At 49.9% G+C, this 67,152-nt stretch overlaps 3 protein-coding genes across 8 annotated transcripts in view; all 3 read right to left on the bottom strand.

Annotated features, from left to right (window-relative positions):
* The window catches only part of LOC100765519 (uroplakin-3b-like protein 1), a 14,936-nt gene extending 6,480 nt beyond the window's left edge, over nt 1-8,456 (bottom strand). Inside the window, exons 1-3 of the mRNA XM_027416285.2 lie at nt 8,429-8,456; nt 6,633-6,783; nt 1,531-1,718 (exon numbers count right to left, since the gene is read on the bottom strand). Of these exons, the coding sequence (XP_027272086.2) occupies nt 1,531-1,718; nt 6,633-6,783; nt 8,429-8,456 (367 nt within the window). The remainder of the gene's footprint in view (nt 1-1,530; nt 1,719-6,632; nt 6,784-8,428) is intronic.
* A 5,676-nt stretch (nt 8,457-14,132) lies between these two features.
* Nucleotides 14,133-19,308, bottom strand: Upk3b (uroplakin 3B). The gene is made up of 6 exons (XM_027416203.2): nt 19,224-19,308; nt 18,924-19,073; nt 17,849-18,074; nt 16,287-16,366; nt 15,270-15,399; nt 14,133-14,292 (listed from the first exon to the last, which is right to left on the bottom strand). Exons 1-6 carry the CDS (start codon nt 19,306-19,308, stop codon nt 14,133-14,135), a joined length of 831 nt encoding a protein of 276 aa, XP_027272004.1.
* Nucleotides 19,309-24,271: 4,963 nt separating this feature from the next.
* On the bottom strand, nt 24,272-61,319 carry Dtx2 (deltex E3 ubiquitin ligase 2). Of its 6 annotated transcripts, XM_027416197.2 has the most exons (12): nt 61,168-61,319; nt 59,767-59,932; nt 56,462-56,706; nt 45,956-46,298; nt 43,236-43,872; nt 36,877-36,980; nt 31,000-31,137; nt 28,991-29,064; nt 28,283-28,441; nt 26,609-26,770; nt 25,893-25,982; nt 24,272-24,857 (listed from the first exon to the last, which is right to left on the bottom strand). In XM_027416197.2, exons 4-12 carry the CDS (start codon nt 46,221-46,223, stop codon nt 24,630-24,632), a joined length of 1,860 nt encoding a protein of 619 aa, XP_027271998.1. In that variant the 5' UTR covers nt 46,224-46,298; nt 56,462-56,706; nt 59,767-59,932; nt 61,168-61,319; the 3' UTR covers nt 24,272-24,629. The 6 variants fall into 6 exon arrangements, with proteins under 6 accessions (XP_027271998.1, XP_027271997.1, XP_027272003.1 ...); XM_027416196.2 differs by lacking the exon at nt 56,462-56,706; XM_027416202.2 differs by lacking the exons at nt 31,000-31,137; nt 56,462-56,706.
* Between the last annotated feature and the right edge of the window lie 5,833 nt (nt 61,320-67,152).

Here is a 67,152-nt window from a genome sequence, read left to right as displayed (position 1 = left end):
GAGATGGGCCACAGGCACAAGAGAATTCCCTGAACTGATGGGGAGACTGGCCTGGCCCACATGGCAAAGTTCCTGGCCAATGAGAGACCCTGTCTCAAAGAGAAGGCGGAAAGACCCTGAATAGCAGGACCCGTGGTCATCTGCTGACCTATACACACCCTACAGAGCCACATACCTGTACCCTCATGTGCACGTGTGTGTGTACTCGTGTGCACACAGAAAGAGACAGACAGACAGAGAGGTGACCTGCATGAAAGGGGCAGCAGGGGAGGCACACAAATGTTCCCTGTGTTGTGTTCCCAGTGCATTGTGGGGCTCAGAGGATCACCTTGGAACACAGCTAGCTCATTCAAAGACATTGCTTGCTCTTTTGTGAATTTTTTGCCACCTTCCATCCTCACAGTGGTCACATGACCAACACCATCACGGCCACATGCCCAATGCCTAGCCTTTCCACCTGAATCCCTTTTGTTCCCTTCTCAGAGCTATCTATTCAGTTTCATATGCTACAGGGGACCCCAAGGGAGCATCACAGCTTTGTCCAGCTTGCTGCTCATGGGAGAAGCTATGCCCTCCCCGAAATCCTCCCTGAGTGCTCCCCTGCCCAGGACCAAAACCACAGTATGCCTCCAACTCCAAACCCCTAACACTGGGACAATAAGCAGGATGACGTGGGCTGTCCTACAAATCTCTTATCAGTCCAGGGCTGAGGAGGTGACTCAGTGGGAAAGTGACTGCCTTGCAAGCTTGAGAACCTGAGTTCTAATCCCCAGCACACACATAAACAGCCAAGTGTGATGACATACATCTGTCATCCCAGCTATTGTGGAGACAGGCAGGTCCCTGGAAACTGACACCCCAGGTGATCCTCTGAGCCCCACAATGCACTGTGGACAACACAGCCGTATACACAACGTTTGTTTGTTTGGAGGCAGGGCTTCTCTGTGTATCCCTGGCTGTCCTAGAACTCACAGAGATTCACCCGGCCTGAATGCTGAGTTCTGCACCCAGGATCTATCAATTGGCTTCTGAAAGCTGCCCTCTGACCTCCACACTTACATCACAACATACACTCACCAATTCCCCCCCCCCACACACACACGCTGACACACACACACACACACACACACACACGCTGACACACATACACATTAAACAAACAAGTAAAAACAAAGCCCCGTCCTACCATAGAAGACTAGGGTATTCTGTATACAGTAGGTAGTTAACAGTTGCTTAATTTGAGGGAAGAGGGGTTATGGAGGTAAGGAGTTACTAAGGAGCCACTGGTAAAAATATAGGCGTGAGAATCCACAAGAGGAGAGCAGCAGTGTTCTTGCTCTTCATTCTGGGGGTTGAGGGATAGGCGTCAATCCGTAACTGTGTGAGCTGGGCTGAGTGCCTTGACACACCCAGGCACCCAGTCCACAACCAAGGGAGGGGCACTGGAGGTGCCTGGAGATCCAAAGGCAGTGTTCCATCCTACAGGGGGCCAAGTATGTCGGGGTACCCCCACTCCCCAGCCTCACTCACCCAGACCTGCCCCAGACTGGGCACGAATCACCAGCAGCAGCAGTGACATCAGCAGTGAAGACTGTATCTCGTGGAGCTCCATGGCTGGGATGCTGTCCTTCTTCCAAGGACCATCTGAAGTGCAGCCCCAGCTGCTCTGTCTGGGCTGGGCTGCTCCCACTTTGAGGGTGCCTTCTCCTCCCATACAACTGGTTGGACAGGTTCGGGGCTGAGCCCATAGAGCGAGACTAGTCAGGACCCCTGCACCCTACTCCAAGAGGGCCTGGACTGGGAGGAGCCAAGAATGGAGCAGGCAGCTCTGGGCATAGGCTGTCCCATAAAAATCCTGCCTTGCCTGTTCTGTATCTTGCCACTAGGACACCTTACTCCCTCATGAGTGAGGGAGCCCCTTTATCTTCTAGACAAGGGACACAGATCAAGATCACCTAAACTGACAGGCAAAACCTTGAGGTGGTCTCAGCAAATGTTAGCCCTGGGACACACACACACACACACACACACACACACACACACACACACACGCTCTCTCTCTCTCTCTCTCTCTCTCTCTGTGTGTGTGTGTTTGTGTGTGTGTATCTGTCTCTGTCTCTCTCTCTCTCCTCTCTCTCTCTCTCTCTCTCTCTCTCTCTCTCTCTCTGTGTGTTTGTGTGTGTGTGTCTGTCTGTCTGTCTCTGTCTCTCTCTCTCTCTCCTCTCTCTCTCTCTCTCTCTGTGTGTTTGTGTGTGTGTGTGTCTGTCTCTGTCTCTCTCTCCTCTCTCTCTCTCTCTCTCTCTCTGTGTGTGTGTGTGTGTGTGTGTGTTTGTGTGTGTGTGTCTGTCTCTGTCTCTGTCTCTGTCTCTCTCTCTCTGTGTGTGTCTCTGTCTCTGTCTCTCTCTCTGTGCCTCTCTCCTTCCCTCCCTCCATCCCCCTCCCCCCTTTCAGATAGAGTCTCTAAGATGGCCTCAGACTGAGTATATAGCCAAGGATGACCCTGAACTCCTGATCTTCCATCATGAGTGCTGGGATTACAGGAGAGCTCCAGCCACCACAGCTAGCAAGCCACAGTGTATACCCACACTGATAATGTTTCTATATCTCTATGTATGTGTGAGATATGTATGAGAAAGATGATAGACAGACAGACAGACAGACAGACAGACAGACAGACAGACAGATAGATAGAGGCTGAGATATAGCTCAATGATAATGATAGAATTCTTTCCTGGCATGTATATGGCTTTGAGTTCCTTCCCCAGCATCACAAATATATGGGTGTATGTGTGTGTATACATGCATACATACATACATGCATACATATTCTCGCTTTCTCTCTCTCAAATGGAAGTTGAAAGCAGTCACCAGAAAGAACCCAGGTACAGTTAGGGCCTCACACCTATAATTCCATCACTGGGGTGGTGGAAGCAGGGGGATCGGGAGTTCAAGGTCAGCCTCAGCTACATAGCCAGCCTGGGCTACAGTACATATGCCTAAAAAAATCAAATAAAGCAGGGTGAAAAGGGTGTTCCTCGAAAAAGCATGTTCTTGCTCATCCTGTCTCAAGTCCCCAGAACTGGGCAGGGTCGGCCTCACGATTAATGCTATCAGACAGAGGAAAGGGTGGCTCCCACAGGGAGGATAACTCCTGCACCCTCATGGTGGGTCAACCGTGACTCTAGGCAGCAGCATGCTCTCCCCACACCCAGGCAGGCTGCTGCTCGCTCCCCTTCCGTGTCTAAGGCAAACGATTCATTTATTTCTCTTCGTGTTCCCATCTCCATTCCACTCCTGCCTCCTGCCTCCTGCCCCAGGCATCTGCTCTAACTAGTATGGTAGAGACCTTTGTATCAGCTACCTATGGTGGCATAACAAATGAGCCCAGAACTGAAAACTTGAAGTAATAAACACCTTTCCCCCTTTTTAAAAGTCTACAGTCTTTTTTCTCCTGTCTTTTTAAAATAAAATTTATTCATGTATTTTATGTATATGAGTGCTCTGTCTTCATCCACACCCGAAGGAGGAATCTGATCCCATCACAAATGGTTGTGGTGCTGGGAATTGCACTCAGGCCCTCTGGAAGAGCAGAAATCTCTCCAGCCCCATTTCTTTTTTCTGATTGTGCATTTATTAATTATTTATCTTTGTGCACGTGTATGTGTAACGTGTGTAACTTGTGTGCATGCCATAGCTTCTCTGTGGCAGTCAGAGGACAACTTTCTACTCCACCTTGTTGGGGCAGGGTCTTTCTTGTTTCTGTTGCTGTGTTGTGTCATACTCCAGGCTGGCTGGCTCATGAACTTTCTGGGTGATCCTCCTGTTCCCATTTCAGCATAGAACTGGTGGCATTACAGATGCACACACCTGTATCTGACTTTAAGATTTTTACTGTGTGTGTGTGTGCTTATGTCAAGTTCAGAGGACAACTCTGGAGTCAGTTCTCTCCTCCCGCTGGGCATGATGCTCACTCAGGTCATGGCAGTGGGAGTATGTGGTAAGGTTGTTCACATCATGATGAACCAGGAGGCAGAAAGCTCGGGATAACCTTTGGAGAACCACCTCTAGGACCTATTTCTGCAACCAGACCCCACCACCTCCACTACATTCTAAAACAGTGCTGCTAGCTGGGGACCAAGTACCCAAGGCATGAGCCTCTGGGGGACTTTTCAGATTTAAGTCAGAACATGGCAGTTGCCTCTTTCTCCATTAAACTGAGGGCAGGGGTCAGCCTGTTTAGCTCCACCAGGTTTGTGCTGTGTCTATGATGTGTCGAATAGATTTGTCCAAAAACTGATAATATGCAAAGTTCTCTGCTCAGTTGTCTGACTGTGGCCTGGGACTGCCATTTTATTTTGCAACATCAGGTGTATGGCCAGTATGGCATGGCTTCCTCCCTTCTGGGTCCTAGAAGTGCCTGGCACCAGTGAGAACTGGCATGAAGGGAATGGGTCCTGGAGCCCCAAAGGGGCCAGGTGGTAGCCATACCAAGCCCCAGGGAATACTCTACCCCTTTCGACTTTCCTTGCTGTGTACCTTTGGGGTGACTCATAAGATAGGTGGGGCTCCTCACTTGCTATCTCCTCATACAAGTCAAAGAGAGTTCCAAAGACTCACCCAACTCTGGGTCACCAAACAAAGTCTCAGCTCCATGGCAACCGACACACCCACAGTCTGAGGAGGTACACAGGGAAACTGTGCCTCCAAGGGTTGATCAGGCTGGCTTCATGTCCTCTGAAGAGAGAGGGCTCAGGGCTTTGTTTGGGCCGAGAGAGAAAGCATAGAGTACTGGTGCCCCCCACCCCAAGCCCTTATCCAGTGGGAGATGCTCCAGAGCCCTTCAACTCACCTGGTTCTGAGTCTTCCTACTACAAGGTGTCTCAACCCCTACCAATTGTGCTGTGTGTCTCTTATGACAGGCAGCTTGCTACCTCCAAAGTCCTATGAGAGTTTCCTGCATCTGCCACCATAAACTAGGAAGCATCTGCCTAGAATTCCCCAGTGAGGGGCTGGGATGTAGTTCAGTTGTAGAGTTCTTACCTAGCATGTACAGGGCTTTGGGTTCTACCTCCAGCATGGCAAATATAATCAAAGCAAAAAATAAAATAAAACATCTAAACCAACAGAAAACCAGGCATGGTGGCACAAGCCTGTACTCTCTCTCCCAGGGTGAGGCCATCTTGCACTACACTGGAAATTCCAGGCTAGCCTGAGATGCTTACCTCCAAAATACAAAAAAAGGGGTTGGAGACATGGCTCAGCAGTTAAGAACCCCCATTGCTCTTCCAGAGGATCCAGGTTAGTTCCCAGCATCCATGTGATGTTTCACAGATGTCTGTAACTCCAGTGCGTCCAGTGCTCTCTCCTGACTCCACAGGCACCAGGAGTGCATGGGACACACAGACATACATGCAGGCACAACGCTCACACAAATAAAAGCAACAAATTTTTTTTGAAAATTAAGTTCTTTCCTTAAAATATACAAAGAAAAATAAAGTCTTTCTTTTAGTAGGGGAAGATTTCAGTAACATCACATCACACGTTGTCTTTAACATTGTTTGTTATAGGGGCTGGAGAGATGGCTCAGTGGTTAAGAGCACTGGATGCTCTTCCAGAGGACCCAGGTTCAATTCCCAGCATCTACATGACAGCTCACAACTGTCTGTTAACACCTATTCCAGGGGATCCAACACTCTCACACAAACATACATGCAGGCAATGTACATAAAATGCACAGAAAATACAAATAAATTATATCTACAAAAAAGATTTTGTAACAGCTGGGCAGTGGTGGCACACATCTTAATCCCAGCACTCGGGAGGCAGAGGCAGGGGCTCTACCACTGAGACACACCCCAGCCCCTCACTGGGGGATTCTAGGCAGGGGCTCTACCACTGAGCCATACCCCAGCCCCTCACTGGGGGATTCTAGGCAGGGGCTCTACCGCTCAGCCACACCCCAGCCCCTCACTGGGGGATTCCAAACAAGAGTTCTACATCTGAGCAACATCCCAGCCCTTCACTTGCAGATTCTAGTCGGATGCTGTTGAGCTGTGCCCTCATCCCAAAAGATGATAAATTAAAACAAGCAACAATGATGACAACAAGAATCAGACTCTTCTACTGTAGCTCAGGCTAGCCTCAAACTCTTGCCTCGGCCTCCCGAGTGCTGAGATTACAAGTCTGACCTCCAAGCCCAGTTTGTCTTCCTGCTTTTTATTGCTTCATCCTTAACCTGAACAGCCCCAACTCATATGGAAGACCACACCTTGCCCAGATACTTGGGGTAGCCTTGGGGCTGTCCATGCCTTGTCCCAGGCTCTCTCTCCCATCTTCTTTAAAACTTTTTCTCAGGATTTTTATTTGCCTTTTATTATGTGTGTGTGTTAGGTGTGTGTGTTGGGAGAGGGGGTATGTGCACCTGAATGCAGGTGCTTTTGGAGGCATCAGATCCTCATGAGGCTGGAGTTACAGTTGTAAGCCACCACATGTGTGGTTGGGAATCGAACTTGGATCCTCAGCAAGAGTTGTTGGTGCTCTTAACGACTGATCTGTCTCTCCAGACCCGATGCCTTCCTTTCTTGACTGGTGCTTTTGTGTTCCTTCCTCTTTCCACTGGTTGAGCACCTCACAGAGTCAGCAGTGACTCTTCACCCCACTCTCCTCCTTCCACACTGAAACCCCCACTCTGGGTCAGGCGCCTCCCATGGGCTCCCACTACTGCTCCTGTGTTCCCTCTCATGGCGCTCAGCTCTGGGATCTCTAGGCCAGTTTCAGCTGTGTCTAGTGGAGAAGCCAGGAAAAGGTGCCAGAAGCGTCTGGAGGACCAGTCCCCTCCCCACTACTCCCAGGGGCTCTTCCACCGCCCTGGCCCTGTGGCTTAGGAGGGGGCCAGGCTAAGCCCAGAGGCTTCATGAAACACTTTGAGAAACTTGGGCTATTTGCGTTAAGGAGCATAGGGCGAGAGGGCTAGAGAGGGGAAGGGAGGCCTGGGTGATTAATGTGAGATTCCTCTAGGTCCCTCATTGGAGGGAAGCCAGGCAGAAGAATGGTTGTCAGGGCAACACATTCTTTTCTTTCTCTTGGGTCCTCTGGCCTGTGTCTCTCACAAGGAGTGGAGTTTCAGGATGCCAAGAGTGTAACAGGAGATGCCAAAGGGCCTGGACATCTTCTGGGTTAAATAAGTGTTCACCTTGCAGAGGGAAAAACTGAAGGCAGGAAAGATGGGCAGAGCTTCCGGGTGGGGCTAACACAGGAACTGAGACACAGAGCGGGCTGTGGCTCCTGTCTTGCTCCCAGGGCTCTCCCAGGACTCAGTGACCTCTAGGCTGAGCCAATAAGGGGGCATGGAAGGGAGGGTCAGGGTCAGGGATGGGATTCAGTAGCTCTGGCTCTTCTATCTGTACCCGTCTGACCTCTGACCTCTGACTTCTGACCTCTAAACCCTCATCCATATCACATATCCACATGCTGTCCCTCCCTCCCTCCCTCCTCCCTCCCACCCCCTCCCTCCCTCCCTCCCTCCCTCCCTCCCTCCCCCTCCCTCCCTTATTCCTCATGTGGGTTCTGGGGACTGGATTTGTGTCCTGGGGCTCGGCAGCAATTGCCTTTACTGACAGATGAGAAGGTGAGGGAGCTGCATGAGACTACGTTCTAACATGTTCTAACAGCTACGGGCTGCTCACTGATGAGTCACAGTGCAGTCATACCCCTTAGTCCTGGATGTTTGTCCTTTCTCACAAAGAACTTGTTTCTGACTGATGAGCCATGAAGTTATGGGCCAGTGGGTGTCATAGTGCTTCCATATATAGTGTCCTCAGGGATCATCAAAAAAAATGCCATTTAATAAAAAGTTCTAGGCACTAGAGACAGTAGTAAAGCCACTGCCTAGAACTAAGGGTTGGAGGTGTTACTCAGTGGTTAGGGCACCACTAGACTCCCCCAGTGAGGGGTTGGGGTGTGGCTCAGGGGTAGAGCCCCTGCCTAGCACACACCACAATAGGGTAATGATAAAAACATAAAATTCTTCCCACTGGGTGTGGTGACTTACACTTATAATCCTAACACTTGGGAGGTGGAGCCAGGAAAATCACAAGTTGGATGCCAGCCTGGATTCCATAGCAAGACCCTGTCTCAAAAAGAAGGGAACAAAATCCTCACATTCAGGAAGCAGTGGCATTCAGGCATCTGTGAGTTCAAGGTCTACATAACAAGTTCCAGGTCATCAGGGCTACATAGTGAGATGTTGTCTCAAACAAAACAAACAAACAAACCAAAAACCCTCTTCACAAAACGGTTGGCACTAGAGACCTAAAGACTCATCCCAAGATTGGTCCCCACAGTGCTGGGGACCGTCTGGTGTTGCTGGTGTGTAGAACTCTGGACAGAATGTCCTGCCAGGGTTTGAAGGGGCCCACACAGCAGGTACCTGTTGGGCAGGGCCATTCAGCTGTCATCGCCTAGGGCAGGATGTTACCACTGGGTGGTTTCCCACAGTGGCCTCTAGATGACCTGAGGTGGGAATCCACAATCAGGAAACATTAGCAATTTGCCAACACCCTTGTGCCGTTGACTGGCTGTTAAAACAATATTCTCATGGCTGAGAGGGAGCTGTCAGCATTGTGGCTATCCATGTCCTCCACAGCTCTCGAACTGCATTCATTCCTTTGGCAGTTCAGTTCATTCCACTGCGGTGTCAAAGTTCTCACAGGGCTGGGGAAGGTGTCCCTGGAACAGCCATGTGGCTGTGAAGATGAGCTGTGCTTTCAAGGCCAGTTTTAATTAATTAATTAATTAATTTTTAAAAAAAAATTTAAAAATATTTATTTATTTATTTATTTGTTTATTATACAACATTCTGCTTCCATGTATATGGAAGCAGGCACCAGATCTCATAACAGATGGTTGTGAGCCATCATGTGGTTGCTGGGAATTGAACTCAGAACCTCTGGAAGAGCAGTCAGTGCTCTTAACCTCTGAGCCATCTCTCCAGCCCGCCAATATTTATTTATTTATTTTTTTAGACAGGATCTCACCAGGTCACTGTGGCTGCCCTGAAACTTGCTGTGTAGACCAGGCCAGCCTTGAACTCATCTACCTGTCTCTGCCTCTACCTCCTGTGTGCTGGGATTAAAAGTGTAGGCCATCACATGACACTCCATTTTTAAAAATTTTACTTATATGTGTGCACACGTGTGCATATGTGTGTACATGTATGTGTGTGCAAGTGCTTGTGGGCACCCAAAGATACCTTTGGAGGACTGGATCCCCTGGAGCTGGAGTTACAGGCAGTTGTGAGCTGTGCGGTGCTGGGAACCTAACTTGGGTCCTCTTGGAAGAACTGTAAACACTCTTTCCTGCTGAGCCAGCTCTCCAGCATCCTCACCTTTCAGATCACTGTCATTCTGTGGGAGGGAGGCTGTGGGTCAGAGGCCAACTCTGTGGAGCTCCCTCTCTCTTTTCATCTTTATGTGGGTACCCAGGATCAAGTTCAGGCTTCCCAGCTTTGGTGGCGAGTGTCTTTACAGGCTGAGCTATCCTGCTATGCTCCAAGGACGGCAAGTGCTACATGCCATGGGTTTTGCAAGTGCTGTGGTGTGCTGTGGTGTGCTGTGCTGTGCTGTGTGTGCTGTGTGTGCTGTGTGTGCTGTGGTGTGCTGTGCTGTGTGTGCTGTTGTGTGCTGTGTGTGCTGTGGCATGCTGTGGTGTGCTGTGTGTGCTGTGTGTGCTGTGGTGTGCTGTGCTGTGTGTGCTGTGTGTGCTGTGGTATGCTGTGTGTGCTGTGTGTGCTGTGTGTGCTGTGCTGTGTGTGCTGTGTGTGCTGTGCTGTGTGTGCTGTGTGTGCTGTGGTGTGTGTGCTGTGTGTGCTGTGCTGTGCTGTGGTGTGTGTGCTGTGTGTGCTGTGTGTGCTGTGCTGTGCTGTGGTGTGTGTGCTGTGGTGTGCTGTGCTGTGCTGTGGTGTGCTGTGTGTGCTGTGGTGTGCTGTGCTGTGCTGTGTGTGCTGTGTGTGCTGTGTGTGCTGTGCTGTGTGTGCTGTGTGTGCTGTGCTGTGTGTGCTGTGTGTGCTGTGGTGTGTGTGCTGTGTGTGCTGTGCTGTGCTGTGCTGTGGTGTGCTGTGTGTGCTGTGTGTGCTGTGCTGTGCTGTGGTGTGCTGTGGTGTGTGTGCTGTGTGTGCTGTGCTGTGTATGCTGTACTGTGTGTGTGTGTGTGTGGTGTGTGTGGTGTGTGTGCTGTGCTGTGTGTGCTGTGTGTGCTGTGGTGTGGTGTGGTGTGCCAGGGTGCTGTGTGTGCTGTTGTGCTCTGGTGTGGTGTGGTGTGGTGTGGTGTGTGTGGTGTGGTGTGGTGTGGTGTGTGTGGTGTGTGTGCTGTGTGTGGTGTGGTGTGGTGTGGTGTGGTGTGTGTGGTGTGTGTGGTGTGTGTGGTGTGTGTGGTGTGTGTGCTGTGCTGTGGTGTGGTGTGGTGTGTGTGCTGTGTGTGGTGTGTGTGCTGTGTGTGGTGTGCTGTGGTGTGCTGTGGTGTGGTGTGCCAGAGTGCTGTGTGTGGTGTGCTGTGGTGTGGTGTGCCAGTGTGCTGTGTGTGCTGTGTGTGGTGTGGTGTGCCAGTGTGCTGTGTGTGCTGTGTGTGGTGTGGTGTGCTGTGTGTGCTGTGCTGTGACTCTGCTTGCTTTTAAGGCTCTCTATTTTCTTGCCCCTTACTCGGAAGGGACTAGGGAGAAGGGAAGAGCCACAGGAAACTAGCGTATGCTTAACTCCCTGCCTGCCATCTTTCTACTGACTTGAGACTCCAGAACAAAAGGGAGGGAGTGGGGAGGTAGTTGTCTGTGAAGAAAAGCTATTGGTTTATTTTATATGCTGGTATATTTTTAAAACATGAAATTTAGTGATTTATTTTGTGTGTACGTTTTCAGAGTTCAGAGGACACAACTTTTGGGAGTTAGTTCTCGAATTCTACCATGTAGGGCCTGGTGATCAAACTCAGGTGACAGACTTGGTAGCAAGCTCCTTCACCCAAGTAAGGAGCCCTGTCCCGGGATCTCTGTTGACGTTGGAAAGATTCAGGTGGCTAGGCATGAAAATTCCCCTAGGGTCGTTGGCAATGCATGCATGAAACTAGACCAATGATGAAAGACAGGTCTCTGGGCTGGAGCAGTGGCTCAGGGGTCAAGAGCACTGGCTGTTCTTGCAGAGGTCCCTGGTTCACTTCCCAGCAAGTGGTCACAACTGCCTGTAACTTCAGTTCCAAGGAATCAACGCCCTCTTCTGACCTCTGTGACCACCAGGCATGAGTGTGGTGGACACACATACATGCAGGCACAACACTCATACACACAAAACTATTTATTTATTTATTTATTTAGAGACAGGATTTGTCTGGCTGCCCTGGAACTCACTCTGTAGACCAGGCTGGCCTCGAACTCACAGAGATCTGCCTGCCTCTGCCTCCTGAGTGCTGGGATTAAAGGCGTGCGCCACCACCACCGCTCCCCCACACACACCAATTTTTTTTAAAGGAAGGCTGTGAGCCAGGCGGTGGAGGCACACGCTTTTAGTCCCAGCACTTGGGAGGCAGAGGCAGGAGGATCTCTGTGAGTTCGAGGCCAGCCTAGTCTAAAGAGTGAGTTCCAGGACAGCCTCTAAAGCCACAGAGAAACCCTGTCTCCAAAAACCAAAAACACAAAATAAACAAAAAGAAATAAAAAAAAGAAGGCTGTGTTATTTTCTATTGAGAAGAAAAAGAAGAAAAAAAAATTAAACGTTAGGTAGATACCCTGTATACCTGTCACTCTAGTGACTGAGAAAAGAGCATGCTGAGCTCAAGGCCAGCGTGAGCTAACATATGACCTGTTTCAGTGCGCGTGCGCACACACACACACACACACACACACACACACACACACACACACACACACACTCACACACACATGCGAGCGTCCGCGCACACACACCCAGAACTCCATCATCTGAGAATCTGCTGGAATTCTCGCTGGGGTAGTACACCCATTTTTGGTACACAAAGGTCTCCATTTTCTCCCGCGCGCGCGCGCGCGCGCGCGTGTGTGTGTGTGTGTGTGTGTGTGTGTGTGTGTGAGAGAGAGAGAGAGAGAGAGAGAGAGAGATTTTGTTTTTGAGGCAGAGCCTCAAATTTTGCGTATGATCTTGATCCTCCTGCTTCCATCTCCCCAGCGCCGGCCTCAAAATCACAGTAGTCCTCCTGCCTTGGGGCCCTAACCGCCCCCTACCGCTACCTGTGGGCCAAGTCTGCCCTTGCCACTTTGCTTCCATTCCCTCCCTCTACTTTGTAGAGGTTGCGATGGCATACTCACGCCCCCGTGTGGCGGCCGAGGGAATCACCGCAGCCTGTGCAAAACCCCGGCACAGCCAGCCCCAGGGCAGGCCCCAGGATCAGAAAGTCCGGGGACCCTTTCCACGTCTAGCTGATCCTTGAGCCTTCTGATAACTCATTCACCTTAAAAGTTAAAATATGTTACTATCTTGTGTTGCGCATGGTGGGTGGGGTGCGCACAAAGGCCACAGGTGTGGAGGTCAGAGTAAGGACAACTTGTCAGAGCCGCTTCTCTCCTCCCCTGTGGAAACAACTCAGGGCAGGTCAGTGGCACCTGCCCTTCCTTCGTCTTTTAATTCAGCAGACACCAGTGATCCATGGAGACCAGGACGGGGCTGGGACGAGCTGCTGGGTCGGGGTAGGAGTGGGGTTAACCCTCTCCAATCCCGGCCTACAGTTGCTCCATGCTCGATGTTTCTCTGGCTGGCGGAGGAGCACTTGGCTGTGTGCAGGTTCTATCTACGGCCCCAGGGGTTCCCTGAATGCTTGGGACGCTGTGGGTGGAGGAGACTCTCACTCAGGGACAAGCGCTTATTGGCTTGATAAGGCGCTGCCTGCCCCTGAAGCATGCGCCAGGAGGGACAGTCGCTGTGGCCTCTTGATCCTGAAATGTGAGCGGGCGACCCAAGGACCAACAAGAGAGAACGCCGTGATCACGTGCTGCATGCTCCTGTCACCCCTGCCGCAGTGACATTTATTAACTTCCAAAGAGCTTCATCAGATAGGCCCGGCAGGACATGGGGCAGGGTGGCTGGACAGTGTGGGCAGGCACGTCGGTGAGCCTCGGGGAGAGAACCCGATAGCTCTGCGGGCTTGAGCTGGCTGCGGCTGGGAACACCGCTCCCCGCCCCCTGAGAGGATGGTGCAGGCACCGGATGGAGAGGTTGACAGGCGTGTGCTAACAGGAGCACGCGCGGGTCCTGTTGCCACGTGGGTACAGCGGACGGGCGCCTCCGGGGGGTGACGGCAGGAACCCCAGGCTTTTGTCCTGCAGAGCTTTTGCTTTGATGCAGTCCCAAGGAGCCCACTGCGGTAACTGAGAGAGTGTGACCCCAGGACAATTTGAGAGCATGGCATCCCCTCAACAGTAACAGATGCCACACCTGGATGGGTATCAGCCCGAGAGTCATAGCAAAGTCACAACCGACTTTGCCTGAGGCCCTGCCTAACGCTGTATGTGGCACACAGCAGGTGCGCGATAAATGATGGGGAATGAGCAGGTGACCATCTGTCTGTGTGTGGAGGGCTGGGACAGGCACTTCTGCAGATGCAGCCCAGCCTGGTAGCTGGGTAGGGCTACCAGGCTGGAAGCCTCAGGGGCCCAGCCCAACCTACTAACTGCAGCAGAGCAAGGCGTTCTGGGGCAGGTGTGTGTGTGTGTTGGGGGGGGCTCTTGTTTGTTTTGTTTTGTTCTGACACAGGCTCCTACTCCACAGCCCAGACTAGCCTAGAGCACATGACCCTTCTACTTCAGCCCCTAACTGCGGGGACCACGGCTTTGTGCCCTTGCAGCCCTCTCCTCCCCAGTTCTCTGATGTCTGGTCGAGGTCAGGGTGGGCCAACCACCTCCTGCAGCCTTACATTGAGCAAGTTAAGCAGAACCCAACCTGACCATGATCCTCCCCAAAACGCAGAGGCCTAGTGAGGGACAGAACCAGAAGTGGAAGACTAAACAGCCAGGCAGCCATGGGGGCTGGGAAGATGCAAGATGCCCCCCCACCCCGCCCCGCCCCAGGGCCTGTGTTCCGGTTCTCTGTCCCTCACCCCAGGCCCAAGCTGCAGACCCCAGGCTACGGGCTGAGACTGGGAAGAGGGTCCAGGCTAGGTTCACAGCCCACCGGTAGTGTGGCAGCCTCGCTGGGGGGGATATGGTGCGTCATGTAGCGTTTGCCCATGAAGGAGCCAATGCGTAGCTGCTCTGGGGCTTCCTCAGGCCACCACAGGCTGGAGCTGCACACGACAGAAGAGGAAGAGGAGGGGCACGTTACATCCCCACACAGCAGCAGCCATGTGACAGCTGTGTCCCCTTCCCCAGATACTCACCCTCGGCCTGACCCCATGTGCACATGGGTTCACATGTACGTGTGTGCACATGCATGTGCCTATGGAGGCTAGTGGTTGAGTTAGGTGTCTTTCTCCATCGCTCTATACTTGATTTTTTTTTTTTTTTTTTTTTGGTTTTTCGAGACAGGGTTTCTCTGTGTAGCTTTGGAGCCTATCCTGATCTTTTTTTTTTTTTTTTAATTTTGTCTGTTAGGGTTGCACATGCTACGGTGTGTGTGTGGGGGGGTCAGAGAACAACATTCAGGAGTCAGTTCAGTCCTGCCATCATGTGGGTTGCAGAGATCAAACTCAGGCCATTAGGCTTGGTGGCAAGTGACTTTACCCACTGAGCCATCCTGACAACTTTGTCTTTTTAAGACAGGGTCTTTACCTGAAACCCTTAAAGACTGGCTGGCACAGATTCTAGGGAGCCACTTCCCACTGGGTTGGGTTACAGACACACACAAACACATCCGGATTTTATGTGGGTGCTGGGGCTCTGAACTTGGGTTCTTGTTGGAGCAGTGAACCCTACACTTACTAAACCATCTCCCTGGTCTCTCTTCCCTCTGTTTCGGAGCCAGCTGGAGACATACCTCCTCCAGGTAGCTATTCTTACTATCTACCCCAGTGGCAGTTACCAAAACACTCCAGGGTCTCACGGAGAAAAGATAAAGGCCAAGGGAAGAGGCCCGGCAGAAGGCACATCCCCCTGGACCCTGTCACCTAGGTAACAGGCAGAGCAGAAATTCTCTCCACCTGGTTGGAAGAACATCAGCCAGCTCAGCAACCCTGTATTCATGAGAGGTTTGTGGGATCTAGAGATCACCGGGACAGGGAGGGGTTCCAAGTGGAAAAGGTGCCCTCAGGGTGTCATCACTCACAATCGCACAGTGGAGGCTGCCAGGAAAGCCAGGAGCAAGAGACCAGCCAGCGCAGACAGGATGGAAGTTATGACAATCATACAGCCACTCCGCCGACCGGGCCATGTGTCAATGGAGCTGGGGGCCTTCCCTGCACACATAGGAATCATTCAGAGAGTGTCCATACACCCCAAGGCTGTTTGTCCCTCCCCAATCAAGTTCATCGTGCTTCAAGGCTTGGCTGAGAGTCTCCTGAGCCTGCCCATCTTGTCCATCTCCACCAGCCTGGATCAGCCATTGTTCCAAACTCTTCTACCCTGGAGTCACCTTTTAGACTATTTCCTCCAGTTCCCCACCACCGCCCACATGCAGCAGGCAGATCTCAGGACTCGCCTTGTTGCCATGCTGGTCCCTGCTTTCAGATGACAGTCATCTGTCACCCTCCCCAATTGCCTTGGAAGCCTGTCTCTAAGGCAAACCCCAGCCCCAACCCTGGCCCCTACAGGAAGATGACCCTTGGGCCCTTCTTCCTGTGTGCAGTAGAGAGGACCTGGGGCTGTGAGGCAGGGGCTGGGCAGCTAAGCAAGAGTTGGTAGATAAGATGGCACTGGTGCTGCATGTCTGTAACCTCAGCTACCGGGAGGATGAGGAAGGGATCTCAAGTGCAGGCCATCCTGGGCTACAGAGGAGAATCAACGCCAGCTTGGGCAACTCAGACCCAATCTCAATATATAAAGTAAAAAGAGGGCTGGGAATTCACTTCAGTGGTAGAGCCTCTGCCTAGAATCCCCAGTGAGGGGCTGGGGTGTGGCTCAGTGGTAGAGCCCCTGCCTAGAATCCCCCAGTGAGTAGTTAGGGTCATGCATGGCTCAGTGGTAGAGTACTTCCTTGGCATGCATAAGATTCAGTGTCTAGTACTGAAAACAAAACCAAAAAAAAGTTTGATGCCACTGTGATGGATCTGACCCAGGACCCACTCTACAGCATGAAGTTCAGGTAGGAGTTAAATCAGTCTTTGATCCCTCACCCCAGCACTACCTTGGTGGAGATAAATGGGATTGGACCACTTTGTCTCAGCCTTGGGTGGGCCACTGGCATCCATCAGAAGGAACTTCACGCTGGAGACAGGAAAACAATGGGGACAAAAGTAAGACTCGAATGACTCAAGCTGGGCATAGTGGCACAGGCCTAACATTCCAGGTGCTCTGTAGGCTGAGGGAAGAGAATTCCTAAGTTCAATGCCTGCCTGGCTATGTTCCAAGACCTTGTCTCAAAATCAAAGGTAAAAAAAAAAGTGTTGAGAATTCAGCACTAGCCTAGAATCTCCCAGTGAGGGTCTGGGGGTGTGGCTCAGTGGTAAGGTACCCCTAGAATGCAGAAGCTCTTGGGGTTAATGTCTATACAACAAAATGGAAGTATTAGTCTCAGGAGCCTATGGGAGACACCCACGTGACAAGAAGGCAGACCTCAAATTAAGAGCCCTGGCAAAGGCATAGGAGTGGGGCTAGGAGTGTGGTCAGGGCCTGCTTCGAGCCTTGAGGGCCTGGACAGCAGGGATGGGGAGGACTTGGCGCAATGCTATCTTTCAGGAGTGAAAGCTCTGAGAAGAGAACATGGAGGGCCCAGTAGAGTAGATGGAGGGAAGACAGCACTGGTGGCTGATGGGAACGGGGTGGAGTGTAGCAGCTTCAAAAAAGGTGAAAGCCAGCATTGGTAATGGAGCCGGGAAGTTGGACGGACAGAGATCCATCTCCCGAGTCTCTCCTGGGATCTTCATCTCATGATGAACCCTGAAGAGAACCTTATTTGAACTCTAACACAACAGGTCTCAGTTTCTTCATCAGCACTATGGGTTGGGAAGTCTACACCATGGGTTCTGTCAGATCTGCTTATGACCAGAAACAGTGGCCTCATCCTGAAAGCCACTTTCCCCTCTTAGGACACATTTGGAAAGGACTCTCATTTTCCTTGTAGCCCAGACTAGCCTGGAATTCAATATACAGTGGAGAATAACTTACACTCCTGGCTCTGCTGCCTTGAGTGCTGGGACTCCCATAGGGTGCTGTACTGGGATGGCAGCCAGGGCTTCATACATACAAAATAAACACTAGCAACTGAGCTACATCCCCAGCCTGATGACCTTTTGTTTTAACACAGTCTTACTAGCAGCTTGCCTAAAACTCATAATGTGGCTGCCTTGAACCTATGATCCTTTTGTCTCTGCCTCCAGAGTGCTGGGATCACTATAACCACTTTTTTTGTTGTTGTTGTTTTGTTTTGTTTTTGGTCTTTCGAGACAGGGTTTCTCTGTGGCTTTGGAGGCTGTCCTGGAACTAGCTCTTGTAGACCAAGTTGGTCTTGAATTCATAGAGATCTGCCTGCCTCTGCCTCCCGAGTGCTAGGATTAAAGGCGTGCGCCACCACTGCCCGGCCACTATAACCAGTTTATGGAAAGGCCTTTTTGATGACCCACTATGCAAAGAAAGTAAACTACAGCTACCACAGGGGAACAGCTATGACTGACCAGCATCCAGAAGGCCCAGAAAGGGCAGGATCTGAACTGTCCTCCAATCCCAGGGCAGGGGCTCCTGAAAACCCACCTGAAAGGCCCCTGGCTCGGGAGGGGAGCGTTGCAATAGGGCTCCTGGTTACAGCCGAAGTCATTGCCCACCCGAAGCACAGGGACACCTCCACTGCCCCCTGTCAGATCTTCACAGGGCAGCTGATCCAGGGACAAGGGTAATGTCATATAGTGGCCATCAGTCAGCAGCTGTGGGGAGGTCGGGATCTTAGCAGGGGTCTGTGGGTTCTGGAAGTCCCTGGAGGCTGGAGGAAGAAGAGTCAGAAGGGCAAGAGCAGGGGCTATGGCTGTAGCTGTGTTAAGTACATGCATACAGGAGGATGCGATGGCTCCGTGACAAAGTTGCTTGCTGCCAAACCTGATGACCTGAGTTTGGTCCTCCCGGGACCCACATGGTGGAAGGAGAGAACTGACTCCCCCAAACTGACCTCTGAATTCCATGTGAACACCCCTGACTGACACATGCGTAAAACAATTATTTTAAAGAAATAGAGAGCAGCTGCTTGCTTCTGTTCCAAGACTCGATCTGCAGAGGGCATGACCTGATTTCTCCAGGTGACATGACATATGGGATGGATATCTTAGAGTAGATATCAACATGTGGGTCGTGACCCTTTCACACGAGGCAAATGTCAGATACCCTGCCTATCAGATGTTTACATTAGGATTCATAACAGTAGCAAAATTACAGCTATGAAGTAGCAATGAAATAATGTTATGGTTGGGGTCACCACAGCATGAAGAACTGTATTATTAAAGGGTCGAAGCATTAGGAAGGTGAAGAACCACTATCCTAGAGTGACCAGTGTCTCAAAAGGGCAAGCAATGCACAAACCCAGTCCCACATGAACTGTGTGGGTGTGGCTGTGTATGCCCATCATTCCAGAACCTGCAAGGTGGAGGCCGCAACATCACAAATTTAAGGCCTTCCTTCTGGGTTACAGGAGAGCCTGCCTTAAAAAACAAAGGGGAGGGGGGGAGAAGCTGTCCAGCCCTGACTCCGGAGACAAAGTCAACATTGCCATCCTCCAAGAACCCCAGGGCTCCTCTCAGCCTATGCTCCTCACCCCAAGGCCCAGGTCCTCACCACACACCATTGCTGAAAGCCACCACTAGCCAGATGGTGTCGTTGGCTGAGGCATGCTCATCAAAGACGCACCGAGGCTGTTCCAGACAGAAAGTGGTGGCTGTGACCTTCCCTTCCAGGTCCCAGGCTGTTATCTGTGGCTTGTAGGGGATCAGGTCTGTAACCATGGGGGACAAAGGTGAGAAGCAAGACAGACGTGTCAGCTCTGTACGCCTCACCTCCCTTAACCCCTTCTCCCAGTTCAGGAGGTGGAATGGGGTCCAGGTACCCCAGGTCCAAGGGCATCAATTTCGGGGGCTCCACTCACCCAGACTCAGGCATTGGGAGAGCCATATCAGCACCAGGAGGAGCAGGGGCCGAAGGTGAGGCTTCTTACTCCGAGTGAGCCCCATGACTGCCTGGCACTTACCTACAGGATCAACTAGGGCTGATCCTGTTACGCCCCACCTCCAACACCTCTGGCCTACAGTTGCTGGTTACTTGGGCTGCCGGGAGAGCAGGAAAGACCTGAAGATATGAATTCACCCCTTCCCCCTCCCAGTGCATCCAGCCCATCACGGGGAGGGGCTAGGTGGGCTCCTGTATAGGCTCTGCTCCAGAACTATGGGAAAGAGAACATTTAGGATAGGCCTTCACATGGCCTCAAGCCACCCCCATCCCAGCGCTGATGTCTAGACTGTGGTACCACCTAACTCCCTGCCCCTAGGAGGGAGGCCCCCTCCTCTATCTGGGCCCAGAATTACATGCCTGAGATTCCTGAACTCTAGGTGCCAGGAGCCACCCTCTGGCCATCCATCCCCACCCAGGAAGTGAGGAGAGAGGAGCAAGCCTAGGGTAGGCTGGCCCTGATACGCTCCAGCCCCAAGGCAGCTCCCGGACACTGCTGCCCTCCTGTGCCCCGTGCCCCATGAAGCCTCATCTTCCCCAGCTCTGAACCTCCATGTCCTCCTCTAGGGGAAGAACTTAACCTCAGAAAGGGCAGAACAGCCTTTGAGGACTGACAAACTTTTCACTTAGGCAAACCCTTTGAGTCTCATTCTATATCATTTCAAATTTGTTTATTTATTTATTTAGGTTTTTCAAGACAGAGCTTCTCTGTGTAACCCTGGCTGTCCTGGAACTCACTCTGTAGATCAGGCTGGCTTCAAACTCACAGATTCTCCTGCCTCTGCCTCCTGAGTGCTGGGATTAAAGGTGTGCGCCACCACCGCCCTGCTTGTTTATTTTTGAGAAAGAGTCTCATGTAGTCCCGACTGGCCTGAGACTCACTATGTGACAGACAATGACCTCTGGACTCTTGAGGCTCCTGCCTTCACTTCCCAACTGCTGGGATCACAGGTGGGCACCGCAGCTTCTGGTCTATGCGGTGCTGGAAAGGACCCCAGGGCTTTGTGCATGCCAGCCAAGCTCTCTGCCCACTGAGTGACGCCCCAGCCCTTATTCTATGTATTCTTTTTGTTTTTAATTTTTCATTTTACATAATAGCCCCAGTTCCCCTCCCTCCCTTATGCATTCCTTTTTAAAAATTTTCATCCCAGTGGAAGTTTCCCCTCCCTCCTCTCCTCCCAGCCCCTTCTCCCCACCTCTCATCTGTTCCCCTCCCCCAATCCACCATGCCTCTGTTTTTGTGTTCAGAAAAGGGCAGGTCTCCCATGGTATCAACTAAACATTGCACATCAAGTTCTAGTAGGACTAACGCCTCCCCTTGTATTCAGCTGGCCAAGGCAATCCAGTATGTGGAGTAGGGTTCCAAAAGCCAGAAAAAGAGTTAGAGAGCCCCTGCTGCCACTGTTAGGAGTCCCACAAGGGGACCAAGCCACACAACTTCTAACATATGCAGAGTGCCTGGGTCAGTCCCATGCAGACTCTCTGGTTGTTGGTTCATTTATTATATATATTGTATGTATGTATGTGTACACACACATACAGGTCTTGCTAAGAGTCTCCGGCTGGCTTGGAAATCTTGCTATGTAGTCCAGGCTGGCCTTGAGCTCCTGATCCTCGTCTCATTTTCCCAAATTCTGGGAGTCAGGAGTGTACTACTAAGCCAGCATGTATGCGCTTTTTGTTTGCTTTTGAAGACCTGGGTTGGTAAAAAGGCTTCAAATCCCTTTTATCATCCTAAATGGGAAGACTGCCTTAAACCCTTCCTCCTCAGTCCTCCCTACTCATCCACCAACTCCAGGGTTTGTGCCATGGTGTGTGTGTGGAGGTCAGAGGTCAGCTTGTAGCAATTCCTCTTTCCACATGGTGGAACCTGGAGAGTGAAGTAGGGTCATGAGGCTTGGTGGCAAATGCACCTGCCCAGAGCCATTTTGTAGGCTTATTTTTCTGAGACAGGTCCATGCTATTCAGTATTTTTTTTTAAGCCTTGGCTGTCCTGGAACTGGCTTTGTAGACCAGGCTGTCCTTAAACTCACAAAGATCTGGTCTGCCTCTGCCTCCCAAGTGCAGGATTAAAGGGGTACACAACCACACCTGCAGTTACTCAGTATCTTAATTAGGGTTTCTATTGCTGTGATAAAACACCATGACCAAAAGCAGTTCAAGAGGAAAGGGTTTATTTCCTCTTAGAACTCTCAGGTCACACTCCATCACTGAGAGGTAAGGGTGGGAACTCAAGACAGGAACCGAATCAGACGCCATGGTGGAATGATGCTCACTGAGTGGTATCTGATGGCTTGCTCAGTCTGCTTTCTTTTACAATCCCAGACCACCCCCCAGGGATGGCACCACCCACAATAGACTAGGGCCTTTCACAACAATCACGAATCTGTTGTTTTTTCAATTAGGGTTCCCTCTTCCCAAATGTGTCTAGCTTTTGTCAAGTCGGCAAAACAAACAAAAACGGCCACCACCACCAAAAAAACCAACTAGGACACGTAGGCTAGCATGGGAGTGGGATCCAGCGTCCTCCTGCCTCAACCTCTGAATACAAGTTACACCATGTTGCCTGGGTTTTTTATCTGGCATCTTTGCAGGGCTCACACACTTGACCCCTTTTTAGGATGAATATCCTAAAACGGACTTGTTTTTTACCGACAGCTGGCGTGTTTTTACTTTTTGCTTATTAGGAACACTGCTACACATATTTGTCTACAACTTTTTTTGTGTGTGGGCACGTTCCAGTAAAATAACTCTCTGTAGATCCCTGGGAATGAAACTCACCAGTCATGTGGCAATCTTGTTTTTGAGGAACTGTTGCCCAAAGTGGCAATATTTTAGATGCCCAGCAGCAACGGGTAAGTGGCCAATGTCCCCACCCAGAATTTTAGCAGTTACTTTTGATGGATTGGATTTTTTGTTTGTTTTGTTTTGTTTTTGAAAACATACTATATCCTTGTGTTGGTAGAGACTCCCCTGCCTTGTCCTTTGGAGGGTTGATGACAGCTTGCCCCAGTGCCCGGCATGCAACTGTTGGTTTTGAGTTGCACAATCAATCAATCAATCAATCAATCAATCAATCAATCAATCAATCACACAGCACTGTTTCAGGTACGTGACAGTCACTTAAGAACAGACGTGTTCTTAAGGCGGTTGATTTTTGGATGGAGAAAAAAGCCTGATGCAAATTAGCTGAGTGCTTTACCACTGAGCCATGCCTCCAGTCCCTGTGACCATGTGGTTATGTGCCCTTGGATGTCAGAGGCATCAGATGCCCTGAAGCTGGAGTTACAGGTGGTTGTGAGTCATCAAATGTGAGTGCTGGAAGTGCACTCGGGTTTTCTGCAATAACAGCATGCACACTTAACTGCTGAGCCATGTTTCTAGACCCCATCCTTTTCTGTTTTGTTTTTTGAGACAGGGTTTCTCTGTGTTGCTTTGGAGCCTATCCTGGAACTCGCTCTGTAGACCAGGGTGGCCTTGAACTCAGAGATCCACCTGTCTCTGCCTCCTGAGTGCTGGGACCAAAGGCGTGCGCCACCAACGCCCAGCAATTTTTTTTTTTTTTAAATTTATGTGGGTGTATGTATGTGCAGGTATAAAAGAGGGCATGGGCTCTCCTGGGGCTGGAGTCATAGGCGGTTGTGAGTGGCCTGACACCAGTGCTGGAAATCAAAGCTGGGTCCTCTCAAGGGCAGTACATGCTCTTCACTGATGAGCTCTCTCTCTAGCACCACCCACCCTCGTCCATTTTTGGTTTTTGCTGTTGCATTCTAATTCTCTACTCTGGATATCCTTCCTCATCAGGTGATCTGTGGCATCTTCTCCCTGAACCTTGCTGTCCTTCAGGGGCAAAGCTCTAAGACTCCATTAAGGGCCCAGGGGTGACACAATTTGGGGATTGCATCCCAACTGCTGTCATGAGGTGGCGGAAGGACTGGAGTGAGTCACAAATGTAGTCTGGAATGCAGCCAGCTTAGGGGCTCTGCCAAGGAAATCAATGACCTTTCCCCAGGGCTAACTTACGTGAGTCTTGGGCCCACAGCATTTTCAGAGCCAAATATAAATGTTCTTTTAAAATCCAATGAGGAAGAGGGGAAGGAAGAGTGTCAGAGCCAGAGGCTGGGGGAGCACTGTGAAAAGCTGTCCTCTGGACATGACACAGCCACAGCACTGGTGAAGCCACAGCAGCCTAGCGACAGTCCATCACGGACAGGGAAGGGTGTGTAAGCTCTGCCCCTACCTGAGGAGCCACAGGCAGTGACTGCTAGGGGAGAGGGAGGCATTCTTCCCAGTGGCACAGCCAGTGCTAAGTAGCCCGAGTTCATGTAAATAATCCCCACAGCAAAAAAGAAAATGCAACAGTGAGAAGTGCAATGAGAGGAAGTGAAAATGACCAAAATAAGGGAAAAAGAACCTGTCATTACAGGTGGTGTACACCTGTAATCCCAGCACCAAGGAGGCTGAGGCAGGGGATCACATCGTTTAAATAGTGAGATGCACTCTCAATAACCTGGGCCTTAGAGGGTGGCCTCTGAAGGCCCCTGCGCAGTCACTAGACCTCTGAGCACCCTCATCACTGGGAAACAGGGAATCAGCACTCTCTCTGGGTGAAGACCCTTTGTAAAGGAAGCTGTAGAATAAGGGATGGCTGCTGTGACAGGACGGCAGTGCTGAGACCACACAGCAGGGAGAGGGAGAGGGAGAAGGAGAGGGAGAGGGAGAGGGAGAGGGAGAGGGAGAGGAGAGGGAGAGAGGGAGAGGGAGAGAGAGAGAGAGAGAGAGAGAGAGAGAGAGAGAGAGAGAGAGAGAGAGAGAGAGAGTCTCACTGCTAAGCTCAGCAATTTTTGTTCTCACTTCGTAGATGGGGCTTGAATGAGCATCAAGGAAGATAGCTTCCTATTCCACATAGCAATCTAAGTGTGACACACACACACACACACACACACACACACACACACACTGCTCCGGTTACATGTTGGCTATAGGGTCTTTATTGCAAATAAAATCTGAGGTATGAGAAGCTGACCAGAAGCTGGGAGGAGTAGCCCCTGCTCACCCCTTGCTGAGCCACCAGCCCACCTGAGGCTGGAAGGGCCCTTCCCACCTGTGCACTGAGGTAGCTCCAGCTTAAGCCTCCACGAGTACAATACCGAGGGTGCCCATTTTCCAGGCAAACCCCAGTCCAGACAGGAGGGTGGCAGGAGAGGCAGGGAGAAGCCCCAGCTTCAGGAGGGTTGCACCCTGCACCCCAACAAACATTCTTGCCTCTCAAAGGCACACCCACCCAGGGGCTGTCAGGGTGGTCGACAGAGACAGGCCTGAAGGGTCACTGCGGCTCCAGGCAGTCCTCAGTGACTCCCTGGGCAGCCAGCTCTGCTAACACGTTCTGCAGGTAGTTGGGGTCTGGGTAGCCATGGCCCGTCAGGTTCCGGTCCATCTCGGTCTTGTGGTGGATCTCATTCCACACGACCGTGTCTGTCTCACCCGTGGTGTTGGATGTTCCCACTGTAAAGATGAGTCGTCTCTTCCAGGCCACCTTCAGGAGCTCCAGAACCTGCAGAGGAGAGGGGAGGAGGCCCTTTGACAGCCACTCAGGCTCTGCTCTGCCACACAACCCTTGGCCCATGAGGTGTCCCATGCAATCCCAGACCCTGAACCCCATCCATGTACAGGGTTCCTGGAGCACTTCACACCAGCCTTGACCCAGCCCAACTAGCTCCATCTTGGTACTGCCCTGCCTGAGTTGGCCTTCCCTCCAAATCTGACTGGACTAGCTACCTCCTGTGCTCATCATGGCCTCCACATATAGCTTGGGGCAAGGAGTGGAAGTCAGTAGTAGAGGGCTTGCCTGACAACTCCAGCTCAGCGGGGACAGAGATGATGATAGCCAGCAAGATGGCAGAAGGTCACACAAACTTGACGACCCGAGATGGATGCTCAGGGCCCAGGCAATGGAGAGGGAAAGAAGGGACCCCAGAACCATCTTCCAATTCCCGCATGAAAGCCATGGCACGGCCCTCACAGCCCTCCACCCCCACATAAAAGAAAAACAACAAACAGGGTCCAGCCCATCGCCCAGGAGCCAGATGAGCTTTGGCATTTATTTTTGGAGGAAGGGTTGGGGCCTCACTATGTAACTGAGGATGGCTCTGAACTCTTGCTTCTGCTTCCACTCACTAAGGGTTGACACTGTAGAAATGCGCCATTGTGCTCGGTTTATGGGGAGCTGGGGACGCTAGGCAAGCCACACCCCAGCAGCCAGGAGCACTCCACATGGTATGGCTTCAGAGCGCCTGACCTGTGGAAGCCTGGAGCTTCCTCATCCTCAGGCTTTGGGTGCCGCCCTTCCCCAGCCCCATCTCTGAGCCCCCAAATCAGTTTTTCTGTGGACCTGGAAGCTTCTTCCTAGCCTCCATGTCCTTGCTGAGGTCCCAGGCTGGCGGGTGTTCCCAGTCTCTCGGGTGGCATTTCATTGTCCTGACCCAGAATGAACCCCAGCTCTCCTCTGAAGCTGCTGTAAGGTCATGTCTCCCCAACACAAGGTGGGTTCCTGATGAGGGGAAGCAGAGGGTGGGGGTGGGGGGTTTACCTTTCGGCCTTGAGGGTTATCTGGCAGGTAGCACTGCCGGGGAAAACCCCGGGCTGTGAACGGTTTCCCAGGGCTGGGGTGCTCCGGTCCCTGTGAGAGGAATGCAGACAACTTGATGGCAGAACTGGGGCCAGCTGCAGCTCACAGGCTATGGAACCCTCATCCACAGCCTAGCTGTGGTCCCCTCTTGTGCCAACACTCAAAGTCAGTGTGGTCGCCCAGCCATGGTTGCCTGTCTATAACCTGCACTCCTGGCCTGGCAGCCTCCTCTTTCATAAGGACACTGTGAACTCTGCCAGGGGCAAGGATGCACGCTCCTGCTTCTCTTGCCTTTCTTCATGAACCCTGAGTGGGCGGGCTTCTGCCATGGAGGAGCCTCAGTACTGGGTCCCTTAGTAGTAAGGGTCCTGGCCGGCATTTCAGCCTTCCCGCCCTGTACCCTACCACCTGACGCACACTCATGAGGCCCCAGCAGTGTTCTTCATCCTCTTCTGCCCACACCACACCAGCTCAGACATTCCCTCCTGTGAAGAGCCTCCCTCACTCAGAAGGGTCAAAAGATACTTCTCTTTCTTCCATTACACAACCCCAGCACCCCTCCAGGCAGGGCCGTCCTGCTCCCTATATGGTGTAGATGCTGAGAGTGCAGTGGGCACGAAGAAGAGCGCTCAGGAATGGTGGCCTGGCCAGGTCCCTGGTGGGGAGCTGGCCCTCACCTGGATGCCGTGAGGGATGTTGTAAACAATGAGTATAGTCCCGCAGTCTTCGTGGCCTGGGAGAGACACGTGGACCCTGAGCACCTCCATCTTTCCCCATGGCTGTGTTCCTGTCTTCTCCCCATAGATGGTTTTGCAAGACGGACACTGCAGACTCCCATCCTAGAGAGGGCAGAGCAGACAGCCTGAGCTAGCAGCAACCAGCACAATTTAGAGCCACGTCCAGATAGCAAAGGGGGTCAGCATGTTTTACTCTGGCCCCCACACAGCCCCCTCACAGAAACTGGACCTCAATAGTGTACCGTTGTGCACCCCAAACCCGGTTCTCATTCAACTGACAAGATACCAGGAGACTGGCACATGGTAGGAAAATGAGAGTTAAGTCTCCACTTAGTCACCTTCACAGACCTCCCTGACATGGCTCTCGGGAAGTGTACAAGGAGCACCAGGCCTCGAAAACTGTGTGACTTGCCTCCCCTTCCCGCCTACACACCTCTGACTAAACTCCTCCACAAGACAGCTGGGCCAGCTGCTGGGGCCTGAGAAGGACCCTCCCTGTGAGAAGTGGCATGGAACCTGCAGTCAGGAGTAGGATAGGACTCTAGCCAGAGTCCTAAGTTTTTGTTTTGTTTCCCTGTATGGACATGCATCTGAAGGCAGAGGACAACTTAACGGAGTCGGTTTTCTCCTTCCACTTTTACATGGACTCAGGGTTAGACTTGTACAAAAAGCTCCTCTATCTGCTGACTATTTTACTTGCCGTTTGTTTGAGGAAGATCTTAAGCAGCACAGGCTGCCCTTGCACTCCTGAGCCTTTGGCATCACCTCCCAAGTGCTGGGAAAGCAGGTGTCCATGCACAGTGCCCTAAGGGTGATGGCTGACTACTCAGGACTGTCAGAGGAAGATATTAAATGCATGGAAGTGGTAGTATGTAGGAGACACAGCCCTAATGCCCAGAGGAGCGAGCCCAGGACCCCTTCCTGAGGTAAGCTGGAGGGGGTCATGTACTCAGCCCTGTTGGCCATAATCCTACAGCTTGGGGTGGGCCTCAGGGACCCAGACATACATTCAAAAACATCTCTAAACCTTTGGCCCATTTATTTATTTATTTATTTATTTATTTATTTATTTATTTATTATGTGTGTATCATCTGCTTCCATGTATATCTGCACACCAGAAGAGGGCACCAGATCTCATAATGGATGGTTATATCCCATGTGGTTGCTGGGAATTGATCTCAGGACCTCTGGAAGAGCAGCTAGTGCTCTTAACCTCTGAGCCATCTCTCCAGCCCCCAACCTTTGGCTTTTTCTGGTGCTGGGAACCTAGGGCAAGTGCTCTACCACTATGCCACACCCCAGCCACATGGGATTCTAGGCAGGTGCCCTACCACTGTGCTATACTCCTGGCCCAGGCCATTACTGGTCTAATCAGGAGTGAGCCCAGTCTTTCAACCCACAGCCCAACATCTGCCCTTCAGCCTGCTACTGTACTAGCATATCTTGGGCTTCTTCCTTGTTTGGTTTTCTTGAGACAGGGTCTCTCTGTAGAGCTCAGGTTGGGCTAGAACTTATGCTTCTACTGCCTCAGCTTCCCAAGTACTGAGATTACAGGTATGTAACACCACAACGTGAGGACAGGTCACCACAGCCCCACCTAGACCTATGGGTACCTTGTTCCCATTGCAGTACATGGCCAGCAGGCACAGCAGGTGGAAAGTATGGCTGCACTTGGTGAGGCGTCCCACAGCCATGGGCCCAAGGGTGCTGCCGTCAGTCACATCGGTGTACCCAGAGGCCACAGACAGTTTCTCCATACAGATGATGCAGTCCTGCAGGGAAAGCACACAGCACACACTTGCTAGGACATCCGCCATAGCATTCACACACCAATACCAAGCACAGTGAGCCAGTGCAGGGGTGAGGGAGGAAGAGTCCTGGCTTTGTCAAAAGGAGGGAATGCCAAGCCATCAAAGTCAACCCAGAAACAGTTCCTTAACATAGGACCACAGCGCCATCTCTCACCTATGTCCTTGAAGGGCTGACCAAAAAACACAGGCCACAAGGCAAAAAGAACCCAATGGTCTCTCTAGACACAGAAGCCAGAGAAGAAAGGGTGTCCCTTGGGCAAGGCCACCTTGTTCCCTCACAAAGATGGCCTGGCAGAGCCAGTCAGTCATGCCTACGTACCCCATGGGCCAGAGGGGAAAGCACACTGCTCAGGACTTAAGCTTGGCCATGCGGTGAGAATGAGCTCAGGCTACCTCATGTTGGTAATGTCTATCCAACCATGAAAGGGTGGAACCAACACCAGGTTCTGGAGCATAGTGTCAGCCTCCTCCAGGCCCTGAGGGATGGGGCCCTTCTCTCAGCACACATACCTCATCGGGGGCCACTCTCAGCTCCTCCGTGTACTTTCTGATCACATGCTCCGGCTCGGGCTTCGGCGGCCCATCTGGAAGAGAGCAAGATGTCAGCGATGTCCCAGGCATGTGAGGTGGGGTGAGCAAGGCTGAGGAGGGAGCAGGCAGGCAGGCAGGCAGGCAGAAGTCCCAGCTGCAAGGAGCAAACGTTAGCAGGGCTGAGACAAGAAAGTTAGCTTGAAAGACAGGGCAGCCTCCAGTGAAGGCACAGGATAGGTGACACCCCACCTAGGCCACCTGCTTTCCGAGGAGACACAGAATTCACAACAGAACAGCACATCCCCCAAGAACCACCCCAGATGTGTCAAAGGGCAACTTTGAGAACAAAGCACCCCAGCAGATCCTGGTGGTGCCTCCTGCCCAACTATCAGCACTTTTCCATGGAAATTTCAGAGAGGGGTAGTTTAGAGTCTAGTGGGTATGGAGTGGGGACAATGTGAGCATCTGTATGCACTGAAAATGTTGTCACAACACATTACCCCACACACACCTTGGGACTGGAGGATCTTGGTCACAGGCCCACTGGGCTCTGAAGCTGAGTGATCCTGGAAGCGGCTGGCTGTGCATGAGTGTGTGAGGCTCAGCTGAGGGGAGCCCTGAACCAGGGACTAAAAGTCTCCAAGTAGCAGAAGAGTAGGACAGAAGGGGCAGCAAAGTCTCAGAATCTTAGCTAAGCCAGTGAGGGGGCAGAAAAGGGGCCAGGGAGAACGGTGCAGCCCTGAAGCAGCCACCCAACCAGGGGCCCACTGTCTAGCCTGAGGACCACAGGACCACTCCAGACCAGAGAAGCAGGTCACAGCCACATGGAGAGGGGCTTAGTGTAGAAGCTAGAATCAGAGGACATGGGGTTTGATTCTACTTCATGTACTGTGACCAAATCCTACTACCTCAGAGATCCAGGAAGTTGTCATTGGTTAAAAAAGTATCAGCTGTTAGCTCCTGGACAAGGTAGAAACCAGCAAAGGGTACCACATACATCCCACATATGCCCTAACTCACCAAACACAAAGACACAGACACCCACACACACATGCACACAACTCACAATACCTGCAAAGCACTCACACTCTGGTCATTGGCAAGAAAACCAAACAAAAGGACCACATAGGTAGGACTTCCTTTAGATCAGGGGGCCTTTTAGAAAAGCCCAGTCAGCCAGGCATGGCAGTCCATGCCTTGAGAGGCAGGACTAAAATTCCAAGCCAGCCTTGAGTGTACAGCAATAACTTGTCTCAAAAACAGAAGACAGGGAAGCTCTATGCTACACAGACCAGTCTCCAGGTAACCTCAGGACCTCCCTCTGGCTCAGAACCAGCTAGGCATCCTGCTGCCCACTTGTCCACACAGCCTTCTATGGCTGAAAGGAGCTTCAGTTACTGGCATTTCTCAAAGCACTCAGGCCAGCCACGTCAATCCCGTAAGAGTCACCTACCTATCCCCCAGAGCGCCAGAGGGACTGCCGGCCAAATGTCAGTGTTCTTTACAAACAAACTGGGTGTGCTGAGAAGCTGCCAGCCTGCCCTGTCCACAAATCTGTCTCTACAGAAGCACAATACAAGTTTGTGCAGAGGGCTGGGACTTTTAGCTTAGTTGGTAGACTGCTTGCCCAGCATGCATAAAGCCTTCCCTGGGTTCCAAACCCAATGCTACATGAACTGGGAGTGGTGGTGCATGCCTGCAACACCAAAGCTTAGGAGGTGGCAGCAGGAAGACCAAGGTTCAAAAGTCAGTGAGGCTTCCTGAAGAGACAGCAGCATCATGATCAGCAACCAGGTCAACACTGAAGTTACATGTCCTCAGCAACAAGCCCTTCACCCAACAATACTGAGCCACTTCTGCTGGCAGACAAGGGCAGGAGAAGAGGTGCAGAAGTAGAGAAGGGCCATGGAAGGCAGAGAAGAGTCCAGCAGCAGGATTTAGAGGAAGCTGAGCAGAGCTACAGTGTGTGTGAGCCGGGCAGGAACTACCTTTCACGGACATTTTCCTCAGCCTCTTAACTGAGCTGTGACCTTTAGAGGCCGGACGGGAGGCAGGAGGGCCGGTGGGCCGGGGTGCGCGGCTAAGACACACAGGGAGTCCAATGGCTGACAGCACACTCGTCATGCCTGCACGGGTGCGAGATCAGACATGCAGGGGGACAAACGTTAGAAGGAGGCATTCCACACTTGGTGTTCATGACCCTGCTGGGAGTGAAGTGGTGACATCATGAATGGCCATCAGACTGGGAATCACTTCAGGAGAGGGGATCTGTCACTGGAAGGGTGCCAGTGCCTCCCCAGGCCAGCAAAGTGGTACTACAGGCCAGACACCAGAGAATCTGAACCCAAAGGTCCCTGAAGTCTATACAAGCCACTGCTGAGCCTGTGCCCACAGCATGCAGGGAAGGGGAAGGAAGACAAAGTGGTTTTAGGAGAGCAGAGGCAGAACGGCCCAGGGGCCTCCTGCATGGCATCTCCCCATAACAGGTGCAGGGAAGAAAGAGACAGGGATGTGGTAGGGTGCAGCCAAGCTGTGGCAACAGGGGCAGTCCCAGGAGGGCAGGCTTCAAGGACTTGGGGGTTTTCCCTTGACTCTGTGCTAAAGTCACTTGGCTTGTGATCATCTCGCCTCCATCGAGATGCCGTCCACCAGCTGTCCACAGCCTGTCTGGACTGTGTGGGTAATGATGGTCATGGCAGTCTCCACCAGGAGACAGCCGCTGAGCACATCTGAGAGTGTCTCCAGATGAACTGGGTTAACTGAGGTGAAGAACACTCCCCTGTGGGCAACACTGTCCCCAAGGAAAAGGAAAAGGAGGAAGCCAAACACTCATCTCTCTGGCTTCCTAATGGGGAATGCTTCCCCACCATGTCCTCAAACTTGGAGACAAAGAAACCCAGTTTTTCCTTCCTCTCTCCCTCACTAGTTCTTTTTGTTTAAACTTGGAGACAAAGAAACCCGGTTCTTCCTTCCTCTCTCCCTCACTAGTTCTTTTTGTTTGGTTTGTCACAGCAAGGAGAAAGGTAACTAATACATAGCTTCAGCGACACTGCTGAGGTGGAGCAGTGGTCCACGGGACTACTCCCACACTGAAGCCACTTCCTCTACAGGGGCAGAGTCCCCAACAGGCACTGGTGTTGACACTGGACAGGTTGCCATCTCCAAACCACAGACTGCCCCATTCCTGGGGCCCACTTTTCCTAGATGGACACTCTTCTGATGCTGTCCCTCCTCCACACTCCCTGGTAACCTGATACTTCCTGGGACAGAATGTTCTCTTGCTGGAGGCCCTCATCTCTGTTGCACTGTCAACCCACACAGAAACACAAGTCCTCTGGGATCTTAGTCTAGCTCCAAAGCACCTCCTTCTAGAAATGGATGCTCGGGCTTCTTAGCCACCTTGACAGCCGCTTTCCTGCTCCTCTGCCCAGCCCTCCCAGACACCATTCCTTTCTAGGACAGGGAGAGCTAGAAAGCACCGCCTGTATCAGAGTTGTTGCAGAAGGGCTGAGGGACAGCCAGGGCAGAGGCAGGCTGGAGATCATGTGGTGGCCTCTCAGTAGGAGGCACCAAGGCATATACAGGAGAAGCTTACTGGGTGGAGCCAACAGCATGCATTGCCCCAAGTGTAACCTCATTCCAAGGATATTCTGGGCTCAAATGTAGTTCCCCACAGGAAATGGGGACTGCGTGACGAAAGAACAAGGAGGTGCAAGTGGCAGAAAGATGACAGGGAGGAGGATGGATAGCTTTCCTTCAGAGAACCCCAATACTTTGCAATAACCCACTGACTAGAATGTGGGCTCCCGCCAGCATCCGTCTCAGGTGTCAAGTTGACAGGTGGGCTTGTGATGGTTAATACTGTCAACCTGACAGGACCTAAAATCACTGAGACATACATCACAGATGGGAATGTCTGAGGGAGCTTTTAGATTAGGTGACTAAGGTGGGAAGACCCACTCTGACCATGGCCAGCAGCATTTCACGGCTGCAGTTCTGGAGAGAGCCAGCTGAGCACCACCGCTCACCATCTCCATCTCCGCTGCAGGGCTGCACAGCATGTGACCAGCTGCCTCCCACTCTAGCTGCCAGACTTCCCCTCAAGATGGACTGCATCCCCTGGAACCATAAAGCAAAATAAACACCCTCCACACTTAAGTCACCTGTCAGGTATGTACCATGATGACAGGGAAAGTAATGTGATGCTTCCCTCACTCCCAGGCACTGAGGGTGACAGCCATGCACGTCATCACCACCTCAGCTTCCTTACTGTGCTCCACTTCCCTTCTTTGCAGCTAGCCACCGGAAAGCCTGCAGGCTTGCTTTAGCTGGTATCATTCCCCCACAGGGAAAGGGTGCTACTGGCCCACTACTGTCTGCCTTGCATCCCGTGCAACACACTTATGTTGGAGGTGCGGTGTGTGTCTGCAGAGCAGCAGAGACTTCACCTGGAACACACTATCAGCCTCCAGAAACCAAGTCTCAATATTCCTTCCCTGTCCAACACAGTGCTCAATCCTACAACTCCAATCCACACACACACACACATACACAAACACACACACACACAAACCAAAAACCTAAATCAGAATGAAGACACTTAGAAAGGAAGGGACCTCTGGGCTGAGGATGTGGCTCAGCCAGCAGGGTGCTTGCCTAGCATGTGTGACATCCTGAGTTCCAACCTCAATGCTCCATAAGGTGGGCATGGTGCAGCCCTCTAATTCCAGCACTTGGGAGATGGAGGCAGGGAGATCAGGAATTCCTGGTCATTCTCAGCTGCACAGTGAGTTTGAGGCTAGTAGCTTGGACTACACAAGACTTTCAAAAAACAAGTCCCCACTTCAAAGTTCCATAATGATGAAACATAAACACCCTGCATGTCTCTCTAGGTGACAGCGGTATCTAAACAGCCAGGCCTTGCAGGGTGACCCTTTGCCATCTCACATGAACTCTCCAGACACCAAGTTGAAAGATTCTTCCTTCCAAATGGTTGAAACCAAACCTCCTCCTGCACGGCGTAGAGATGGACTTTACCTAGTGTGAGCCAGGCTGCACACGACTTCCCTACCCTCAAGCTGACACTGCCTAACACCTAGTGCAGCCACAGGGACTCCCTACAAACACAAACTCAGCTGCTCAATTCCCCTGGGCCAGCTGTAAATGACCAAGAGTCACTGCACTCTTCTGTCTTCCTTTAAATGTTTTTTTCCAAGCATGGTGGTGAACGCCCTTAAGGGGAGCATTCAGGAGGCAGAAGCAGGCAGACCTCTGTGAGTTCAAGGCCCACCAGGGCTACACAGTGAGACTCTGCCTCAAAAATAAAAAATGTTTAAAAAAGGTTTACTGTGAATTATGGGTCTATTTGTGTCTATGTTTGCTGTGTGTGTGCATGAGTGGCACTGCCTGTAGAGGCCAGAAGTGGGTGCTGGATGAACTGCTTGGTGGGTCTGCTCAGGACCCAAACATGTGCTTTAAAAAAGCATTTTTGTAGCCGGGCAGTGGTGGCGCACGCCTTTAATCCCAGCACTCAGGAGGCAGAGGCAGGCGGATCTCTGTGAGTTTGAGACCAGCCTGGTCTACAAGAGCTAGTTCCAGGACAGCCTCCAAAGCCACAGAGAAACCCTGTCTCAAAAAACCAAAAAAAAAAAAAAAAAAAAAAGCATTTTCATTTATGTGTATGAGTGTTTTGCCTGAATGCATGTACATGCAACATGTGTGTGCGCCTGGTGCCTACAGAGGTCAGAAGAGGGCACTGGGTCCCTGGATCTGCAGTTACAGTCACCCGGGCGCATAGGAACCATGCCCAGGTCCTCTATCAAGAGTATCAAATGCTCTTAACTGCTGAGTCACCTCTCCAGCCTGCCTTCATATCTATCACACACAAGTGGCAAATGACTTCGGTGGGTTCCAAAGTGTTACAAAGCACCAGCACACATGGCTACAGAGACCTCCCTGGATTCCAAAGACACCTTTTCATATCCCATGCACACACCTTTCCTCTGAGCACCGCTCTCCTGAAATGGAGAGACCCACACCTAGTACCTCTGGACTCTCACCTGTCTATGCCACAGCCATCACCCCTGTCCAGTGTTCTTGCCAAACTCAGAAACTCAGGACACCAATGCATCACAAAGTAGCCAAGGGTGCACTGTGTCCTAGTAAAGGTGGGTATTAAAAAAGAAAAAGACAGCACGCCTTTAATCCCAGCACTCAGGAGGCAAAGGCAGGCGGATCTCTGTGAGTTTGAGGCCAGCCTGGTCTCCAGAGCGAGTGCCAGGATAGGCTCCAAAGCTACACAGAGAAACCCTGTCTCGAAAAACAAAACAAAACAAAAAGACTTCAAACCAGACAGAATTCATAGGCTGAGGCGAGAAGATCAATATTGAGATCCTATCTCAAAACAAAAACTGTAATCCCAACTGCCAAGAGGCTGAGGCATCAGGCTCATGCAATCCCTGTCTCAAACAAAACAAGAACTAATCAGGGCTAGGGATGTAGCTCAGTTGGTACAGTGTTTGCCTAACATGCACAAAGCTCTGAGTTCCACCCCCAGCACCTCAAAAAGCAGGCACAGTGGCACATGTCTGTAATTCTGTCACTTGAGGAGTGCAGACAGGAGGATCTGTCTAAGGTCATCTGACACCAGCCTGGGCTACATGAATTTTGTTTAAGAAAAAAAAAGATAGGATATGGGATGCAGCCAGGTGGGAGGCTGGTGAGATGGCTCAGTAGGAAAAGGTAGTTCCAGTAAAGCCTAATAACTTGAGTTTGATTCCTGGGACTCACATGATAGAAGGGGAGAACTGACTCCTACAATCTGTTCTCTGACCTCCATGCATGCTCCCCATGGCAGCATGCCCTCCGCCACTCCTCCTACACACAAATAAATGTTCATTTAAAAAGGTTCTAAGAGCTAGGAAGACAGTACAGTTGGTTAAAAAAAAAAATATCATGTGCCAACTATGAGAAACTAAATGCACAGTGGTGTGCTGTAATCCTGGGGCTGGGGAGGCAGGGACAGTCAGATCCCTGGAGCTGGCTGGCAGTCAGCCAGCCTAGCACAACCCAAGAGTCCCAGGCCAATGAGAGATTGACTTGATCTTAAAAATCAAGGTGAGCCAGTGTTGATGGTGCACGCCTTTAATCCCAGCACTCAGGAGGTAGAAGCAGGTGGATCTCTGTGAGTTTAAGGCCAGCCTGGTCTACAGAGCGAGTTCCAGGACAGCCTCCAAAACTACACAGAGAAACCCTGTCTGGGGTGGGATTGGGGGGAATCAAGGAGGAACCCAGCTGAAGAACATCACCTGAAAAATCCTCTGGATCCCCCACATGCACACTCAAAACAAATCGAAAGACAAAATGCCAACACCTAGGGGCTGGAGAGATAGCTCAGCTGTTAAAAACACTCGCTGTTCTCAATGGTCTCAGGGTTGGTTCCCAGCATGCACAAAGCAGCTCATAACTGCCTGTCTTGTTCCAGGGAATCCGATGCCCTCTTCTGTCCTTTTGAGGGCCCTGCATTCATGTGGTAAACATACATACATCCAGGCACATACATACACATAATAGTCATAAAAACACTCACAAGACCCAATAAGGCCAAAAGGTCTCATGAGTTCCTTAAGGGCCCTGTAAGGAAATGCTCTAACTATAGCTCAAGTGGCTGCAAATACTAGGAAAGTATCCGCCAGGCCTAACATCCCCCCTGGGATGGAGAGGCTCCTAGACAATCACCCCAAGGAGGCACTGATCCCTAAGGAGTCCTTCTAAATTTCCCTGAGGCCCCAGATGATCCCAGGGCCTTCACCCCATCAGTCTCTCCCCATTAAGCCCCATAAGACACAGTCTGCTGGGACACTTACCTGCAAGCGCCTGCTGGACCCTGCTGGGCTTTGGCATCTGCACGGGTACAGTGGTAGGGGCACTCCCTGGGCTGCTGGAGGAAGGCCCGCTGGGGAAGGAGGCACTTGGGGAGAAAAGAGAGCAAACTCAGTGATGTTGTGTTGAGGAACAAATCTGCAAGCCCGGAGGTTCTTTGGCTGCACTTTCTAGGCAGCCTATGGGTGGAGGCCTGTGTGCTATTTCCACAGGCAGTTCAGAAACTCTGAAGACAAGGCGTTCAACCAGTCTTCTAGTAGACTTTAAAAGAGACATTCTGTCACTTACATATGATTATTCTAGTTAAAAACTGAATCATACATACATACATACATACATACATACATGTATATACATAGGTAGAGCATTGAAGATAATGAGATGGCTCAACACTGTATGAGCTTTTTATCACTGAGCCTGGCTGCTCTGAGTTCACTGCCCATAACCCACAAGGTAGAAGCAGAGAATCAATCCCTGCAAACTATCCTCTGACCTGCATGTAAGTTGTGTGAGGCACATGCTTATACATACACACTAAATAAATATATGCAAAAATTTTAAGGAAGGCTCTCAGTTGGGCATCGTGGCACTCACTTGTAATCCTAGCACTCAAGAGGCAGAGGCAGGATATCTGACAGGAATTTAAGGCCAGCCTGGTCTGAGTTCAGAGGCAGCCAGGAGCCAGCTAAGGCTACATGGGCAGAACACCACAGAACAAAAACAAATCAGGAGAGCTCTGAGGGCACCTGAACTGGCAGACCACTTTAGCAAGCAATAGAACCCAACACTGCCAACAATGGGAAAATCAGTATCACACACCATGCAACCAGTTAGATCCAACACTATTTCTGTGGAATTCCTATCAAAATGAATCCTCAAAATAAAGCTTATGGATTTGGTATTTTTAGTAAGTGAGGGCACTGGGGTAAAGCGCTCCTCAGCATTGCAACATGAAAACAAAGTGATTAATTTTAAAAGGTGGCATATGAAAATACCAAGTGTTGACCTTTGGCTTCAACATACATATACACATGTATGCATGTACAAGCACATGCATACACCACAAATGTGGGCTGAGGTGACCACAGTGACTATGACCAAAGTTACTCATTTGGTTCTCATTCCTCATGTTCAAATGGCAACAGGCAGGCCTGATGGTACAGGCCTGTCAACCCAGTTATTCTGGAGACTGAGGCGGGGGTCACCAAAGTCAAGACCAGCCTGAACAACATACTGAGACCTTGTTTAAGTAAAAAGAGGACTTGGGAAGCTGGTAAGATGGCTCAGATGGCACTTGCTGACAGGTCTAATGACCTGAGATCAAGCCCCTGGAACAGACATGGTAGAAGGAGAACTCACTCCTGAACATTATCCTCTGACCTCCATGTGTACATGAATAAGCAGATACAAGTAAGTGCTTGCGTGCGTGCATGCATATTCAATTCAATCCCTAATACATTAAAAAAAAAAAATGGAGCTGGACTGAGGAAAGGCTTGCTACAGGGTCTAAAACAGAGCAGTTCTCCAGGGCTGGCCTGAGCCATCAAATGTTTTATTTGCCAGGTGGTGGGGTTGCACGCCTTTAAACCCAGTACTTGAGAGGCAGAGGCAGGCGGATCTCTGTGAGTTCGAGACCAGCCTGGTCTACAGAGTGAGTTCCAAGATAGCCAGGGCTACAAAGAAAAACCTTCTCGAAAGTTTTACTTGAATGTCTTGAATGCTTGGTGTGGTGGGGCTTCACAGAAACAAGGCTGGGGTGGAGGCTGGAGAGATGGTCCCATAGATCACATGGTAACACCACATGCAAGGCATTCTGGTTTGGGGCAGAGCTCTTCAAGAACAGTTGGTCAAAGGCCTGGGTTCCTGCCAGCTCCTCCTCCTTCCCACTCCTGGGACCCTCCTGAACCCTTCCATGCAGGCCTGCCCATTCTGATAATAAAATGTGAAGGTTACAAAACCTTCCCATGTGGTCCCTCTCACACACTGGGGCTCCTCAGGGCCCAGCCCCGAACTTGGAAGGCACTCAGGCACAGAGGACAGGCACTAGCCGGCTCTTGTAGAGCCATGGGCATGGTAGTCACTACCTCCAGGGTCTGCCCCACAGACAGCCACAGGCAGCTGGTGACCTCATCCAGCTGGGAAGCCACACACCCAACTGGAACTGGACTGAGAGAAGGAGGCCTCCCACAGGGTTTAAACCAGAGCAGTGCTCCCTGGCTGGCCTGAGTGATGAAAGAAGTTTTATTTGCCTGGCAGTAGTGGCACATGCCTTTAATGCTAGCACTCAGCAGGTAGAAGCCGGAGGATCTCTGAGTTCAAGGCCAGCCTGGTCTACAGAGTAAGTTCCAAAATAGCCAGGGCTAGAGAGAGAAACCCTGTTTACTAAAGAGAAAACAGAGGAGGAGTAGATTGGGGGTGAGAACAAAGGAGGGGCTGGACGGGGAGGAAGGTGGGAAAACTACTTCTGGGAGTAAAATAAACACACTTAAACAAATATCAGAAAAATCAAAGTTTGGATCTACAACTTCCTACCATGAGAAAGTGGTCTATAAAGGAGAAAGCCATGGTTCCTGAGATGTGGTCCCTGCCTACTGCGCCATTTCCACGTCTTCCCACCAGAAAGACACAAATGGTGAGAGAAAGCTGTACTCCATATCAAATGAAGCTGAGAATATGAGTCAAGGACTTTGAGTTTGTGTGTGAGAGAGAGAGGTGGGGTGTGGGTACATGGTACATGTGTGCACCCATGCTTTTGTATGCATGTGGCAGCATGTGGACATCACGGTGTCAGGCATCACCCTCAACTGTTCTACCTTATTCATTAAGGAAGAGTCTCTCAAGCAAACCCAGAATTCACCAATAGAGCTTGCCAGTCACCTTGCTCTGGGGATCTTATCTCCCCCTTTGAGGATGGAATTCCAGGAGGACCACCATGCCCACCAGGCATTTCTGTGATTTTTCTGAACTCCCATCTTCACACTTAATCAACCATTGAGCCACCTCCCCATCCTGACTTTCAGTCTTCTATTTAACAGAACTTGACCCAAGGAGATGGAAGCAGAAGGAATTCCAGTTGCCCCATTGTCCACCTGGGACTTGGACTACATTCAGCACAGATTTGGACACACTAATGACAGTGCCTAAGGCTCAGCACACCGTGACAACATGGACACGCCAAGTCTCACTCCTGAATGTCCAGGAGCAGAAGACAGACAAAGCAGATTCCCAGGGCCTTCACTGAATCGAAAGCTCCATAGCAGCACTGGAGCAGAAGGAAAATCCAGGGGCCAAAGAAGGCTGAGCAGGATAAAGAGCCTCACCACCAAGCCTGATGACCAGAGGGTGATGCTGGGGTCCATGTGGGGGGAAGAGAGAACTGATTTCCACAACCCGTCCTCTCTGACCTCCATGCTTGTCATGGCCCATGTATGTCTATGCATGTGCATCACACACACACACACACACACACACACACACACACACACACACCTTACCTAAGTTTACAATCATGTGTGAGGCCACATTCATTGCTATCCTCAGTTAGATGAAGCCTGTTGGGTGCAGGCTGGACACACCTAGCTAATGTTTCAAAGCTGGCAGCCTCATCCCACCACTCATCTAAAGGCTAGGCAAGCTGTCCTGCCCTGCATTAGAGATGGCTGTGAGCATGACACATTCTGGAGTTTTCCAGAACTCTCATAAGAGCATGTTTGCCGCTTACAGGGATAAAACTTCAGCTACAAGGAAATATGGTCATACCCAGAAGCTCAGTTACAAATGACATGGCTTTGTCTGAAGTGCAAGTTCCCAGGGGGCACAGGCAGTCTCACCTAGACTGAGCAAAAAGGGACAGGAAACCACACGTGTTTTAAAAACAAAAAACAAAAACAGGGTATGAGTTTGCACAAAAGCCTGGGACATCACTTGCTCAAAGTCAGGGTGCTGCAAACTCTCACCCATTGCTGTTGCCCCTCCCTTGGCTTTGAGGCCTGTTACCACAGCCCCTGGGGAGAAAAAGGAGCCAAATGTTTGCACTTCCCCAGTGCCAGCTGGGGAAGAGACCAGAGGTTAGTTAAGCCCCATGGCTCTACAATCCGCCGGAGCAGAGTGCCTGAGGAAGGCCACAGAATAAACCAGATACGGACGGCTGAAGATATGCCACCAAGCCTGGGGATCTGAGCACAATTCCCAGGATCTATTTGGTGGAGGGGAACTGACTCCAACAGGTTGTTCTCTGACCTCCACATGCACACACCAACCCTCCCACATATACAAAATATATACATGTAATTTTTTTAATTTAAAAAGATATGAGTAAACACTTGCTTGTTCAGACTGGATAAGCTCCTGAAAAGCCTGAGGAGACATGGATGCACAGTGACTTATGCTGTGGCAGCCAGCTTGCTCTGAGGCTGCCCAACCAACACAGCAGGCTGGCCCAGTTCCTCCTGGCTCCTGCCACCCGGCAAGTAGCAACAGGCAGGGCTTGTCCAGTGGCAACAAGCTGGCCCAGTGACCTCCTAGCCTGCCAGAGTCCTAGCAGTGTCTGTAGGCCTGCAAATGGGGAGAAGAGACCCCAACCAACAGGAGCTCCATGCCAGGAGAAACGGGCCAAGAGTTACTAAGTCTGACTCATTCCAAGTCCCCAGTTACAGTTCTGCAGAGTTTGCTTCAGCAGGGCTTGGAGGCTCACGCCTATAATGTGAGCTGAAGGAGTCAGAATCTGAGGACAGCCTGGGCTACACAGTAAATTCTAGGCCAGGCTAGGCTAAAGAGTGAGATACTACTTAGGAGGAGTGAAGGAGTGGGGAGGGTCAGGAAGAAATAGCGGAAGGAGGAAGAGTAAGCGGAGAAGGAAGACAGGAAAGAGGATGATTTCTCTCAAAATAACTTGTAACAATGCCACCAAGCGGAAACTCTGCTTCAGTGTTCTAGGCTGGTCCCGGAATCCTATTCCCTCAAAGACCAAGCCCACACACTAAGGGTGAATGACATGTGAGGGGACTCTTCCTGGAGCCCTGCAGGCTCATGTCCATATAGGAGCCTGCCCAGGCCTCAGTGATACCTGTCTGGACTCCCAATCCCCAGAGATACACTTACCCAACTAACTCTAAAGAGATATGCTCGGGAAGCCGCTGATCCAGGCCCTCTACTCTCCTTGGTCTACCCCTGCCTCCCTGACTTCCTCCTCCCTGCACACTCAGGCCAGCTTCAATGTCTATGTGCACCACACCTGGCAGGCACCCAGGCACCATGGTGGGTGCTATACTATTGAGCCACACCCCCATGCTCCCACTGGGGGATTCTAGCCAGTTGCTCTACCTCTCTGATCCTTGCTCCAAGCATGGAGAATTCTAGTGAGCGTTCTAGCACTAAGCAATACCTGCAGGTCTGCAGACTCTAGGCAAACATGCCTGATGTCTACCCTTGCCATGTCACAACCATGAAGAATAAAGCTTCGGGCAGCCCATATTTATTTAAGTGGTTTTAGAGGACACTACTAGCTTTCGGAAGATACCTGGATGTACCAGGCACTTCCCTCCCTTAGGTGGAGATTCTGGGGATTTGTCAGTGATTGCCTAACACACAGGAGGAGGAAAGAGACTTTCTAAAAACAAAATAGAAGAAAGAAAAACATAAAACATCAGAACCAGTGAGATGGTTCTGTAAGTAAAGGAGATGACCACCGAGCCTGATGCCCTGAGTTCAATCCCAGACCAACGTGGCAGGAGAGAACCAACTGAGTTTTCCTGACTCCGAACATGCACTGTGGCACCTGTAGTCACCCACCCAAAGAAAAGGTAATAATACAATTTCTTAAAAATACTACCTGGCTTGGGGGCTGGAGAAATTGCTCAGCAGTTAAAAGCACTGACTACTCTTCCACAAGACCCAGGTTCAATTCCAAGCACCCACATAGTAGTTCACAACTATCTGTTACTCCAGTTCTAAGGAATCTGACATCATCTCCCAGCACCAGGTACGCATATGCACAGACATACATACAGGCTAAACACCAACACACATGAAAATAAACCACCAAACCAAACAACAAAATTCCACCAGGCTTCACATCAGGGGCGGAACCTATAACCCCAACATCTGGAAGACTGAATTCCAGCACCACAGACAGATGGAACTAAAAACACCGTCTGGTTTGGTCGGACCTCTGATGTCATCATCTTTCTCAGGAGCTATATCCCACACCCTCAACCTTTCCACTCCCCTGGGCTCCTCTGTACCTAAGTGTGGGCTCAGAGTTACATGTGCTATTCCCGCCACCATATCTGCACTGCCTGGAACCTGTCAGAAGTCAGTCAGTACTCATTTATTCAAAGGGTACCTGGCTCCACTGGAGGTGGACGGTCCTGAGGGCAGGAGCTGTGGCCCCAGGTGCGAGAGGCTGGAGTGGAACAAGGACTGGCTGCCTGGAACGGGAGGTGTTGTGCCCCAGGGGTTGGTGGTGTTCAGCCTGGGTGCAGACCTGGCCCCAGACAGTGAAGGCTTATTGTATGGGGCAAAAGCCTGGTGGGCCCCAAAGACAGTAGCGGTCCGGTGGGGTGCTTGGGGGGCAGGATATGCAGGCAGGTTGGTCATGGAGTGACGATAGCGACCTGACACAGGGCCAGTTCCGCTACCGTGGAGGCACTGTTGGCAAGAACAGACGAGTCCCATGTGGCCTGGGGGAGCGATGACTGAAGTCACTGGGTAAACGGGCCCCACTTGGCGTCGCACATTCCGGCAGAAGCTGGAAGTCTTGTTGGTTTGTGTTAAGGTGGCATAGTTGACAGTGTAGTTGTAGCCCAGTGGGGCCAAGTCCACGACCTGGATGCCCCGGGCTACTTGCTGTTCCAGATAGTCACAGACGCTAGCTTCATAGGGTATCCAGGATCCATCATCACCTAGCCACTCCCAGACGATGCCCTGGCCTGGGGCAGAATTCTGTGAGAACAGGTGCCTGCGCACAGACCTCATGGTGCCTGTGGAAAAGCATCAGGACTCATAAATGAAAACCCTCCTACTACTCCACACACTGAGTGTGCACTACCACACCCACCTTTCTGTGGGCATATGTGTGCATACGTCTGTGCATGTATGTGTGTGCATCTGTCTGTGGTATGTTCAAGGTGTCAATATATGTCTGTGTGCTTCCGTGTTTTGTATGGATGACTGTATCTGTGTGTTTGTCTGTATGAGCCTAAGTATCTATATCTTCATGTGTGTGTCTTTGGTGTGTCCATGCTGTGTCTGGGTATGTACATTTGCATATGTGTACATGTCTGGATATCTGTGTGTGCATGTGTTTATGGTATATATGTGCATCTGTCTATAAATATGTGTTTGCCAGTGGTGTGTCCATGGTATATATCATGTTTGAGTATGTTTGTGTCTATGTATATGACTGTACATGTCTGCATATGCACTTATTATGTGCATGTGTCTGTGGTGTATATGTGGTATGTCTGTGGTATATGTCTGCTTATGTATGTCTCCGTGTGTGTGCATGTCTGTGTTGCCAAAGATGAACCCCAGGAACCTCACACATTCAAGGTATATGTCCTATCACCAAGCGACATCCCCAGCCTCAATTTTCTCCCCTGAATAACTCAACCTCATTGATGGGGAATGTACTGTGTATGTTTATCTTATTGTTAAATAAAATACCGTTTGGCCAATGAGATAGCAAGTTAGACGGGACTAGGAGTCAAAGAGGATTCTGGGAAATGTAGTAGAGAAGTGCTGATCCAGGCAGGAAGTGACATAGCAAGGGGACTCATATTTAAGTGAAGGAGAAACAGGAAGGCCCTCTTTTCCCCTTCGTTCCTGCTCCAGCGGCACAATGTGATCCACCGACAAGGAGGGACACCAATAAGGTGCCCGATAAGTCTTATAAAATATATAGATTTATGATAATTAAGACTGAGCTAGCAGATGAGAAGTCCTAATCATTGGCCAAGCAGCATTGTATCTAACTCAAGTTTCTGTGTATTCATTTGGGCCCTAACTTGGGCAGGGGGCTGGCGTAAAGCTCACACGTGGCGGTGGGGCTCAGGCAGCTTTTGGCGGAAAAATTTATCGTAATACCTCATCACTGTAGGTATACGGTCACACTGCTATTTGACTCAGGGACTGGCAGAGTCTATTCTGTCTATACTTCATTGTAGGGTTATAGAAGCTCACAAGGCAAAGGGCACCAAGGGATCAAGTCACAGAGCAAGGGCTCACCCTCTATGGCAAAAGAGGCTAGCAGTTTACTTATCAAACATGAGTCACACTTGATAATGCTTTTATTTTTTTTCCTCCCCTTAAAACAGCTTAAGCCAGGTGGTGGTGGTGCACACCTTTAATCCCAGTGCTCGGGAGGCAGAGGCAGGCGGGTCTCTGTGAGTTCGAGACCAGCCTGGACTACAAGAGCTAATTCTAGGACAGCCTCCAAAGCTACAGAGAATCCCTGCCTCGAAAATCCTAATAAAAAAAAAAAAAAAAAAAATTTAGTCCCAAACTCTTTAAACCCTCCACCTGCAGCCTCCCAAGTACTGGAATTACAGGTAAGCACCACCAGACTCTCTCAACTACCATGGTATCCTAAAACCATGTTAGCCGGCCTGCTGAAGAAAGAAGGAGCCAGGAGAGCCTTTGCATGAGCTCCCAGCACAGTTGCCACTACTACAAGGTCCATTTCTTCCAGGTAATGGCTGGTTTCTCTTCAGACAAGATTTTGTGTAGCCTAGTCTGACCTAGAACTCACTATACAGTCAAAGATGACCTTGAACTCCTGACCTTTCAGCCTCAACCTCCAGAATGCTACAATTACAGGCATATACTCCACGTCAGGTCTATGCATCGCTGGGGCTAGAACCCAAAGCTTCTTGCATGCTACATAAGCACTCTACCAACTGAGCTACATCCCCAGCCTGGAAGTTATCAATTACAGCACCCTCCTATTAGATTCCTTCATCTCAAAAGTAGGGATGGAAGGTATGTCAGTCACAACCATAACTAAAACCTAGCATGATACCCAGCCCAAAGCCAGGCACTGTGTGAGAGGCAGAAGGGTCTTACCAGTATCCTGGCGGAACTGAGTCCAGCTGGGGAGGTCGATGATGTAAGGGGCCAGTGAAGGGTCAGCCTGGCCTAAGGGGATGCTGTGGGCCAGGCTCCCCAGTCCGAAACGCTGGCCCTTCTGCTGGACAAACTGCTGCTCAATGAAGGAGCAGACAGTGGCACTGTAGGGATGCCAAGTGCCAAGCCCATCCTGCCATTCCCACACAGCCACCACCACAGGGCTAGGGTACACCTGTGGCAAAGACGAGCTTGGGGCCATGGCCATCTTCTGCTTTCCCTGAAGACTTCACACCACTCTGGGTTGCAGGCTCAGGTTCATTGCCCAGAACCTCCAGGGGACCTGGGAACAAGGCACAGCAGTTACTCACACACATCAGGGGCCTTGTATGGCAGCTAAAGAAAACCAACTTTTCTATACCACCCTCAGAGTGTCATGAACTAACTGTGGATCTCCATCTCTGCCCTAGCAGACAGATAATTAAAAGACATCCCTGCTGTTTACCCCACTTGAGCACACACTCCAGAGCAGGGAGCACAGCGACAGAGGGTGTTGATCACTACCCATTCACATCCTTCCTGCACATGCCACACAGCTCAGCCATTAATGGGGAATTCTCTGCAGACTCTACAGCTGAGCCATGCCTCTGGGAGTCAGTGTGTCTTGTCTGTGAGTCACCCCAGACCTTTGTGGAAAGGCCACAATGACCTGTGCATTGTGTGAGAGCCCTCCAGTTCGCAAGTCAGGCCTTGTTTGTGGGCTAGAGGAACAGCTGCTACCCTATCCTCTCAGATGTTCTGAGGCTTGGGAACAAGGACTCCATGACATCCTAGGGCAGTAGCTTACACATAGGCCAATGGATAGGAACAGTTTGCTATACAAACTAAGGACCAAAGTTTAAACCCACAGAAAAGCTGGGCATGCTACCTGTATCTGTATTCCCAATTATGAACCAGTCTGGCCAAAACAGCAAGTTTCAGGATCAGTGAGAGTTCCTGTCTCATAACATAAGGTGAAAGATGATAAAAGACATCCCAAGTCAGCCGGGCGGTGGTGGTGCACGCCTTTAAATCCCAGCACTTGGGAGGCAGAGGCAGGCGAGTCTCGGTGAGTTCGAGGCCAGCCTGGTCTACAAAGCTACACAGAGAAACCCTGTCTCCAAAAAACAGAGAAAGAAAGAGAAAGAGAGATCCCAAGTCCTCCTCTGACCTCTGTTTGTACACACATACAAACACACATAAAGGCCCATACCACACAAAACCAAAACCAAAACCAAACTAACAGCTAAGACGATCAGTGGCCGCAGGGTGGTGGCACATGCCTTTAATCCCAGCACTCGGGAGACAGAGACAGGTGGATCTCTGTGAGTTCGAGACCAGCCTGGTCTACAAGAGCTAGTTCCAGGACAGCCTCCAAAGCCACAGGGAAACCCTGTCTCAAAAAAAAAAAAAAAAAAAAAAAAAAAAAAGAGAGAGAGAAAAGAAAAAAAAAAGACTATCAGTGGCCACAAGAAGCCCTAGATATGAAACTAAAGTGTCCTTGGCTATCTCCCAGCACCTCCCTCCTGCACCTGTGCCTTGTGTAGCAGCTAGCTGGCTTCTTTACCCCAAGGACATTCTGCTCCTCTTTCTGCTCCATCTTCTCCTGAGAATTTACATCCTTCATGCTCAACTCGTGACTCAGGGGGCGGGGCTCTATGGTAGACTTCCAGCTTAGAATCCCCCAGTGTCACATGAGCTCATGACCCCGCACACCCTCCCGACACCAACCAGAACTCTTCTGAGCAGGAAGACATACAGGCACGGTCCTGCCCTGCCCCGCCCGAGTCTTCCTACCCCACCAGATGACCACAGACCAGCCCTATTCATAGGTGTAGGGCCAGCACCCAGCACCTAGCTTAGAACACAGCTGGAGACATTAGGCAATGATGTCATTAAGTACCCACAGCTGTGCCATGGGAGCTTTGCCAGGGCACACTTCTGTGCCCTAACTCCTGCACCAGCTCTTGGACCCTGAACCGACAGTGTCTCCTGAGTCTCCAAATTCCTACAACCAGCTTTATAAGCTCATGCCAAATTCTTTCCCGGTTTCACAGGTGGGGGAAGTGAGACTTGCTCAGTCATATGGCTACAGACACTGGAGCGCCTAGATTTTGCTACTCTTCAAAGCTTCTAGAGGGCCAAGGCCATGGTCCTAGAAGGGACAAAACAAAGAGGCACAGGCTCTGTCTCTAGAAGCCCTCACTCTGTTTGTTTGCCTTCACTTAGAACATAAGAGATGTTGACATTTATGTTAAGTGATTTTCACAGGAATTAAGCCAGACAGTATAGCACACCCCCACCCCACCCTAGTCATGTGTGGCGACATACGCCTGTAAAGTCCAGCGCTATGGAGGCTGAGGCAGGAAGAATGTGAGTTTGAGGCCAGGCTGGATTTTTTTAAAGGGGTGTCGAGATGGCTCAATGGACAAAGGGTTTGCAATGCAAACAGGAGGACCTGAGTTCAGATGCTGAGAATCCATGCAAAATAGTGTGCCTACGACCCAGACCTGAGGGGCCCTAACAGGCAGAGTCAGCTCTGCTGGCCAGCCAGTCTAGCCGAAATGAAAGAAGTGAGCTCCAGGTTCAGTGAGACATTGCCTCAAAAAATAAGGTGGAGGAAATGACTAAAACACCCTGACATCAATTTCTGGTCTCCATATATACCCTCACAGGAGAGTGTACCTGACACACAACACACACGCAATACACAAACACAGAAAAAAATTTAAAGCTGGGTGTAGTGGAACACAGGAGGGTTAGAAATCCAAAGCCAGCCTGGGTTACATTGAGAGGATGCTTCCAAAAAACAAAAACTTAACTTCTAAGGTAACCCCAGCACTAGCCTCCAGGCAGACTGGCAGCGGCAGGGTTTGGCCTTTCTGCTGCTTGCTCACGTGCACACCCTGCAGGTAGCAAAGGGAAGGGAGACCACAGTGTGCAAACACAGGCACTGAATCAGGCCTGTGAGGACATGAGTGTAAGTCTGGGTGCCAGGCTGCCACCAGCTGTCAAAGGCTCAGATACTGCCAGAGGATGAAACCTGGGGTGCTTTGGGCAAGTCTGGCTCAGCTCAGAATCTACAATTAAAAGTGCCTATAACCTAGCCTGGGCATAAACCAGGGGTTGATTTCAGAGCCTGTGACTCCCAGGATGTCACTCCTGGCTTAGGCAGCCAGGGCCTACAGCATCATCGACTCACAGGTATGTTCCAACATGTCTGTCCACCCCAGAAGAACCAACTCATGAAGCTGCACACCAGCCAGGGGCACAGTCAGCTATACTGGCTCCAGCTTTCCACAAAGGTATGAGGCCACAGTAGATCCTGGGTCCACCACAACCTCCACAGTTGGCTAAGTCCCCCCATAACAAGGTTACCACCATTGGGAATTCATGCCCAGCCACACACACTTGACTCTAGCAAGTTCCAGAAAATTCCAAGCCTTTCCCAGCCTTCAGCCCTTGATTCTGCTGGTGTCTCACTAAGGAAGCATGCAAATCTTTCCAGACTCCATTGAGTCTTCCTCCTGAGCCCTCTGGCCCGCACTGTCACCAAGGGCAGTGATTCCACCCTCCTATCCCCTTTAGAACAGAAGCCACAATCACCCCAGCAGACCTGCATGTCCTAGACTCAGTCTCTTTGAGTTGCTACTGACTCCAATATGGGACAACAGAATTTCAAATGCCCCTCAACAAAGAGGGTCTGAAACCCCAGGACTAATGAGGCAAGAGACGGCTAGTCAGATAATTGCCATAAGCCTGGCTACTTGAGTTCAATCCCCAGGACCCACATGATAGAAGAGGACTCCTGAAAGTTGTCCTCTGATCTCCACCCACAAGCCGTCTGTCTCTCTGTCTCTCTGTCTCACACACACACACACACACTCTAAATAAATAAATAAATAAATAAATAAATAAATAAAAGAAAATATAGGGGAGACCCACCTGCTCCAGGGCCTTTGAGCTGGTACCTAGGCATGTCCACCAGCTTGCTGCTGGGAGCCTGCATCATGCACTTTGCAGCCCTGGGTCAATTTGCCCAGTCTCTACCACAGCCCCAGCCAGCACCAAGCTGTGCTTCAAAAACCTAATTTGTTTCAGCATCTAATGGTGGGGCTATTCTTAATTATGAAATTACACAAATTGGCTGTGGGAAAAAGCCTCAATTTGGAAACAATATAAGCACCCCACAATATGGAAAGTTCTTTTAATACTGGGAATGACACCCAAGGCTGCCACTGAACCATGTACCGAAAGGCCAAATATGGTTTTTGTTTTGTTTTTTTTTTGGGGGGGTTGAGACAGGGACTAACCTCATAGCCCAAATTGACCTGGGACAAACAGCCTCCAAGTGATGTTACAGGCATGAGCCACGGTGTCTGGTTCTTTTACAATTTTTATTATTGTGTTTAATTGTGTGCAACAAGGAGTTCAGGCACCCGCAGAGGCTTTATATACCCTTGGAGCTGGAATTACAGGCACCTCTGAGCTGGGCTAGGAACAGGATCCTCTGGAAAAGCAGTAAGCACTCAACAGTTGAGCCATCTCTCTAACCCTTACTTTATTCTATGTTTTTCCAGACAGGATTTCTCTGTATACCTTTGGAGTCTGTCCTGGAACTCACTTTGTATACCAGGTTGGCCTCAAACTCAGAGATCCACCTGCCTCTGCCTCCGGAGTGCTACAATTAAAGGCATGTGCCACTACCACCCAGCTTGCCCCTTATTTTGTAAGACAGAGTCTAACTCTATAGTCCAGGCTGGCCTGGAATTCTAGAAAATCCTCCTGCTTCAGCCTCCCAAGAGCTGGGACTATAGGCCTGAGCTACCACATGCAGCCAGTCCTGCCCAATTCATCCTTCAAGATGTTTTCTAAGCTGGCTCTCCGATTTCAGGTGCTTTCCAAGAAACCTGGGTCTGAAACTCCATACCCAACCAGATGACAGAGTTGAACAGACCTACAAGCAGACAGAGAACTCCAGAGATGTCTCAGAGGCTGGGAAAGCCTTTCCAAGGGTCAGAAAAAATCAAATCTCAAGTATAAATGTAACAAAGAAATGCCGTACTTTATCAGAAAATGTTATTTTAAAAAATGGGGGCTGGGGGGGGGCTGGAGAGATGGCTCAGCGGTTAAGAGCACTGGCTATTCTTCCAGAGGTCCTGAGTTCAATTCCCAGGAACCACATGGGATTCTCACAATCACCTTGAATGAGATCTTGTGCTGGCATGCAGGCAGAAGACTGTATACATAATAAATAAAATCTTAAAAAAAAAAAAAAAAAAAATGGGGGCTGGCTGGGAGTTGGTGGCGCACACCTTTATTCTGTTGTCCCTGAGTGCACACAGCACTCAGGAGGCAGAGGCAGGCAGATCTCGGTAAGTTCAAGAACAGCCTGGTCTACAGAGAGAATTCCAGAACAGCCTCCAAAACAATACAGAGAAACACTGTCTCGGGGGGGGGGGGGGGGGGGGAAGAAAAAAAAAAAATTGGGGACTGAGCAGGGCGTTGGTGGCGCATGCCTCTAATCTCTAATCCCAGCACTCAGGAGGCAGAGGCAGGTGGATCTCTGTGAGTTTGAGGCCAGCCTGGTCTACAGAGCGAGTTCCAGGACAGGCTCCAAAGCTACAGAGAGAAACCCTGTCTCGAACCACCCGCCCCCCAAAAGGAGTATTTTTTCAAATAAGAGCTGTGAATTTACTGTGGTACAGTAGTGCCTAGCATGCACACAGCTCTGGTTTTCAACCCTAGCACCAGACCAAGCAAAACCACAAAATTAAAAGTGGGTGCTGAAGGGAATGGAGAGAGGTTAAGAGAATGGGGGGGGCTCTTCTAGAGGACCCAGATGGGATCCCAGCACCCACATGGCCACTCACAACCATCTGTAACTCCAGTTGCAGAGGATTCAATGCCCTCTTCTGGCCTCTCTGGGCCCTGGGCACGCATATGGTGTACATACATGCAGGCAGAAAACTAATATATGCCAGGCGGTAGTGGGGTACACTTTTAATCCCAACACTTGGGAGGCAGAGGGCAGGAGAATCTCTGAGTTCAAGGCCAGCCTGGTCTACAGAGCAAGTTCCAGGACATAGAGAAACCCTGCCTTGAAAGAAAAATAAAAATTCAAAATAATTTTTATAACTTGGTGCTGACAATAGAACCCAGGCATTCATATTCATAAGCATGCACCCTGTCAGTGCACCTATCCTCAGTTCCCAATTTTTCACATTTTCTAAAGTAAGAAAGTATTTGTTTCCTACTTTTAAAATAAATATAAAGCCGGGCGGTGGTGGCGCATGCCTTTAATCCCAGCACTTGGGCGGCAGAGAGAGACGGATCTCTGTTGAGTTTGAGACCAGCCTGGTCTACAAGAGCTAGTTCCAGGACAGCCTCCAAAGCCACAGAGAAACCCTGTCTTGGAAAAACCAAAAAATAAAATAAATAAATATAAAATAAAAATAATCTGAGGCTGAGGAAATGGCTAACTGGGTTAGACTATTTGCTCTCCAACCATGAGGAACTGAGTTTGAATCCTTGACACTCATGTAAAAAAAAAAAATGTTCATGGCTGTACATGTCAGTAGTACAGCACTGGGGGGCAGACATGGGCATTGGAGAGGTTCTGAGAGCTGGCTAACTGGAAGAAGCAGGCTTCCAGTTCAGTCAATGACTCTATCTCAAGGCAATAAATGAGGCAGAGAACAGAAGACACCTGAACCCTAGTCTAGCTTCCCATCCACACACACAGGCACATGTACCCACAGACACACACACAGACACACACAGACACACACAGACACACACAGACACACACAGACACACAGACAGACAGACAGACAGACAGACAGACAGACAGACACACACACACACACACACACACACACACACACACACACACACACACACACACACGACAAATACTGCTACAGATACAACAGCTGGGTGACAGAGCACTTAACTAAAGTTCAAACCCCTTTAAAATGTCAAACTTACCACCAAACCAAGCCAAGCTGCTACTATCCCGGTGGGGCTTCAATAACGGGGGCCTGATCAACAATCCACAGCAATTCCTGTCAGCACACACCTCCATCCCTGACTCCCACCCACCTTGCTGTCACCTAAGGGTTACAACAGTCCTGTGACTGCAGACCTACAATTCTCATTCTATTTTACTCTTCTGCAGTGGGAGGGGTCAAGCCCAGTGACCCAACTGGTCTGCAACTTACTATGAAGCAGAGGAGGACTTTGAAGTCCTAATTTCCTACCTCCACCTCCAAGGACTAGGATGACAGGTGTACCCAAGAGCTGAGAGTGTATGTACTGTAGTGTTAGATCATCTGCCTATCGTGCAGAATAAGGCCCTGGGCTCTATACTTAGCACAAAACAAAAGATAGCAGAGAAAAGGGAGAAAACAGCTGGGTGTGTGAGTTTGAGGCCAGCCTGGTCTAAAGAGTGAGTTCCAGGACAGTCAGGGCTATACAGAGAAACCCTGTCATGAAAAACAACTCGTCCTCAACAAAAGACCCCCCCCCCAAAACCTAGCAACAAACAGAAACAAAATTAAACAAAAATGATTCCTAAAACCTCACAGCCATGCGTATGATCAGGTTCTGAGGTAAAGTTAATTGGAAGTCAGCTGTGTACCTGAACCTAACAGGACGTTATAAAAAGGGTAACTTGGGTCGGGCGTTGGTGGCACACGCCTTAATCCCAGCACCCGGGAGGCAGAGGCAGGCGAATCTCTGTGAGTTCGAGGCCAGCCTGGTCTCCAGAGCGAGTGCCAGGATAGGCTACACAGAGAAACCCTGCCTCGAAAAACCAAAAAAAAAAAAAAAAAAAAAAAAAAAAAAAAAAAAAAAAGACAGCAGCAAGCTGCTCAAACTAAAGAAGCTGTTCAAATGGGGCCCAACTAAGCAATTGGAATCTGTAGTCAGAGGCCAGGCTGCTCAAGGGTACCCCGGCTCCCAGGACTGCTCAGGATTAGGAGAAACAGCAAACCACCTGCCAACACCAAAACCAAATACACTTACAAATCTGCTACTGTGAGGCAAAAACAGTTTGTAAACTAACAGGAGTGACTGCATTCCAGTTAAACTGTAAGACCAGTGGCTCAGTGGTAGAGCACCTGCCTAGAATCTCATGCCAAGGGGCTGGGAGTTTGGCTCAGCTGTAGAACAACTGCCTAAATTCCCTAGTAAGGGGATGGGGATGTAGTTCAGTGGTAAAGCGTTTGTCAGGGACCATACAATTAGAGGTTGAAGGTATGACCCAAGAGTAGTGCACTTGCCTAGAATAACCCAGTGTGGAACTGGGGGCGTAGCTCATAGGAGAGCACACACTTAGAATTCCCCGGTGATGGGATGGGGATGTGGTAGAATGTCTGCTTAGACCCTCTAGCAAAGAGCTGTGGGCCTGGCTCAGTGGTAGACGACTTGCCTAGCAAGTACTGTGGGAGGCTGTCTTTGCCGGGCTTGCCCACAGTTCATACCTGAAAAGGGGAGTGTGGATTGAGAAAAGCTAGCTAAAGATGCTAAGAGAAAGAAAGACACAGGATAGAGTCAGGAGGGCAAATCCAGTCCACACTGAACACCCCTGAGTTTATTCTTCACTATCCTGAAGTTCCCAACCAAAAAAAGTGGGAACAATGGCATAAGACTTCTATTGTCATGTATAAGGAGCAAACAGACTTACTTCCCTTAATCCTCCAGGTATTAGGTAGCCACACCTGCCACCCTGCCTTTAGAGTCAAGAGTAAACACACCTGAGCCCAAGTCTGTTGTTATTTAGATAAGACACCCGACATCAGCTATCAAGGCTGAAATATCCTGCAGCAGCCAGGCTTTAGACCTTTTAGGTCTACGGACAATTTTGAACTCTCTGATCTTGAGGCAAGATGAAATGAACCCCTCTTTACAGGCCCCAACAAAGTACAAGGTTCTGGGTTGAATCCTCAATGCCTCTAACAACAAACTTTCTCTGAACAAAAACAGATGTGGAGATAGGCACTGGTGGTGCATGGCTGTAAATCAGTTATTCCAGCACCTAGAAGGCTGAGGCAGGAGTAGTGCAAGTTAAAGGCTAGCCTGGGCTACAGAGAAAGACTGTCTCAAACTCCCCTTCAAAAAAGTGGAAATATAAATTACAAACTGGGTGGAAGGCTAAAATCAACAATGCCTGCCAGTTTTTCTAGCACTCAGAGGTAGAGACAGGAGGATCAAGAGACCAAGGTTGGGCAGGGCACAGTTGGACACAGGCAGATAGATCTCTCTGAGTACAAGGCCAGTCATGCAGACCTTAACAACCTGAGTTCAAGCCCCACACAGAGTGAAGCAGAGAACTGGCTCGGTGAAGTCCTCCAGCCTCCACTTGCACACTGTGGCACCATGCCCACACCCCACACACAAATAAAATAAAAAGGAGTCAGGGTCAGCCTCAAACAGAGAGCGTTTGAGGCTAGTATAGGCTACATGAAAGTCTCAAAAAACCACAATGTTCGACGAGATGGCTCAGCACATGAAAGTGCTTGTCACCAAGCCTGACTCCTGAGTTCGATCTCTAGGATTCAGGAGAGTCAAAGACTCAATTCTTTTTTTTTTTTTTGGGGGGGGGGTTCGAGACAGGGTTTCTCTGTGGCTTTGGAGACTGTCCTGGAACTACCTCTTCAAGGATGGTCTTGAAACTCAAAGAGATCTGCCTGCCTCTGCCTCCCGAGTGCTGGGACAAAGGGGTCCCACCAACGCCCGGCTGAAAGACTCAATTCTTAAACCTTGTTCTCTGACCTCCCCTCCTGTGCACCCACAAACACACCATGCATACACACAAAGTAAATATAACTAAGTATATTAAAGCACACACACACATACATACACACACACACTAAAAAAGCAGATGCAGGGATACAGCACACTGGTAGAATGCTTGCTTGGCGATATGCACACTTCCCTGAGTTCAAGCTCAGCTCAGGAAAAAAAAAATTTTAATTAAAAAAAAAAAAAAAAAAAAAGGCAGAGTACTAATCCAGGATCAGTAGTGAACACATACTATCCCAGTACTTGGGATGGGCAGGAACATCAGAGAAGCAGGAACATCAGGTGTTCAACATCATCCTTGGCTACACAGTGGACTGGAGGCCAGCCTGGGCTACACACAGGTGAACACATAGCCATGTACACGCATGCATTCATAGGCACTCAAACATGCATGCACGCACGCACACACGCAAAGCACACTCTCGCTTTGCCCCATGGATTTCCCAGGCTCCACTCTGCTTCAGGCAGTCATGAGACAAACTGGAGATCCTTGGTCACTCAACCTTCTGCCCACACCCCCTAACACTGCCCCAAGCCTACACAACCAACACCTCTTGAGCTGCCACTGCCCTCATCGGTCTTCGGCCCTTCTGCTTCCCACAGTCACAAGCATGTCCTCCCAGCTAGCTAGCCTCACCAACTCCTCTCTCCTAGTCTTACCTCAAACACAGGGGCAAGATTAGCCCCTTCAAGTGCCTGTTCTGATCTCGTCTCTTCCTCCGCTCCCCAGAATCTCAGAATTCAGTTCACATTCTGCAGGGCAACACTCACAGCCATCATAATATGATGATGTTCACACATGTAATCCCAGCACTCTGGAGGCAGAGGCAGGCGAGTCACTCAAAGGTTGATAATCTGTGTAGCCTTAACTACATAGCAAATTCCAGGGCACTCTGGGCAGAACTCTGTCATAAACAACCAAAGAAAGAATTTAAGTGAAGAACTGTGTTCCCTCACCTCCATGCTCTGCTCCACCTGAGACTATCCTCACCCAACCTGTACTTGCTCTATGTGTGGATGTGGGTGCAGGTGTGTGGGGACATGTGTGTGGGGGTCAAGGGTTAATACTAGGTGTCTTTCTTCCATAGCACTCTCCACCTCATTTTCTTGTTAAAGATTGATTTTGTGTCTGTGTGTGAGTACCCATGGAGGCCACAAGACAGTTCCCTGAAGTTGGAGTGACAGGCTTTTGTGAGCCACCTGATGTGGGTGCTGGGAACTGAACTTCAGTCCTTTAAGAGAGTAGCAAGTGCTTTTTCTTAGCCACTGAGCCATCTCCCCAGCCCTGGCCTCCTTATTTCTTGAGACAGATATTTCACTGAACCATTCAGCAAAAGAAGCTGGCTAGTAAGCCCCTGGGACTGCCCTGTCTCCACCTTCCCAGCCCCCGGGTTACAGTCGTGCACTTTTTACATGGGCTCTGGTGATGAAACTCACCTTCTCCAGCTTGTGCACAAGCACTTTCCCCACCCAGTCAACTCCTCAGTCTCCACCTATATATTTCAATTAAAATGTGTTTCGGTGCTAGAGATAGAACCCAGAGCCCTGACCATGATAGGCAAAGTCTCTATGACTGTTTTTCGAGACAAGGTTTCTCTGTAGCTTTGGAGGCTGGCCTCAAACTCACAGAGATCCCCCTGCCTCTGCCTCCCCATTAAAAGTGTGCCACCAACGCCCGGCTCACGGGCTCACAGGCTAATTGTAGGCAATTGTTCTGCCACTGAGTTACATCACAGACCAAGGCCCAATTTAAATAGCATTCTCTGATGTGCCCTATTGAGAGAAAACAGTTCTTAATTTCTACAGCGTTTTACCTATCCTTCATGGAATTCTTGCTAAAATCTCTCTAGTCTCCAGAGCTTTGGTATACATTTGTGGTGTTGAGTAACTTATAAGCTAAAAAACTTACTATTGCTTTTTTTTTTTTTTCACTTTGTTATTTTTGAGACAAGGTCTCAAAAATATGCAGTGCTGGGGATGGAACCTAGGGCTTTGAGTATGGTAGGCAAACACTCTACCAACTATGCTATATTCCCAGCAATCTATTTAGCTCATTAAGACATGGCACTAGCCCTTCTGAGTAGGGAAGCAGATAGAGAAACTGAGCACAGACGTTACCAAGCACGTGGGGATGGCTTTGTCTCCTCTCAACCCATCTTCTGAAGAACTGTATCACTTCAGGGAGACATAACCCACTACCTCTTTAAAAATTTTTATATGTATGTATGCAGTATATGTTTGTATGCCATACTCAGGAGGGTGCCAACAGAGGCCAGAAGAGGGCACTGGATCCCCCGGAGTTGGAGTTACAGATGGTTATCAGCTGCCAGAGATGGGTGCTGGGAACCAACCGAAGTAGCATCACCTGCAAGACCCCAGAGTCCACCTCTTAAGCGCTGAGCGTTATCAGGCCCACAATGGAGACCAGGTATGCACATCTTTGGATGACAATCCATTAGCCATCAGCAAGGCCCTCAGAACCCGCTAAATATATTCTGCCTTCTGCCCACATTCCCAGCCTCTCCACGCCACAGTCACTTGTTCTAGTCAACACAGCTTCACTTAACAACAGCCTGGCCCAGCCCTACCCTGGAAGCTTCCTGATTATGCAAATACTGACACCCCTTCTAGGCTATCTCCCTGATTTCTCCTCCTAGTCTTTGCAGCAGACCTTGGCCATTACTTCCAGAAGCCTTCCTGACCCTGCTGCCTACCTCCTCCTGGAGGAGGGGGACTCACCTTGTGACTCACCTCAGTCCTACACCTATCCCAACACCTTGTCACTAACTGGCGTATCTGTCTTTCCACCCAAGAAGTTGCCAGTAGATGAGATTGTCTGGCACCTGGCAGAGGTTTGTGCAAAAAAAAAAAAAAAAAAGAAAGAAAGAAAAAAGAAAAAGAAAACATTTCTGGCTCAAATGCAGTATCAGTGACTCATTTCTCTAGCCTACAAAGCATAGGTTTGTTGGTAAGTTGGTTTTTGTTTTTTTTTTTTTTCATTTTAAGACACTATCTCCCTACGTAGCCAAGGCTGGGTTAGTATTCACTACATACCCCAGGATGGTCCCAAACTCATGAGCCTCTTACTTCAATTTACAACTTATAACCATGCAAAGGTGAATGAACTACATAGCCCAGGCTGACCTCAAACTTGCAGTTCTACCCAAGTCACCCAAGTAAGGGATGACAGGCATGCATCACCTTGCTAGGCATGTTTTCCTTTTAATTTATTGTGCGAGTATGGGTCTGTGTTTGCAATGGAGGTGTGCAGAACCATCGCCTGGACTGGGTGGCGCACACTTTTAACCCCAGCAGAGGCAGGTGGATCTCAGTGAATTTGAGGCCAGCTTGGTCTACAGAGTGAGTTCCAGGACAGCAAAACAAACAAACAAACAAAACCAAAAATAGTAATAAAAAATAAAATGTTTTGAAGTGCTGAAACTTGAACCCAGGGTTTGCATGCTAGCTAAGCACTCTACCAAGGCTTCTTCCCAGCTCATAAAGCATGTCCTAAGGTAGGAAACACCCTCTAAGACTGGTTAGACAGAAACAGTGTTGACAAGAAGCCAACCGAATTTATTTGCAACAACTGGCAATCAACAACCAACTCCCAGGCTTCATTTTGCTCCTGGAACCTCAGAATCCCACCGTCCATGCTGCCTGCATCTCTATGCGCATGTGTATAGATGCCTGGGTGCTCCTGCAGACTAGAAGACAGCCTGGACAGCAGCTCCTCCAAACACGCTGGGCAGGCCGACGGAGTCACCTGTCTCCTCCCGAGCACTAACATTATACTACCACCATGCCAGGCTGTTTACATTGGTTCTGGAGAGCAAATCTGCATCCTCACGCTTGCCAGACAATCACTGAATATGACTGAGCCATCTTCCTTCAATGCCCACACCCACCTTCTCTTGAAAACCAGATTTCAAAAGCAACAAGGCAAATTTCCCCATGGCTCTCACCTCCTCTCACTTGAAGGGCTGGCACCAAACTGTCCCTTCTTGATGGAGATACCAGATCTTCAGGAGCAATAACTTGTCTGAGTTCCCATCTTGATATGAATGGCAAACAACAAAAACCCGGCAAATCTGAGGGCTTGCTGACTCAGCCACACCAATTCAGAGGTACCTTTGCCAAAAAGATGATTAAGTCTTCAATGAAAAAAACGGTAAGAGAAAGCGAGTGCCCAGATGTTGGATCCCGTGTACTATGGCTGGCGACTGGAAACTACCAGATTTATTTTCCAACAGCCAGGGCAGAGAGCAGAAGGTATAGCAGTCTTTCTCAGACCACGCAACTAAACCCTTTGGCAGAAAAGGCTGAATAAAGATTTCAGAAACAGTCCAGTGGACAGTCCACACAGTACATAAACAAAGGGCCTAGACACCTGAGTAGCTGAAATCAACCCTGATTTTTTGGCTACTAGAAATTCGCTTTATAAAATTACTACTTTTTGTTTTTTGTTTTGAGGAGTGGACACAGTATACAGCTTAGGGCTGGCCTGGAACTCCTGACTCTCATGTCTGCCTCACAAGTGCGGAAATTACAGGCATAAGTCACCACACCTGGCTAACACTTTTTTTTTTCTTTTTGGAAGGGGAGTGGTTAATAAAGAGGCTTGCTACCCTGCACAAGGAAGCTTTGAACTCGCTACCCGGATACCTTAGTCTCTCAAGGGCTGGGGTTACCAGCGTGCACCACATCTCTGGGCTCTCCAGCTATAAAGGGGCTAGGGTGGTATATAGAAACAACGCTCCTTAAAGATTTTTGCCTCTGTACACGTTGGCATTTGTGCCGTTGTGGAGGCAAAGCTGACGCGGGCAACCCGCAGCTGGCTCTGAGGGACAGGATGAAAGGAGGAGCTTCAAAACAGACTCCCCCAAAGTGCCCCAGGGACCCAGTTTGAGAGAGACCGAGAATGAAAAAGCAAACGCCTCCAAAGTCCAACTCCCAGTCGGTGGTGGGGCACCACTGCCTAGATGCAGCCCCCAGGACTGAAACTGTCCCCTAGAGGAACCAGGATAGCAACAGCCCCGCTGCTTTTCCAGGTCCTGTAGGACTCAAACTCTCTCAGGCATGCGACCCCAGTCTCTGCAAAAATAGGGCTCTCACCACACCCAGCCCTGTCCCCAACGCCCAGAGCGTCCCAACTACGACTTCCCGCTCCCAGGACCCCGGGGCCCCGGAGCCCCACGCTCCCAGCGCCCCCAGGACTCACCCACCCGCCGGCACGGCCCTCCCTCCCTCCCACGACCGCCCCCTTCCGGTCCCCGCTCGGCTCAATAGCCCCTCTCCTCAGCCCACCCACCCACCTTCAGGACCCCAGCGCGGGCGCCAGCAGGTGGTCCGCCCGCCACGCTCACCGAGTCTGAGGGAAGCAGAGGGAACCGGTGGAGAGGACCGTCCACCTCCGGCTTCAGCTCGGGCTCGGCCTGGGAAGAAGCCCCCGACTATAGCTCCGACTACGAGCAGGAGGCAGCCAGAGTGAAACTCGGCGTCGCAGCCTCCCAGCGCCGCGCTGCGCATGTGCCCCTCGCGCGGGGCCTTCTGGGAAAAGTAGTTCTGAGGAGGCGGAGTGGGCGGAACCAAAGTGCGCCAGCAAATGTTAATATACCCAACCTTCTTCCTTCACTTACCTGCTTACTGACTTACTCCTTCATTAATTACTGATTCATCTGGTTTTTAATAATTTTATGTCTATTATTGTGTGTGTATATGATGGGAGTGGATTACGTATAAAGGTCAAAGAACAATTTGTGGAGTCTGTTCTCTTCCACCTTCTCGTGGGTTCCATGGATAGAACTCAAGTTGTCAGCCTTGGCAGCAAGTGCCTTTACCTCTAAGCCATCTTGCCAGCCCCTGATTTTTCCTTTTTGTGGTGTTGGGTATCAAATTCAAGGCAAGCACATTAGGCAAGTGTTTAATAACGAATCTCCAGCTGTGAATCTTTTTTTTTTTTTTTTTGAGTCTGGGTCTCGTGTAGCCCAGAGTGGCTTTGAATTTGCTGTGTAGCCAAAGCTGTCCTTGAACTCCTGAACCTTCTGCCTCTGCTCTCTAATGACTGAGCTTACACACAGTTTCAATAAACATAAATTTTAAATTAAGAAAATAACCTATTTTTTTAATTGTTCAAGCCCTGGCTTTTGGGGGCACGGCTCACTTACCTAGCAAAGAGGCAGGAGACCCTTGGGTTTGCAAATGAAGTCCTTAAAACCCCACTTCACATGACAGAGCCTGTTCCATTTCCTGGAACCAGCTCCCAGCCACCCAGAAGCAAAAAAAAAAAAAAAAAAAAAAAATACAGCCAAGAAGTAGAGAGCCTTAGCCTCCGCATTGTCTCTAAGGGGCTGGAGTGCTTGCTACTGTTTTGCTTGGAAAGGCAGAATTGTGTTGCTTCCTGCTTCTGCTAATTGGTCTCCATCTGACACTCTGGAGGGACAGTCTGATAAGACACAGCTGCTTTGCTCGTTATTTCTGATGAATGGATGGCACCTGGCATCTCCTGGTGAGGATGGTAGCCACCCAGGACCCACATGTAAGATCTTAATGACTTCACAGCCCCAAGGAATACACAAGTCTGTCCTGCAAAAGCTGTCTACACAAGTTCCTCCTAGGAGGATTTTTGGGTCTTTTTTTTTTTTTTTTTTTTTTTTTTTTTTTTTTTTTTGAGAAGACAGGCTCTTATATAGCCTAGCCTGGCTTCAAAGATAGCCTTCAACTCCTAATCCTGCCTCTACCTTCAGAGCATTGGGACTATCTCAGTTTCATGCCTTGCTGGGGCAAGCCATGGGGGCATCCCAGGGCTTCCAGAACAAAGGGCAAGCTCTCTAACTCAGCTATATATCCCCATCCCTTGGAGCATTGAACAGACCCCTCCCATCAGCTGATTTCTGTCTTGCAAGTTTGAAGTAACAGATAAGGGCTCATATTTATTTCTTTGAGCATGCCTATAGAGGAAAGAGATGTGACCTTGGGTTCTCTTCTACCTTGTGAGTCCTGAAATTGAACTCAAGTCATGAGACTGTGACAAGTGTCTTTACTGCTGACCCATTTTGATGGCCTTGTGTTCATACTTAATTCTTCCCCCAAGTTTAACTGTAGCCAATCACCTTTTTTTCTTTTTTCTTGAGACAACTGCTCCCTATGTAGCCCAGGCCAGGCTGGCCTTGACCTCACTGTGTAATCCAATTTGTTTTACCCTTGTAGCCTCATATTTCATATTCTGGCATAAACACTTAAAACAATTTTTATTCTAAATCTGCCTTAAATCACCTGAATTCAAATCCCAGATAAACATCCTAAAAAGGTGAAGAAACACTCCACCCCAGCTTTTTCTTTTCAATAAAGATGCAATTGATTTTAACTAGTTTGACAGTAGCTATGGGCCACAACTCTATCCCATTTTCCTAATATCTAAGCAAATGAATTACGATTTAAGTTTTTTTTTTTTTTTTTTTTTTGGTTTTTCGAGACAGGGTTTCTCTGTGGCTTTGGAGGCTGACCTGGAACTAGCTCTTGTAGACCAGGGTGGTCTTGAACTCAGAGATCCACCTGCCTCTGCTTCCGGAGTGCTGGGATTAAAGGTGGTGTGCACCACCACCGCCCGGCTAAGATCTTTATTCTTTGAAATTAAAATATAACCACATAAGCCCCTTCCTTTTCTTCCCTCTAACCTTTCTCCTTGCTCTCTTCTCAAATTCAAGGCCTCTTTTTAATTTACATATGTAAGGATTCAGGCGTTCTGCTGGCCTGCCCCTGTCACCTGGCAGAATGCACTCAGGCAGTACCCTGGTCAGCCCAGGGTTCCAAGGTTGTGTAGTCTGCATGCAGGTGCAAAGGACCCCTTTAAAAGACAGACGCCCCCCCCCACTCCCAGTCCCCGTGTCCCCCCACTAGCGATCTCTTTTCCAGCTCTTTCTGCCCTTTCTCCCCCTACCCCTTCCCTGCGGTTCTCCTGGGGAAGACAGGACTTTTCCTGTTTCCCTCTTCTCTCCTGTCTCTACCTCTTTTCTTCCCCTTCCCTCCCCCCCCTTTTTTTTTTATTAGTTCAAGTTAGGGAACAAGCTCGTTTCACATGTAAGTCCCTTCTCCCTCTCCCTCCCCTAACCCCCTCCCTCCTTCCCCACCCCCAACATACCGACCACTCCCCAGGCGTTCTGCTGGCCTGCCCCTGAGGGTAGGGCCCTCAACAGGGGCTCTGCAATGGGCCCTCCCTCCTCTTTCTAATAAAACTTCTAGCTTAAGCTCTGTCTGCCTGGCTGTTTATCCCCTGCCTCGGTCACCCTCACCCTCAATGGTCCCCCAGGAAAGGTTCCCTTCAAGCTTTAACATTGGTGCGGTGATCCTTACAATGTGTGTATCAGATATATATATATATATATGTACAATTTCAGGCTTAAGGGAAAGGGGGAGGGAAGGAGGAAAAAATTTCGAGGCTTAAACGAGATTTGACATTTTTCACTGTGTATACAATAATTTTCAATCCTTTAATGACTCATTCACGTCCAACTTCCCTTTTTCCTCTATGAATCAAAGGCAAAGATTTTCAACCCATCCTTGTGTTTCTGTAGGATGTACTTGAGGCCTCGGGGACTAGTCAAATGTAGAAAGCTGCCATAAATACTAGAGAAAAAGGTTTGGGTAACATGTCAAGATGACTTCCAACTGCCGCCAATATTCTTCCTAGCCCCATTTGTGGTCAGGAAGAGCTCAGACTCACCTCAAACTCCTTCTGTGGCTGAGGATGGATTTGAACCCCTGACCCTCCTGTTGGGATCACAGCTGTGTACCACCAGGCCTGGTTTATGTGGTTTTGAACCCAGAGTTTAATATGTTTACTAGCGAGCACTCTACCAAACTATATTTCTAGGCCCTGGTTAGTTTGAAATTTTCTCCAGCTATTGGGACACAACTCTCCATACTGCATCAGTAGCAATGCAGAGATTTCTACCTCAGCAAAACTGGGATTCATGCTTCATTTTTTCTTTAATAGATGGATTTTATGGTGAGCCAAAAACGATGCAAAGCTGAATCTATTAAAAATAGAAAAATGGCCTGGGCACACTTTTAATTCCAGCTCTCAGGAAGCAGAGACAGGCAGATCTGAGTTCAAGGCCAGCCTGGTGTACAAAGTGAGTTGCTGTCTTGAAAGCCAGAGGCGGGGAGTGTGGGGGGGGGATCGAACCAGCAGAAATGCTCAGTGGGGAAAAGGTGTCTGCTACCAAACTTGATATAACTGACCTGGAGTGGATCTATCACCCCCATGTGTACCCTCACACATGTAAATACGATTTAAAGTGTGAATTTGTTTAGATAGAAGGGTTCTCCAAGAAAGTGAAGAACACCCAACAGGACAAGTATGGGCTTCTTGCAGACAATCACAATTGGGTTTTGTGGGTTGTTTTGTTTTGGTGGGGGTGGGGTGAAACCACACGTGGCTACAGTTAGGTTTCTTTACGATGGGTCTGTATAGCATTCTTGGTGGCATCTCTAAAGGTTTTGAAGAAAACACACCTCATGTCCAGTTCAACATTGCCTAAAGAGTAACTTGTAAGATTAAAAGTTAACGAATTTTACAGTGCACTCAGGAGGCAGAGCAGGTGGGTCTCTGAGTTCCAGGACAACAGGGGCTACACAGTGAAACTATCTGGGGGGTGGGATTTAAAGCACTTCAGGGGCTAGAGAGAGACAGCCCAGTGGCTAAGAGTGGCTACCACTTTGCAGAGGACCAGAGTTCAATTCCCAGAACCCACATTGACAGCTCATAGCCATCTAGAACCCTAATTCCAGGGGATCCAACACTCCTTTCTGCCATAAATACTAGAGAAAAAGGTTTGGGTAACATGTCAGGCACTGCAGGAGCATAGTGCATAGACACACTCAGACAAGACACTTGCATACAGAAAAAATCTTTTAAAAGTATTAAAGAAATTTTTCTAAACAAAGTGGTGAGGTAGATTTCTGAGCAATGTAAGTTACAAGAGGGGTGAAGCAGAAACAAAATGTTATGTCAATTAAAAAAAATTGGCAGCCAGGCATATTCTGGAGACAGGCAGGAGGATCTCTGTGAATATTAGGTTTTTTTCGAGACAGGGTTTCTCTTTATTGCTTTGGAGATTGCTCTGGAACTGGCTCTGTAGACCAGGCTGACCTCGAACTCAGATTTGCCTGCTTCTGCCTCCCGAGTGCTGGGATTAAAGGCTGGGCCACCAACACCCAGCTGATCTCTATGTATCTTAAGGCCAGCCTTGTCTACACTCACAGCTAAGATTGCCAGGACTACATAGAGACCCTGTCTCAAAAAACAAAAAAGCCGGGCAGTGGTGGCACACGCCTTTAGTCCCAGCACTAGGGAGGCAGAGGTAGGAGGATCGCCAAGTTCGAGGCCAGTCTGGTCTACAGAGCCAGTTCCAGGACAGCCTCCAAAGCCACAGAGAAACCCTGTCTCAAAAAAAAAAAAAAAAAAAAAAAGGTGCCAGATATCATGGCACACACCTTTAATCCCAGCATGTCTCTGGACTCATGTCTCTGAGTCCAGCCTGGTCTACAGAGGGAGTTCCAGGACACCCAGGGCTACACAGGGAAACCCTGTCTTAAAAACAAAACAAAAAAGCTATTTGTGCGTGTGTCTGGAGGTAAGATGTCAACTTTCAGGAATCTGTTCTTTCCTTCCACTTATGGAAAGCAGGGATTGAACTCCATTCCTCAAGCACCTTTACCCACTGAGCCATCATGCCAGCCCACATTACACATCATTTTATCTCCAAGTAACCACAGCCTAATCACCGCCTTGGTATCTTTGATGTGTCTCTCCTGGGAAAGCATCACCCGGCCCCAAATGAGCATAATTTCTACCTTTCTCATCAGTTAAAGAAGATCAGATGACAGGAGCAAAGCCTCCACCCTCTCCCATGTCTCTATCATGCTTTCTTTTGCAATTCTGCCTCAGTATCCCTGGTGGAGGCTACCTCTCTTGGGGATGGAATAGCTTTTTGGCTGAAGATCAGATGGCCCCACATGCAAGTCAAATCCTAGTCACACTTCAGCACCGAAGACACAGCCACTTCCTCTTTGTTATGGGGAAATGAAAGAACAGTTGAAGGACATGTTTTCAGACTCTTACAACACCCATGAGCTTGAGGACAAGGAACAGATGCAGTTTCATTAAAGAAATGGCCCCCAGCGTGTCCTTGGAGTCACACTCACAGAAAAGTGCCTATTGGGGGCTGGAGAGAGGGCTCAACAGTTAAGAGCATGCCCTGCTCTTCCATAGAACCCAGGTTTAGTTCCAAGAATCCACAGCTCCATCCACCCCAAGCCCTTTGAGCACCTGCCTTCAGTGTGACCCC

The sequence above is a fragment of the Cricetulus griseus genome, chromosome 4 (genome assembly GCF_003668045.3).
Source record: "Cricetulus griseus strain 17A/GY chromosome 4, alternate assembly CriGri-PICRH-1.0, whole genome shotgun sequence".
Classification (NCBI taxonomy): domain Eukaryota; kingdom Metazoa; phylum Chordata; class Mammalia; order Rodentia; family Cricetidae; genus Cricetulus; species Cricetulus griseus.
This window is presented reverse-complemented; position numbering and strand designations above follow the sequence as displayed.

What these genes read in the sequence shown, in the direction of transcription:
- Upk3b (XM_027416203.2), bottom strand. Translation starts at nt 19,308, where the DNA reads ATGGGGCTCACTCGGAGTAAGAAGCCTCACCTTCGGCCCCTGCTCCTC. An exon ending in TCCCATTTATCTCCACCAAG is followed by an intron (nt 15,400 to 16,286) that starts GTAGTGCTGGGG and finishes CTATGTGTGCAG; the next exon opens with GGAAGGCCCCCAGCTCCATT. An exon ending in GCAGCCTCCACTGTGCGATT is followed by an intron (nt 14,293 to 15,269) that starts GTGAGTGATGAC and finishes TGTCGTGTGCAG; the next exon opens with CTCCAGCCTGTGGTGGCCTG.
- Dtx2 (XM_027416197.2), bottom strand. Translation starts at nt 46,223, where the DNA reads ATGGCCATGGCCCCAAGCTCGTCTTTGCCACAGGTGTACCCTAGCCCT. An exon ending in GAGGAAAATGTCCGTGAAAG is followed by an intron (nt 29,065 to 30,999) that starts GTAGTTCCTGCC and finishes GCTCTCTTCCAG; the next exon opens with ATGGGCCGCCGAAGCCCGAG. An exon ending in ATAACCCTCAAGGCCGAAAG is followed by an intron (nt 24,858 to 25,892) that starts GTAAACCCCCCA and finishes TCTCCTCTGCAG; the next exon opens with GTTCTGGAGCTCCTGAAGGT.